This window comes from Macrosteles quadrilineatus, unplaced genomic scaffold (assembly GCF_028750875.1).
Source record: "Macrosteles quadrilineatus isolate MER2022 unplaced genomic scaffold, UCM_ALF_1.0 Scaffold_2__2_contigs__length_208266976, whole genome shotgun sequence".
Classification (NCBI taxonomy): Eukaryota; Metazoa; Arthropoda; class Insecta; order Hemiptera; family Cicadellidae; genus Macrosteles; species Macrosteles quadrilineatus.
The window spans coordinates 108,405,657-108,477,745 of NW_026542595.1; the positions used below are offsets into that span (position 1 = coordinate 108,405,657).

General features: G+C 36.6%; 2 protein-coding genes across 3 annotated transcripts; both read right to left on the reverse strand.

The window, feature by feature from the left end:
• Positions 1–29,191: 29,191 nt before the first annotated feature.
• LOC128987411 (calpain-D-like) lies at positions 29,192–58,496 on the reverse strand. 2 transcript variants are annotated; one of them, XM_054408244.1, is made up of 14 exons: positions 58,130–58,496; positions 48,697–50,596; positions 48,073–48,259; positions 47,622–47,824; positions 45,913–46,027; positions 44,866–45,052; positions 43,317–43,514; positions 42,462–42,629; positions 41,719–41,915; positions 38,862–39,007; positions 37,194–37,372; positions 34,059–34,244; positions 32,991–33,034; positions 29,192–29,999 (listed from the first exon to the last, which is right to left on the reverse strand). In XM_054408244.1, the coding sequence occupies exons 1-12, from the start codon at positions 58,411–58,413 to the stop codon at positions 34,064–34,066; spliced, it is 3,945 nt and encodes a 1,314-aa protein (XP_054264219.1). In that variant the 5' UTR covers positions 58,414–58,496; the 3' UTR covers positions 29,192–29,999; positions 32,991–33,034; positions 34,059–34,063. The 2 variants fall into 2 exon arrangements, with proteins under 2 accessions (XP_054264219.1, XP_054264218.1); XM_054408243.1 differs by having other exon boundaries at positions 29,192–33,034.
• On the reverse strand, positions 35,512–36,349 carry LOC128987412 (uncharacterized). The gene has a single exon (XM_054408245.1). The coding sequence runs from the start codon at positions 36,263–36,265 to the stop codon at positions 35,540–35,542; it is 726 nt and encodes a 241-aa protein (XP_054264220.1). The 5' UTR covers positions 36,266–36,349; the 3' UTR covers positions 35,512–35,539.
• Positions 58,497–72,089: the final 13,593 nt, after the last annotated feature.

Below are 72,089 nucleotides of genomic sequence, written 5' to 3' on the forward strand. Positions count from 1 at the left end.
AATCATAACCTAAGTAACTTCTATGACCTAGCAAAGAGGTGAACTTTTACAACCAATCCTACAAAATTCCACAGTGAACCTTTAAATCCACCCAATTAAAAGGTTTACCTTTGAAGTTGACCCTAAGCTGACATAGCGATTCTAGTTTACAGCTTATTAAGTGTGTAATAAGGTACTCGTATTACAAGTTACAACTGTAAGGTGTAATCTTAGCTTCAAGTCAAGGTAGATCCGGGACATAATATTTGCATCTCTAGGATATTGCTGCTATATATCCCTGCGTAAACCTGCCACAGACGTTTCGATGAAAGTTGTCCGGTCTTCATCAGGCCAGAGGTAATTCTTTTACTACCAGCTGACGTCAGCGTGTGCTGGGATGATTTGGTTTGTGGGTACTAAACCATGATAACTCCAGGCATTTTTAAAATTTTTGTTTATAACGGTGATTTGTCTATAAAATAAAGATAAAATAGGATTTTAAAATATATGGCTCGCACCACTTTGAAATGAATTTTATTATACTCTAGCGCTTTTAATCCTGAATCCATTGTCCTACTTCTGGATATTGATTTATAACTCGAGGAATCCAACTGTATCCGAAATCTGACACATATTTATCAAATTACCTTCTCAACAACCCAAACCATGTATATCTATAGCGGGAACTGCTATGATAATTTATGGGGAAAATCGATAAAATGGCAATAAATTATGAACCGTAAATTTTACGGTAACAAGACCAAACCCCAAAGAGGAAAGACAGTGTTGAAGCTTTCTACCTCCAACCATTACAAGGCCAACAGTCCCCAAAGACAAACGACAGTGCTGAAGCTTCTACCTCTAACCGTAACAAGGCCAATTGTCTTCAAAGAGGAATGACAGTGTTGAAGCTTCTACCTCCAACCGTAACAAGGCCAACAGTCCCCAAAGACAAATGACAGAGCTGAAGCTTCTACCTCCAACGGTAACAAGGCCAACAGTCCCCAAAGACAAACGACAGTGCTGAAGCTTCTACCTCTAACCGTTACAAGGCCAACAGTCCCCAAAGACAAATGACAGTGCTGAAGCTTCTACCTCTAACCGTTACAACTCCAACAGTCTTCAAAGAGAAATGACAATGCTGAAGCTTCTACCTCCAACCGTAACAAGGCCAACAGTCCCCAAAGACAAACGACAGTGCTGAAGCTTCTACCTCCAACGGTAACAAGGCCAACAGTCCCCAAAGACAAACGACAGTGCTGAAGCTTCTACCTCTAACCGTTACAAGGCCAACAGTCCCCGTAGAGTTATGACAATGCTGAAGCTTCTACCTCCAACCGTTACAAGGCCAACAGTCCCCAAAGACAAATGACAGTGCTGAAGCTTCTACCTCCAACGGTAACAAGGCCAACAGTCCCCAAAGACAAACGACAGTGCTGAAGCTTCTACCTCTAACCGTTACAAGGCCAACAGTCCCCGTAGAGTTATGACAATTCTGAAGCTTCTACCTCCAACCGTTACAAGGCCAACAGTCCCCAAAGACAAATGACAGTGCTGAAGCTTCTACCTCCAACGGTAACAAGGCCAACAGTCCCCAAAGACAAATGACAGTGCTGAAGCTACTACCTCCAACCGTAACAAGGCCAACAGTCCCCAAAGACAAATGACAGTGCTGAAGCTTCTACCTCCAACCGTTACAAGGCCAACAGTCCCCAAAGACAAACGACAGTGCTGAAGCTTCTACCTCCAACGGTAACAAGGCCAACAGTCCCCAAAGACAAACGACAGTGCTGAAGCTTCTACCTCCAACGGTAACAAGGCCAACAGTCCCCAAAGACAAACGACAGTGCTGAAGCTTCTACCTCTAACCGTAACAAGGCCAACAGTCCCCAAAGACAAACGACAGTGCTGAAGCTTCTACCTCTTACCGTTACAAGGCCAACAGTCCCCGTAGAGTTATGACAATGCTGAAGCTTCTACCTCCAACTGTCAACAGGCCAACAGTCTCCAAAGAGGAATGATAATGCAGAAGATTTTACCTTTTACCTCCAACCGTATCAAAGAACTTTCTAATGACAAGAATCCCACCCAAGAGACCCATGATAAAGTGCCAATTCCGTTAAATTCTCTACAGAGACACAAGAATTCCTTCAAATCACATCAAAACACATTCGACCACTCATTTACCCCTGATTTGACCCTGAACAAAATTCGACCTCCAAACTTAAACCATCTCTTCCACAGTTTATCAGGTAAATCGTTATAGTAAACGACAAACCGCATTTTTAAACATAAAAACACTTGAACATTTTCTTGGTTGACAAAACCTTTTGTATGTAGTTTTTTTTTAGAGTTTTCTTTAATGTGTTGTTTTAACGTGTGTGTTATGACGAATCTTAAAAGAGGATAAACCTGAAGGAGTGGCAGTCGCCACAAAACATTTAGTTGGACCAGACATCCAAGGATATTGTAAGGTAATGAAATACTAACAATCTTATAATTCCAAATAATAATATAGTACAATCTCGATGCTATAAAAAATACCGTTATTGATAAATTTATTGCAACTTTTGTGATTTTGGCATAGTTACTCCCACTACTTGCCAATAATAAGTATTGTTTACAAGCTAATGGGAGAAAGTACGTGTTAGATACTGCTAATAGTTACCAAAGATATGGCTTTTTCTTCTTCAAAGGCCCAAATAACTGTACTGAGCGGTCACTTCCCGTTTCGATACACGGGCAAAGCTACTAAAACAATATAAACTTTCATACTAATTTAATCTTTGAGTTTTAGACACGACATTGTTGTGTCTGAAAGATTTAAAGTACCTCTTCAGGCCAACTCATACCATTAAATATTGATAGACGAGGACATTCTATCGCCATGCTGTTGTCAGTTTTAAAAATCAAAATGAATGTAGTTGGAAAGAGGAAGCATCAGAGTGCACTGATGAGAATTACTGACTATTTCAAATAAATAAATTTTAACCCATCCGAAATGAAAAGACAATTGATTATAAACCGTAGCATTTTTCACGACCAGCTATATATCATAGAATCCAAAAGTTACGGATAGAACTTTTAGTACTCGTAGCTTCCTCTAATTTAAGGCTACGGCGTTGGTGTGTGGCAATGTCGCACCGGCCGGCCTATTGCCATGGCAATAACAGTAATAGCAAACGTGTAAATCCAAACATTGCGCATACGCTCAATGAGGAATTACTGCAACAGCTGTTTCGGTAGGCCTGAACTGCGACGTTGCCACTTTTGTCTTGCCACGGCCTTGTATTTAAGGCATCCAGCAGCATATTGTGTAAGAGTCTCATTCAGCTGATTAATCTAGGCTAAAATACCATATAGATGAGATGCCTACTTAAATGTCCAAATGCTCCTATCTATTTCGTACACAATCAAGCTTAACAGTTACTTAATTATACGTTTTACCGTATTGCCTAAGAGACAGCGCTAATGAGCAACGCTGTTCTGCGCCACGAGTCTTCTACGTTCTACGTTCTACGCGCCTCACGGATCAATCTCCTCTAATGAGACTCAGAATGTCTCGTAGCTTCACGAGTTGAGGACAATAGTAGGCGATGTCACTGGCTAAAGGTATTTGTAAATGAGCTGTGGTGTCCTTGATTTATCGGTGCGGAAAGGAAGAGGATTTACATCCTTATTTAGGTTTGACCTAATTAGTGTCCGTTTGATATTTGGAAGAATTAATCTTTACTGTAACATTATGTACTTGTTACATGAAAAACTTCTATTTAAATGGTGAGTGCACCAACGAATTGTGACCTCCCAGTAAATGACCGTTTCGTATTAAAAAAAAATAACATTACAAGCTTCTTGTATCACAAATGGTCACCAAGGTAACTTTGGGGCCTGGTTGGAATCTACCCTCACTGGTTCAAACCGAAAGTGTCACTTATCCTTATGTAACACAAACAAAATTAAATGTTCCAACAAGTTAATCTTCAAGCTTCTCACTATGGCATCTTTCACATTTTTTGGTTGGTAGTAATTTGTGATGGTTCTAGTTTATTGGTGTAAACTTCAACATTTTATATGTAATCCACAGTAAGCATATGGTACTATTCTGTACTAATTTTAAGATCAATACCCTAACCAAAAATTATTTAAACAAACATTTAAGTAGGTACTAGGAAACATAGAATTTAATCAGAAATCATGATTACACACTATTTGTATAAAGTCTGAATGAAAAATCTACGCAACTAACAATTCAAACTGCAATATCAATCCGCTCTCCCTTAAGGCCAACGCCAATGATCCAGAGCTGCAAAACATATTCCTACATCTCAACGAAGAGTCAATTAAAGTCAGATTCGCCGTAACAACCCGCAAAACCTAACGAGTTGGTAACAATGAGCGATTACTACCAATTACCGGCTGGATGAATTAACTCATTTGCCGACCACAATTAATATAGAACAACGGGCCCATATCTCGTGAGTTAATTAGCCGTGGTTTATAGATGGGGACATCTTCGAACAGGTTCCGTAATGGGCCAGCCGGCCTTCTACATTTATCAACAAACCCTTTGTTTACTGTTGGACCATTTCAACAATCAGTCTACCAGCTATAGCAGCTCCAGTAGAGGATGGAATTGGCTTCGTGTTTGGTTAATTAAGAAGCAATATTGTTGCGGATGAAGAAGAATTTTCCAATTTGTGTCAGATTTGGGAAGAGATTACTGCTTGAGTGATGGTCAAATAGATGACTGTCATATACTTTTTAAATCTATGACGGATTCAAGACAAACGAATTGGCTTGCTACAAGTCATCATTAGCCTCTTATATTTTAAGCTGCTCCAAAGACCTCTAAGCATGTTTGAATATTCTATGAGTGGTCGTTATGCGATATCTTTATCTGACTCATTTTATTACTCTGATCACCTCGTATAATGGGAAAGTCCGCGGAACTTACCTGGAGGCCCAAGGTTCAGATCTCTCTAATCACTAATTTTAATTGTAATAAGATGATGCATTGATCCCATGGTTTTAACATAAACTCATCTATCGTGTAGAAATAATGAATTACAGTAATTCATAGCCATTCAGAATCATTAAAGATGGCCCTAAACGAGATACAATACAATAATTTACTGTATTTGGGCCATCAATCAACTAATTTGTTATTTTATGTAACCCATTTCTAAAACATAAATTTAGGAAAAAAGAAATATTAAAGTTATTTATTTAATACCCTGTTTGCGTTTCAATTCATACAGTACTTCGTTTTGAAAAAAAGAACTAGGTGTCATTTGCAATCAATTACAAATAGCCACTTAAACCATCTATCTGATTGACGAAAATTCTGTAAGAAGTTCGACCGGTTTAATTTTAAAATGTAACAATAAAAAAACTAGCCTATTAAATAATCGAAATATTTAAACATTTTTAATGAAATGCATGGCTGTTTGATTATTTAACAACACTCCTATTCCTTATAAATTTTATTCTCATAAGAATATATTCTAATGCGTTTCGGATCTAAGACAAAAATCCATCTCTGTGGCAAGATAAATGACATTACGTTGAATTGTAGCTTATACCTAAGTATAAGCATAGTAATTCCTGCATAGCGTCCTAAATGTCAGCTAGTATTTCCTCCTAGTTCAACTAAGCAGTCAGCACTCAATTTCAAAATTCGACTATTTATTTTTACCCTAGAAGCCCATCATGTCTTTGTTCACTCACTCATTAACTAAGTATTCACAAAGAAACAAATTATCCAAAGAAAGTTAACATTTACAGTTTAATCTTGTTTTACTAATTTTAATTTAAACACTACTTCAAACAAAATCCCTTTATCTGATCACAAGACTAACGAGATTCTAATTAGCTTTGTAAAAGTCATAAATTAATTGTGCTTCTTTACATCCTCAATCTTTGAGGATCAACAACGAGTATCTTTAATTATTAACAATCAAATAAACTTTTAACAATGTTGAGTTTTAGAATAATCTGCAATTTAGTATAATAACGTTGGCTTTAAATTATTTGTAAAAATCTTCGTGAAAATTTTAAAAGGGGTTTTACTGTTTTAAGTTTAGTAAATAGTTTCCAATATAGCTAACCATATTGAATTATAGTTTAAGAAGAAGAACTATAACTTTTTGCTGGGGGTTTATTTATTGGACGTATAAAAAATATACAACAATGGTGGAACCAAAATCAAGGAATCAATTTCTATTGCATACATTGTCTCGACGACCCTATATAATTATTAAACAGAATTACTTAATTTTCTACATCATTATTTGTTCTAACCTTATGTCAGATATTGTTGAAACTCTGTCTTCCTCTCTGCCAAAAAACAGTTCTATATCTATTAAAACTATTTGGTAAGACAATAAATATTAACTTAACAGTGCAAAAATAATCCGATTGTGGAGAAAACCTTTCCATTCTTTGAGCAGTAGGGTTCATACCTTCGACGGCCTTGAGTTTTATTGTACAACTAGCGGATAGCGGATCCATAACCTCTGAGGATAGAAAGAGAAGGACGGAGAAAGAGAAGGAAAACGAGAGACCTGTACAGCAAGTGCATTATCCCGGAGTGACAGTAAAATGCCGCGACGTTTCGCAGAGTTGCTCTTCACTTCATCAGGTGCTAATGAGCGCTCACGTGCAGCAGCACAAAATCACTTAAATCTCCTGTCTTTGGTTGTGACCTGCGATTGATTGTGTGCTAATCTGTTGAGAAAGCGCGGCTTTTGATTGGTTACGACTTGGGCAAAGGAAAAGTCTTACTTTTCTGAGTAAATTCACGTTAGTTTGCCAAAAGTTTGACTGACAACTGTGACTCTACATGTTGACATTACAAATCTTTCTAGGTCTAAATTGAGTTCTAAGTGTATTTGAGAGTATGATCACATTTTAATAACACACAGTTTATAATTAATTTTGGGAAGACAAAAACTCTAGTTGCAGCAAACCTGTAAACTAAGCAAATATTTTGTCCCTTCAGTACATGTCATCTTAACAACTTTACATCAAGAGGACTTTTCAAAAGGGGACATTCTAAATCTTAAAATTAAATTTGAATAAGTAGGAAAGTTTGAGTTGTTGTTATTATATTGTTAGTATCTCTCAAGCCCTCTTTCCTTTTATTTGTAGAATCGGGCTATATTTGATGTGACTTGACATGTTTTTTTACACATTTCAGAAAGTCACACTAAATTTGAGAGTTTTAATAATATTGTGTGAATCAATACTATAGTTTTGGAAATCGGTCTGGAAATGGTATCATAGTAAGTAAGATCATGGTAACATTTATAAAGAAATCTTCTTTTGATGTGACTTTGCCACAAGCAAAGTCTAACAGAGCTTTTTTCTATAAATTATAAGTTCAAACAGCTTCTTTTAAATCCATTAGACATAACCCTTTTATGCATTTCGATGATTTTCTCTTGCATGAAAACTACCCACCTGAGTTTCATAATGGTCATACCAAAAAGTACAAATAGAAAATGTTTGAAGACAAAGCGGTGGTTCGATTTATCTCTGGACAAAGCAGTGACAGCGGCAGTCAAAGAGTTCATTTGTCATAACACACAATACAGTCACAATGGCCGACGGTTACAATGATACAGTCACAATACTGTGGACCGAGCTTTGTGACTTGGAGGTCACTTAGTGAAGGCCTCGATGGCTGTTTTACTTTTTAGCCAAGTGTATTTGTTGTGTCCTTTAGTCATTGATTTTTAAGAGATCGGACCAAATCATGGATCTTCTTATAGCTAGAATATAAGAAGTCATGATCGTTTGAAGTTGAAAACTATATCCAGCTACCCTTAATTGGTGTTGAAGACTCACACATAGAGAAGTCTGAGGTGAACAATTTCGTATACAGTACATTAGTTATTTTCGAGCTTAGTTGCGAATTTAGAAATGGAATTTTTGTATCACTAGATCCACCATCCAATCTACAAAACAGGGTAAACTAAATACTAGAGTGTCTTTTAAGCTTTCTTTGCTAATATGAAAGAAGGAACTAACTCACAAGGCAGGAGAAGAAGTTATTTTACCCGCAGCAAAAACAATAACTAGTGCTTTGTTTGACGCAAAATGTACCAACGAAATAAATTATACTCCGTTACCAAATACTACCGTGCAAAGACGAATTGATTAAATGACAGAGAATGCCAAAGAAATGACAGCTTCTTTGGCATTCTCTGTCACCATGATGAAACAAAGCGAATATTTTTCGCTACAGATCGATGAGAGTACATTAGCATTACATAAGCTGGCCAGGCTAATCTATTAGCTTTTGACCTTTTTGAGTTAAATGGTAATATTGAAGAAGAAATGTTATTTTGCCAGCCTTTGCCAACAAAAACAACTGGAGAAGAGATTTTCAAATCTCTTGATATTGTTTAACACAAAATGAAGTGGATTAGTCAAAGTGTGTAGGTTTGACAACTAATAGGGCACGTGCTATGTCTGGAATCCATACTGGCATAATTGCCAAAGTTTAGTCAAGTTGCTCGTTTAGTACAATGGACACATTGCAACATACATAGAGAGGCTCTGGCAGTTACAGGTTTGGACGAGCATCTAAAAAAACTCTTGATGATGCAGTAAAAATCGTCAACTTTATTAAATCTAGGCCTAAAAACTCCAGACTCTTTGGTGCTTAGTGTGACGAATTGGGCAGACTGATGTTGTACATGTCATGATTTAATTTAACCTTTTTCCGTGTAGATGTGCATGTATGTGACACTTTGCTGTGCATGACTTTCGTTATTTTTCCAAGTATGATCTACTATCATGTAAGATCTATTTTCCGTTTACAAATCAGTGCGATTTGCATATCATTTGGAGGACTTCCTAGCATAAATTGTTCACCGTAATACAGTGACATTGACAATCAATTCGGATTGTTGACGAAGCTAATTTCAAAAATAGAGATCGATGATTTCAAATAAATCTCTTTGGTGTTATATGTTAGTACCAAGTAGCGTATTTCTACTGATTTTTACTAACCATATGATACATTTTGGACCCTGATCGTTATACAGACATCGTCAGTCGCCGCATCCTCTTATAAGGTAGGATCGTCCGCTCACACTGTGGGTAACATGCAATTTACTACTGTACACCCTCTCATCACATAGCTTAACACCGACCGCACGACAAATCGTTACCATCGGAGGTACAACAATTCAAGAACTTGTCTACTTTTTTAGAGTTTTTATCGGTGTTGTCATGTGCGTTATCGAAAGTGAGAACTGTGTTTAATTGTGACAGTGTAAAGTGACTGACTGAGTGACTGTGTATTAGCCTAAGTGTACTTTTAATACTTTCTTATTAAATGGCGACCATACAAAGTAGGTATTTTAAGCCAAGTGAGAATGGAGGTGAGTGTAGGATGAGTGGCACGATCTTGTAGTCTTGTTAGTGACTAAGACCGACATTCCTTAGACACAGCTGTTAATTAATAGCCTATACAGCTAATGGCAACTAAGGTACCTACAGTTTATTACAGTTTGTTACTGGGACAAACATATTTCCACACTACATACAACAATTAAACAAACTATAAGAGTTTTCTATTTTATAAAAAAACATTTGTAATACCTTCTTACTTCGAACTCTTTATTTTGCTCTTGTCCAATCAAGACTCCAGTATGCAATTCAATGCTGGGGTGGAACTTTTAAAAGTTATATTGAAAAATTAAGGTTTACACAAAATCATTTTTTAAGGATAATAACTAGAAATAAGCGTGAAAGCTCTTTCCCGTTATTTTCTCAATTGATAATACTCCCAGTTCAGCACTTATATATTTTTAAGGTTCTAAAACTCTTCTATGTACGCAGTGGAAATACTGGGACAAGCAACCTTTTGTATAATACTAGACAAAACAATCAAGGCATTTTCCGTTTACCTAAAGTAAACAAGTCTTTGTTCAGAAATTCTTATCAGTATAATGGTCCTAAATACTTCAACCAACTGCCGGAAGATATCAGATTTTGTTTGACCTTAGATAAATTTTCTTCAAAATTAAAACATTGGCTTTTTAATTATCCGGACGTATATTTTCTTAATAATATACTAATATAACAATAATTTACATCAACCACTCAAAGAATTTTTCTTTTTCTTTTTTTCTGCAAATAAATCCGTCAAGTTTCGCTATTTTTGTAATTTCCATTTGGTTTTCCAGTTCACGAAGAGGCAATACATTTTTAGTTATAGGAGTATTTCTGTTAACTTTAGGATTTAATTTTTTAAGCTCTAATTTTATATTCCTATGCTTAAGACGCCACAGAGAGCGGCAACTTGTATTTTTCAAGTGAAGAGACTGGACTCAGTTGTAAATAAAATTGTATCATTTTTTTTGTTTTACGTTTGCCACGATTACTGGATAATGTGGCAACGTAGTTCCAAGTGATTGTATTATTTTGTATTTATTTTTTTTGAAGGAATAAACTCATTATTTCATTATTTCATTCATTTATAGTGGAATCCGAACCACATTTTTACATTGGTATATACGAATTGGTCTAATTATCAGGATAGTACTGCGGATAGTCGTAGTACTCAAGAGTGCGGACGTTAATCCACACCAGGGAGAATCACATCCACAGTGCATGCCTGTAAATAAGTCACTGCCTTATGTGACTAGTTAGGATAGTTAGTCAAAATCTGGCTGTCCTTTTGGAAATCCTCTGTAGAAATAATCAGGGAAATCACCAAGAGTTTGTTATTTATGGAAACATTTTAAACCATGAAATTGGGTCAATTCATCATCAGGTCTCCAACCTTGCGTTCGTGATTTCTCTGAGGACAGCAAACTGCAATTGAAAAACATTCCTATCATGAACACCTTTTTAGTTATTGAAATTTATTTTATGTGCTGTTTATTCTTATGACTCCCATTTTGGCTGGAGTATACCTAACAAACAAAAAAACAACTAATCACAAACATTACAAGAATTTTTATCACGAATCATCATAGAGGAGTGAAAAATGTTAACTACCCTCAATAAAAGTAGCTTCGCAACAGCCTTTTACCATTCTACATGCGACTGCTCGACGCTCGTGCTCTTTACTGTTTACAGCGCAATTCTCGCACCGACGTTTCGCACTGTTTACAGCCTTCTTCAAGGCTTGCTGGGGACGTGACATTCCTGAGTACGAGTCTGCTGAAGAAGATAGGAGAGTGTTTGACATCCGACAATTTAGGATTGAAAATTGTTTGGTGCAAAACGTTTTATAAGGATCGATAGTTTACCATTTATTTTGCTCACCATAAATTGTTTTTGCACGCCAAAAACTAATTTTGGTGTTTCTGGAGACCAAATGCAGTGTTTTCTGTTTCCCGTTCGAATGGCAAACACGGAGACAAGAGACAAAATTTTGTCTCAAGTCTGCATGTGTGGACGTTTCTGGAGACAGGAGACTGGATACAAGCCGAAGGTGTTCAACATTCAGCCCATTTAGTTAGACTGCAAAGCGGTAATATTACGATTTTTGGGAGGTAATATTAGAGCTGGATTGAGTTTCTTGAAAGTTTTGGAATTAGTAGTCAATGATTTATATTATTATATGACATTTTATTGAATTGTTCATCGTTTCAAGTTTAAAATCTAAGGACCAACAAAGCCCAGCAAAGTTTCAAAATTTGTTAGAAATCGACCTCGTGAAGTTTCTAAATCCTCCACCTAATCTGAAGGTCTGATTGAAGATTGTGACCATGAGAAAATGTTGGGTCCATCATAGTCTCTTCCTATATTCATTAGGCCCATGGTTCAGAAAAATGAAGCCCGCACAGGATAAAATTACGTCCTCCTCGGTCACCATACCAACAAACATGGATACACTAGCTGGCTAGTGTGGACGCAAAACACATCGGAAACTTAACTGTGTTGACAGACAGTTGGCCGACTCAGTCTCCATGAGTGGACTAGGCTTAAAAAAAACTTAATTGGCTCAAGGTCAGACTTTTCCTTCAAAACTTTATAAATACCAAAGGTGCAGCAAGGACAAAATGACATGTGAGCAGTGAAATTCATCAAACATATTTAAAAGATAATTTAGAAACTAGGTGTATGAAGTGTGAACAGTAATCGAAAGTACTACAATGTTTATGACAAGGTGATATAGACATTCTGAAAAATGTTGGTGGTTTGTAGCTTTCACTTCATAACTCTACATGTTTACTTAATTTGGGTCCACCAAGTTATTCATCTCTCAACGCCCAAATTTAAGGGTTTTCGCTCATAATTTGAAAGCACCGTTCTCCGTCCTAGCTTACATTGTTTTATGATATAAGTTAAAGCTTAATAAATTTGCAACAAATGTAGTTCAGTACATTATCATTGAATAGCATAGTTTCACAGATATCCGTGCTCAAAAAGGTATATTTGAAAAACATTGTTCACCTCAAATTTCTTTAAATCTAATTTTTTCCCAGAAATATTTACTTAGAGAAAGTTATAGAGAATTAAACCTGTTAATATATACACATTAGTAATTAAACCAGAGGGACATTTAATGAATTGTTACTTCAGTTAAGAGGATAATATAATGAGTTATTTAGTAAAATCGGTGTAGGCTATTTCAAAAGATAAGAATTTGTTTACTCTATCCACACTAATATAGCACCACTTATCCAAAACATACAAAATGGACATATTGTTGTATAGGAATAATAAAAAGCACCTTAATTTAAATGTTGTTACTTTCCTGAAAATCAATCTAACAGTGTTTACTAAATAACAGTCAAGTACTCCTAGCAGTCCTTGAGACGTAAACAATTTGTCTAAAAAAGGATATTAAGGAAGAACACAGACCTTTGGTTATAAGACCTATGTTCATTTGTTTGTCAATTACATTGTATCCGAGGTTTGGTTTTCGGGTGGCGTCGTCCTGTAATCCAGCTACTAGGAGGTCACGAATTGTGGATATTTATAGGCATGCACTGTGGATGCGATGCTCCCTGATGTGGATTAACGTCCGCACGAGTAAGTACTACGACTATCCGCAGTACTATCCTGATAATTAGACCAATTCGTATATACCAAGGGAAAATGTGGTTCGGATTCCACTATAAACTGTAGGTCCCTTAGTTGCCATTAGCTGTACGGGCTATTAATTAACAGCTGTGTCTAAGGAATGTCGGCCTTAGTCACTAACAAGACTACAAGATCGCGCCACTCATCCTACACTCATCTCCATTCATACTTGGCTTAAAATACCTACTATGGATGGTCGCAATTTCTTTCATTGGACAGTATTGAACAGTAACAGTATTGAACAGTTTTAATTGTTATTAGTCTTCTTGTTTCCATACGTATAATTTATGAGGTCAAAAGTAAACGAAGTATTTTTGGAGACATTGAGTCGAGATTCGGCACGAGACTTACACGAGGCTTACATCATGTATCCTGCTGTAGGTGCTTTACTAGTAGGCCTACATGTGTTAAATGTTCGTTTGTTATGTGTTAGTTTTTTAAACTCTGACGTGACCATATGTGTCGAAGAATAAATATTTTACCACTCAGCTATCCAGATACACTCTTATTTGTTATGCTAAAAAAGTCAGTGGTAGTTTTGAGCCATTTACGATTTTCCAGAGATCGCTTATCAGCAAGAAAAGTGATGAGGATGTTGCTAACCTCCTACAGTATGAGCTAGCCCCGTGCCCAATGACCCTTTTTGATGAAGGGTGCATGCGGGAAATGACAAATCAGCCCTCTACGACGCCTTTCCTTTGTGCAGCAGTTCAGTAAACCTGAACACCAGTTTTACTGTTGTGGATGGTGGCTTCCTTCTTTATCTGGTAAAATAGAATTTTTGGTGATAGTTTTTATCCAACATGCGAGCATTAAGGTAATTATGTTATAAATCATTATGGTAATAACCCAGATGTTGTCTTTGATGGATATGACGACGTCAATTCCAGTAAGAGCGCCGAAAAAAAACGAAGAGGATTGAAAAAATCTTCGGTAGTGGTAAACGTTTCTTCCAATGCAAGGGTCACTATGAAGCAGGAGAACTTTCTTTTCAACAAGAAAAACAAGACTAGGCTGATTGAGCTACTGGTCTTGAGCTTGACTGCAAGAGTGGAAGAGGCTAGCACCGCTACAGGTGACGCAGGTTCCATCGTCATGTGTGGACTGAACAAGGCAACATCTCATTCCTCTGTAGTTGTTGTTGGGGAGGATGTGGATCTTCTTGTCCTGCTTGCCGCATTCACACCACTTGACAAAAACGTATATTTCCTCAAGCCGGGAAGGGATAACTGTGAAACGAAATTGTTCTCCAAACAACTGCAGGAGCTTTCGTTCGGGAGTTCTTCAATTCGGCTCCAACTTTAATATGTTATAAAAAAACACACGTTTCTAGCTCTGAACCTTTCGCCCGCCTCCATGACAGTATTCAACTTGGCTCCAGCCACCCCTCTTACCCATTCCACCTCCACTACTCTCTCCTTACCCCTCCAGGCTCAAAATTTCCATGTCCTCACGATACCTCCATTAAAATAATTGGGCACCGAGCTTTACTAACCAAATGTGAATGAAGGCAACGCAAGTTAAATTCTCCCGCTGCAGATGTTAAGCTGCAGGGACGAAGGGATAGACAATACTAACTATAACTATTATTACAACTCGTTCACAAGATTGCGATTTTTTTATCAGTTTTGCATTTATTTCTTATGGGAGTTAAATTTGGTTCTCTTTGCCGAGTTCGTTTGGCTCTTCTAAACGACCGATTTTCATGATTGAGACCTCAAATTGTTGGCATGCACACCAAGTTTTCACATAGGCCTAAAGCATCGGCAAATATTTACCTACAGTATCACTTGATCAAAACACATAATTTCATTTATTTTCTAATTGGTTACCCGGGACCGCTTAACTTTTGTTTGTAAATAGGAAGCTACCATATAAATCTTTGCAATTTACACAATTATTACATTAATAACATTACATTAATAATGCTTCATAATACACAGTCACAGTACTCACTTCTATAATTATCTAAAATTGTAATGCAATGTTAAAATATTGTACTGCGAAATGTTCTAATTTTGTTAGATAATCACTTATTACTGTACTTCGTTTTACTAATTTAAAAACATTCAGTACAGGAGTACGTTGTTGAATTAAAACATTCTATTAATTTTAAGAGTTATTACCTAAATTGAAGTAATAACAAAACAGTAAGGAGTCATGATCAGAATAGGTTTTACAGCATTTTAATTCATAAAAAATATTAAAAACAATATTTTCGCAACATGTTTCAATGTGAAACTCCTCTTAAACGCGGCCTAGGAGTAAACTAAATTTAAATTTGAGACTTTGTCAAGAATATGTTATAGATTAGCCCATGTTCTCATATTCTCGATTCTTAAAATAACTATTATTATCTAGATATGAAGTGCATTTCAACAATTTCTTTCCATTACACAACTGTAAGAAGTGAGATTCGTAAAGCAATACTGGTGACATCGGGAAGATAACTCTGGATCCACCGCTCATTATTATTCCAAAGCCTAACCAAATGAGTCGTGGCGAAGATATGCCTTGCCTAGGGTTGCAGGGAGCAAGATAAAAAGAGCGTTGTGGAGGAGTATGTCTAGGGTTCGAGGTAGGAAAAGAAGAGAATGAGGAGTGTATGTTTGGTGTTGTGGAGGGGGAACCCAGCTCGCCTACCTCAAAACTGCGTCGGAGCCAGGTTGGGTTGTGAGATTAGTAACACCTGATTAACCTTACAGCGGTGGTCAGATTTGGAGCCGAATACGTGTGCCGCCTTTCGTTCATCCAATGCATACTTTTTCTGTATGGATTCTCAGGGTTTGACACCATCAGTGCCATAGCTGGCAAGGGTAAGCTATCAATTCTTAAAGCTTTCCAAACCCAAACAGAATAATTGGAGACCATAGCCCAAGCTTTTTACGACTCATTTTCAAGCCGAGCTGCCTTGACCAAAGCTGGAGAAGACATGTTTCTTATTTTGTACCACGCTCCACCACATAAATGGGACCTAGAACAACATCGCTACACTTTATTCATTAAGATTAAATATTCTGCTAAAGCCAGAAGTAATTTATCAACCTTGCCTCCAACAAAAGGCGCAGCTCAGCAGCACTCACTGCGAGTATATTTACAAACTCAACAGTGGGTTGGTAGTGTCGCTTAATCCACAACAATAGGGTTGGATTCGAGATGAAAGTGGTTCTCTCAACCGTACCAAAACCGTAAACCCTCATGCTCCTGCCAGCATCCTGGAATCTATCTTCTGTCTGTGAAGTTTATACGGCCTGCCCTAAAAATATGTAATTAGCAAAAGTATTTTTTAAACAATCCTTGGTACGTTTTTAGCGTCTTTAGTAAGAGGAGGACATTTTGACCAATTACTATAAACTGTATTTGAAGACCTTTGTTCAAATCCTGTAGAGGAGTTGCTAGACTGGGAAATTTTGGGGTTGGTGAAGTCGGAGGATAGTGTACAAATTGAAATAGTATTTTCATTTCAGGAATTTCCGTTTGATTTACTTTTTTATACTCAATTTTGCCAATTAACCCAAAATAGGAAAAATGAGGAGCAGACCTATGTATTCCCATTTCACATCACATTTTTTAAATCTTTCTTTTCAATTTGTACACTATCCTCCGACTTCACCAACCCCAAAATTGCCCAGTCTAGCAACTCCTCTACAGGATTTGAACAAAGGTCTTCAAATGACAGTTTCTAGTAATTGGTCAAAATGTCCTCCTCTTACTAAAGATGCTAGAAACGTGCCAAGGATTGTTTAAAAAAATACTTTTGCGACTTACATATTTTTAGGGCAGGCCGTATTACACTTCACAGAGAGAAAATAGATTCTAGGATGCTGGCAGGAGCATGAGGGTTTACGGTTTTGATACGGTTGAGAGATCAACTTTCATCTCGAATCCAACCCTATTGTTGTGGATTAAGCGACACTACCAATCCACTGTTGAGTTTGTAAATATACTCGCAGTGAGTGCTGCTGAGCTGCACCTTTTGTTGGAGGCACGGTTGATAAATTACTTCTGGCTTTAGCAGAATATTTAATCTTAATGAATAAAGTGTAGCGATGTTGTTCTAGGTCCCATTTATGTGGTGGAGCGTGGTACAAAATAAGAAACATGTCTTCTCCAGCTTTGGTCAAGGCAACTCGGCTAGAAAATGAGTCGTAAAAAGCTTGGGCTATGGTCTCCAATTATTCTGTTTGAGTTTGGAAAGCTTTAAGAATTGATAGCTTACCCTTACCAGCTATGGCACTGGTGGTGTCACACCCTGAGAATCCATGCAGAAAAAGTATGCATTGAATGAAGGGAAGCACCTGCAGTTGTTTGGAGAACAATTTCCTTTAACAGTTATCCCTTCCCGGCTTGAGGTTATATACGTGTTTGTCAAGTTGTATGAGTGTGGCAAGTAGGTCAAGAAGATCCACATCCTCCCCAACAACAACTACAGAGGAATGAGATGTTGCCTTTCTCAGTCCACACATGACGATGGAACGATCTGCGTCACCTGTAGCGGTTCTAGCCTGTATCCCTCTTGCAGTCAAGCTCAAGACCAGTAGCTCAATCAGCCTCTTGCTTTTCTTGTTGAAAAGAAAGTTCTCCTGCTTCATAGTGACCCTTACATTGGAAGGAACGTATACTGAAGATTTTTGTTATCCTTCTCGTTTTTGTTCGGCGCTCTTACTGGAATTGACGTCTTCATATCCATCAAACCAACAGCTGAGTTATTACCATAATGATTAATTAATACCATACCATACTGCTCGCAGATTGAATAAAAACTAACACCAAAATTCTATTTTACCAGATGAAGAAGGAAGCCACCATCCACAACAGTAAAAATGATTTTCAGGTTCACTGATCTGATGCACGAAGGAAAGGCATCGTAGAGGGCTGATTTTTATTTTCCGCATGCATCGTTCATCAAAAAGGCTCTTTAACTCATACTGTAGGAGGTCAGCGACATCATCATTACCTTTCTTGCTGATAAGCGATCTCTGGAAAATCGTAAATGGCTCGATAACTACTACTGACTTTTTGGCAGAAGGTTAAGAGGGTTTACATAACTTTTGCCAATTTAGACCGTAAATATACTTATGTTTGGGCTAAACAATCATAAGAAACCATACAAATCATGCTTTGATAACAATACAAGACTTTGCAATTATTTGTGTAGATCACGATTTTTTTTCTTTAATCTTAAAAACACTGTAACTGTCGACCTACGTCATATATAATTACATATATGTATATATTATTGAAGTAAATTTAATTTTCTACATATTTCTCTAAGTAAATATTTCTGAGAAAATAATAAGTAAGGAGAAAAAATAAGATTTTAACGAAAAAATATTAGTTTAACATTTTTTTCCGAGTATTACTTTTTTGAGCGCAGATATCTCTGAAACTATGTGTTTTCACTGATAATGTACTGAACCAAAGTTGTTGCAAATTTAACAAATTAAATTGCGCAATTTAAATTGCGGCGTTTTCAAGCTATGAGCGAAAAACAAAAAAATTTGCACTAAACTAATTACGTATTTTTAGTGCAGGCTGTATTATACTTCAGAAAGACGACACACGTCTCTAAAAGAATTAAATCACAACTTCGTTGTAAAAACTAATACAACTCCACACAAAAAGCTGTTCTTTAACAGAAAATCCGACAAAATTAGATTCACATAAGTAACGGGTTCACAGTCGTGCTGTTACTGCAGACATTGCGTAGTTGCCTCACCGCGTATACCTTTGTTGAGGAACAAAACGTCCGGACAAGTGAAGCAAATTGAAAAGAAAATCGCCCAACAAACAAACAAACAAAGCGAGAAGGAAAACAAAGCGAGGGACACAAAGAGGAAGGATGAAAGACGAAGATCAGTGTCATCGGAGTGATTAATGATAGGTGGGAGTAAGGTGTAAGGGATCCACCTGCAAGACAATGGTATAGTCAGAGGTGCTGGGAGGAGGAATCAGAGGTAATATGACGTGTTGGACGAACATGGATGTCTAGGAGAGAATTCAGGTTGTGTAGTGGTGTAAGGAATCCATCTGTAAGACAATGGTAGAGTCAGAGGTGCTGGGAGGAGGAATCAGAGGTAATATGACGTGTTGGACGAACATGGATGTCTAGGAGAGAATTCAGGTTGTTTAGTGGTGTAAGGGATCCACCTGCAAGACAATGGTATAGTCAGAGGTGCTGGGAGGAGGAATCAGAGATAATATGACGTGTTGGACGAACATGGATGTCTAGGAGAGAATTCAGGTTGTGCAGTGGTGTAAGGGATCCATCTGCAAGACAATGGCAGATCCAGAGGTACTGGGTGGAGGGATCAGAGGTAATATGACGTGTTGGACGACATGGATGTCAAGGAGAAGATTCAGGTTGTGCAGTTTTTAAGGGATTCATCTGTAAGACAATGGTGGATTCAGAGGTGCTGGGAGGAGGAACCAGAGGTAATATGACGTGTTGGACGAACATGGATGTCTAGGAGAGAATTCAGGTTGTGTAGTGGTGTAAGGAATCCATCTGCTAGACCTTGGTGTAGTCAGAAGTACTGGGGAGGAGGAATCAGAGATAATATGACGTGTTGGACGACATGGATGTCTAGGAGAGAATTCAGGTTGTTTAGTGGTGTAAGGGATCCACCTGCAAGACAATGGTATAGTCAGAGGTGCTGGGAGGAGGAATCAGAGGTAATATGACGTGTTGGACGAACATGGATGTCTAGGAGAGAATTCTGGTTGTGTAGTGGTGTAAGGAATCCATCTGCTAGACCTTGGTATAGTCAGAAGTACTGGGGAGGAGGAATCAGAGATAATATGACGTGTTGGACGACATGGATGTCTAGGAGAGAATTCAGGTTGTTTAGTGGTGTAAGGGATCCACCTGCAAGACAATGGTATAGTCAGAGGTGCTGGGAGGAGGAATCAGAGATAATATGACGTGTTGGAAGAACATGGATGTCTAGGAGAGAATTCAGGTTGTGCAGTGGTGTAAGGGATCCATCTGCAAGACAATGGCAGATCCAGAGGTACTGGGTGGAGGGATCAGAGGTAATATGACGTGTTGGACGACATGGATGTCAAGGAGAAGATTCAGGTTGTGCAGTTTTTAAGGGATTCATCTGTAAGACAATGGTGGATTCAGAGGTGCTGGGAGGAGGAACCAGAGGTAATATGACGTGTTGGACGAACATGGATGTCTAGGAGAGAATTCAGGTTGTGTAGTGGTGTAAGGAATCCATCTGCTAGACCTTGGTGTAGTCAGAAGTACTGGGGAGGAGGAATCAGAGATAATATGACGTGTTGGACGACATGGATGTCTAGGAGAGAATTCAGGTTGTTTAGTGGTGTAAGGGATCCACCTGCAAGACAATGGTATAGTCAGAGGTGCTGGGAGGAGGAATCAGAGGTAATATGACGTGTTGGACGAACATGGATGTCTAGGAGAGAATTCTGGTTGTGTAGTGGTGTAAGGAATCCATCTGCTAGACCTTGGTATAGTCAGAAGTACTGGGGAGAAGGAATCAGAGATAATATGACGTGTTGGACGACATGGATGTCTAGGAGAGAATTCAGGTTGTTTAGTGGTGTAAGGGATCCATCTGCAAGACAATGGTATAGTCAGAGGTACTGGGAGGAGGAATCAGAGGTAATATGACGTGTTGGACGAACATGGATGTCTAGGAGAGAATTCAGGTTGTGTAGTGGTGTAAGGGATCCACCTGCAAGACAATGGTATAGTCAGAGGTACTGGGAGGAGGAATCAGAGGTAATATGACGTGTTGGACGAACATGGATGTCTAGGAGAGAATTCAGGTTGTGTAGTGGTGTAAGGGATCCACCTGCAAGACAATGGTATAGTCAGAAGTACTGGGAGGAGGAATCAGAGATAATATGACGTGTTGGACGACATGGATGTCTAGGAGAGAATTCAGGTTGTTTAGTGGTGTAAGGGATCCGTCTGCAAGACAATGGTATAGTCAGAGGTACTGGGAGGAGGAATCAGAGGTAATATGACGTGTTGGAAGACATGGATGTCTAGGAGAGGATTCAGGTTGTGTAGTGGTGTAAGGAATCCATCTGCTAGACCATGGTAGAGTCAGAGGTGCTGGGGAAGAGGAATCAGAGGTAATATGACGTGTTGGACGACATGGATGTCTAGGAGAGGATTTAGATTGTGTAGTGGTATAAGGGATCCATCTGCTAGACAATGGTAGAGTCAGAGGTGCTGGGAGGAGGAATCAGAGGTAATATAACGTGTTGGACGACATGGATGTCTAGGGGAGAATTCAGGTTGTTTAGTGGTGTAAGGGATCCATCTGCAACACAATGGCTGAGTCAGAGGTACTGGGAGGAGGAATCAAAGGAAATATGACCTGTTGGACGACATGGATGTCTAGGAGAGGATTCAGGTTGTGTAGTGGTGTAAGGAATCCATCTGCTAGACCATGGTAGAGTCAGAGGTGCTGGGGAAGAGGAATCAGAGGTAATATGACGTGTTGGACGACATGGATGTCTAGGAGAAGATTCAGGTTGTGTAGTGGTGTAAGGTATCCATCTGCAAGACAATGGCTGAGTCAGAGGTGCTGGGAAGAGGAATCAGTGGTAATATGACCTGTTGGACAATATGGATGTCTAGGAGAGAATACAGGTTGTGTAGTGGTGTAAGGGATCCATCTGGAAGACAATGGTAGAGTCAGAGGTACTGGGTGGAGGAATCAGAGGTAATATGACGTGTTGGACGACATGGATGTCTAGGAGAAGATTCTGGCTGTGTAGTGGTGTAAGGGATCCATCTGCAAGACAATGGTAGAGTCAGAGGTACTGGGAGGAGGAATCAGAGGTAATATGACGTGCTGGACGACATGGACGTCTAGGAGAGGAGTCAAGGTATCTCCTGATTTTTTTAACTGTCGAGAGGTCTTAATGAGATTCAAGCTAATAGAGAATAATCAGGCATCAAGGAACTTTAATGGATGAAATCTTTGAAGGGACCTGTCATAGACAGAAATGCGAATTCACCAATGAATATGCGAGACGCCGCTAAGTTCCAAGCTGGTCCACTAGAAGATTTAAAAAATATTGTTTCTTATTTATATCTTTGTTTTTGTTTTGTTATGTGAATTGTACCCATATTTTTTTTAAATAATAAATCAGATAAAAATAAATCAATAATTTAAGGTTTTAAATAGGACTTTTGCATAAAAATATTGAGTTTGGGCGATCGTATAAGTTATTTTTAATTTAATGTTCAAATCGTATTTTCATAATAATGTATAAACAGAAAACAATAAAAACATTTTAAAATATTTCATATATTTTTGTATAAAAAAGTAAAATTTCAAAATACTTCGCAATAAATTGGTAGAATAATATTTAGTTAAGCAAAGAAACGCTGTTTCAACTGTTTAAATGAATCGTGGAAGTTTTAACGACAGCAGTGTTTGAATCTCTCAAGCGCGGAGAGGCGAGAAGACAATGGTCCGGTTAGATTTATTGTTGCACTACAGACACGTCCAGGTATTGTCCAGTGACCAATGAGATCACCACATTGTCCTCGAGCACCAATCAGAAACCAGCACGGTGAAGGGGCGGAGTTTCGTCATTGTTAAACCCTTGTCCTTTCTCCTACGAGCGTGGGAGTATTTCATTGTCTGCGACGTTTACTTGCGTGTCCAACTGAGATAATGATGTACAAACGGTTCAACGGTGTCCTTATACATCGAGTTCCATACACTAGAAAAAATATATTTATAACAATAGAGAGATTTAAATTGTGTTTAATCTATCTCACAATGAAACCATTACATTATCAAATTTAAGTTACTATTGACCGTGTGATAACATTTATCGCGAGCTTTCACTTAACAATGCACACTTTTTTTCATTTTACGGACGACTTTTGTTAAACTGGTGTCTGGTGTCACACAAAATGACATTTATTTCGTAATCTGTCGTTTCTCTGCAGTGAATTTATGTCTTAAGCTTCTGTCACTCAACAATGCACTTATGTCTTAAGCAGCTGTGTATTTTTCGGATTGCACTCACTACATTCTTCTTTCCTGCTCCGAACATCATACCACATAAAAAAAAATCAAGAAGAGAAGCAACGTAGTTTGTGTACGCATTTGAAGCAATATAGGTTCAGGGTTATTTTGTTGAACGGAATATATTTTTTGTGTAGTTTTTTCTCTAGCAAGATCAGCTGTCCTTATCCAGGATAATTTACCAAGGCCTAATAATCGGGGCTGGGCTCAGTTCAAACTCATCAAAAAGCTACTGACTTCTGACGATATACGTGGTATATTAGTTGCTTACTAGCGCTAAAATTACTCTGCTGCCTTGCTCTGTTTGGATCGAAACAATTGTGCGTTTTCCAAACTTGTTCTCTTCTTAAAATTGTACTCAATACGAAATTTGGAATTCCTCTTTCCCAACGCGGCACACTCTAGAATATACGCAGAGATGATAAGGCCTCGGACAAACTCCAAGTGTAATCTCAAGATGAGGAAGAATCAACGAACCAAAAAGACAAGTAAATAGCAACGTGTGGTTGACACAAACCTCCAATGACAGAACATTGATGTTTCACCAGACATACTCTATCTAATTACTGAATTCTTTTATTTATTTATTTTTACAGAAAGATGTTGGGTCATCGTGGCAATAATTCAGTTGTTGGACATCCGTTCGATAAGACCCAAACGGAAACACTCCTCACACGGGAATGAATGAGGTAAAATTGATGTTACGTCACAAAGTGACATTCTAATTTCAAGGCACATAAGGATTGAACTGGCAAAAAGGTTGTTGACGAACTTACTAAGTTCCAAAAGATACGAACAGAAAAACTCGTCAACGCGGTGAAAGAAGGTGGGGAAATTGTTTTACCACAGATATTCCCTAATTGATATTCCAATTTTAAGGAACTTAAAAAGTGACAAAAAGACAATTCAAGAACTTTAAGATCTAATTGACCCAAACAGCAACACCCCTCACACGGGAATGAATTAGGGAAATTGACGTTTCGTCGCATATGTTGTTTTAACAAACGTAAGGATCAAAGTAACAAAAAGACAGTTGTTCAACTTCAGATTCAAACGGCTATACTTCCAATGCGGGAAAGATATAAAGGTCATTCTTTCGCAGACATTCTTTAATTTATTGACACTCTAGTTTTTGAGAAACGTAAGGCAACATTAAACATAAAAAGATAAGGCATAAACGTAATACCGTAAGGCATAAAACAATTAATTGCTCAACTTCTGTTCCAACAGATCAAAACAGCAAAACTCCCAACACAGGAAAGGAAGGTGGGGAAATTTATGTTCGCCACAGATATAATTGCATTCTAATTTTAAGAAACTCAAGGATCAAAGTGGCAAAAAGGACAATCTCAACTTCAACATCAGCATGTTCCACGGCAACACCTCCAACATCGAGTCAGCGCAAGAAAGGAAGGAGGGGACATTGATATTTCACAGAGGATGACAATAGTGCGCCTGACAATGGGTGGGTGGCGGGCGCCCAATCTGTTGTTATCCCCTCCACACAGCTATTGTCACGGCCAATGCAACGCTGGTGCACCGTGTATTTGTATCTCACCGAGAACATGCGCCTGGCGATCCAATGGTGAACTAGCAGACGACGCTTGGGCCGCCTATTAGTGCAGTAAAAATAAGAGAAAAATTCCATAAACCTAAAAAAAATTAGCACAACCGGGGAATTTGGTACAGATGTTGGGTGTACCTTCCTTTTGAACATACTAAAAGTCCCCTAAAATTGAAGCTGTGCTACGGCCGCCATATTGGAAAATGGCGGCATAATTCTGTATTTTTCGCTATAGTGACTTTATTTTTAGAGATACACGAAAAAGCTAAATGTACAAAATGTAGGTCATCTAAAAATACACATTTTTTGTATTTACCCTTTTTCTCTAAACCCAACGGTTTTTGAGTTATTCGTTATTAAGTATATTTAGTTTTTTCTATTTATCAAAAATAGGTGAAACACATGGAAATTGACCGTTACTTTCAAGGATTATGATAATTTATCCTATTTAGTTAAATAGTGCGATACTATAAAATCTTAAAATTTAAGCTTATTTTATGAGTAAAACAACTCCGCCACAGCAAACCTGCAGACTCAGCAAATTTCCATTTGATTGGATGTTTTATTTAAATAAAATTAGATTCAACAGGTACCTAGGTTTGCTGCTACAGGTAGGTTATTATAGTGTGTGTTTTTTTAAGTAAAATTTCAATAACTTAGTATAAAATAATTAATTTTCCAAGTTTGATCATAATAAATCTATAAACAAACTGCAACGGTTAACTAATTCATAATAATAGCATGGTAGCTTAAGATTTACAATTTACAAATTTAAATATACAAATTTTGGTTGTGTTTACTGAAAATATGGCGATTATTCGTTACGATTCGAATACTAACCGAATGGGTTTTCATAAGGAGATGAAGCAAGTAATTTAAGTACTGTAATATTAACTCGTACCAAGTATCGGAATTATTGTATGCAGTGAGGAAATCAACCATATTTTGTAAACTACGCAATAGTCATATTAATATTTTATACTAATTTTTACCCATTTAATAAATTAACTTTTTAATATTTTGATGGCACTACCACTATCACTCTGATATCAACTAAGTGGGATGAATAATTGTCGTAAACCTAGAAAAGTAACCGTTGATTGCGATGGGTTTCACCGATTTTTGATAAATAAAACTAACTATACTATACCATACTTAATTAGTCACCAACATGAACCAGACACGAAAAACACCCTTCCAAATTTACAATGGGATGTCAAGTATAGTTAGTTAGTGTGGTGGTGCCATCAAAATACTAAAATTTTAACTATTAAATGGGTAAAAAATTAAGATAAAATATTAATATGACTATTGCGTACTTTACAAAATATGGTAGATCACCTTACTGCATACAATATTTTCGGTGCTTGGTACGAATTAATATTACTTAAATAATAGGCTCCATCTCCTTTTGAAAACCCATTTGGTTAATATTCTAATCGTGACTAATCGCCATCTTTTTAGTAAACACAACCAAAATTTGTATATTCAAATTTGTTTATTGCAAATTTAAAACTCCCATGCTATTCTTAGGAATTAGTTAACTGTTGCAGTTTGCTTGTTTATTGGTATATTTTGATCAAACTTGGAAAATTAGTTATTTTATAGTAATGTATTGATATTTTACTTAAAAAAAAAACACACACTATAAAAACCTACTTGTAGCAGCAAACCTAGGTACCTGTTGAATCTAATTTTATTTAAATAAACATCCAATCAAATGGAAATTTGCTGAGTCTGCAGGTTTGCTGTGGTGGAGTTGTTTTACTCATAAAATAAGCTTAAATTTTTAGATTTTATAGTATCGCACTATTTAACTAAATAGGATAAATTATCATAATCCTTGAAAGTATGGTCGCCATTTCAATGAAAAGTATCAAAGTAAAGTAAGTATAAAGTAACGGTCAATTTCCATGTGTTTCACCTATTTTTGATAAATAGAAAAAACTAAATATACTTAATAACGAATAACTCAAAAACCGTTGGGTTTAGAGAAAAAGGGTAAATACAAAAAATGTGTATTTTTAGATGACCTACATTTTGTACATTTAGCGTTTTCTTGTATCTCTAAAAATAAAGTCACCATAGCGAAAAATACAGAAATATGCCGCCATTTTCCAATATGGCGGCCGTAGCACAGCTTCAATTTTAGGGGACTTTTAGTATGTTCAAAAGGAAGGTACACCAAACATCTGTACCAAATTCCCCGGTTGTGCTAATTTTTTTTGGGTCAAAACATATTTTTACTGTACTATATTGTCTGCACCTGCTGGAGCGTGTCGTACTGAAGTCGGACAGAAAGGATTTCATTGTTGACTTCCGTGGAATTTGAGTCTGTTTGATTCTACGACTTGTTATTTTCAAATTTCTTCAAAGGATTATGCTTTTGTTCCAGTGGAATTTATTTCATGAAAACGTTCACATTTTACAGCTTTTTTTAGGTCGGGTTTATTTGATTAGTTTTATCTGATTGATGTCCATGTAGAAATCAAATTCGTCACTATGCACTATTTTTTAAATGGTTTGTAATAAAGTATGTAAATTACATAACTATTGCATGTTGCATCATTTTTGTTAGGCATGTCCAGGATTGTAAGAAATGATCAAATGGTGCTGGACTGAAGTGTAGTGTTTGGTTCAATATCTAAATAAATTTCACGTTTTAAGACTTATTCTTTTAATCCAACTCAAAAATTTTCGACACATTTTCTATCGTTGATGCTTCTATCCTTGGTTTTACTTCTGGGTTTCGTATTTTTAAAAGATTTTTTTGTGTATTCATCAAGCATGCGTAAGCAATTTCATTTTTGTTCTTTATGCATTTTTATAGATCAATTTGGAGATTTAAAAAAAATTTTCATCTTGAGAGATCTATTGAAGATAATTTTAATTTTTTTTTATTGAGATTTTTTTTTATAAATCCGTCTCTTCCCGTTTTTGGAGACTTAAATAAAGCTTAAACGTAGTTTATTTTATAGAACATGTTTTATCATGGGATGAGAAGTTTACTTGTACTTGCAATTTTTTTTCTTCAAGTGTCAAGTTCCTTTGGAGTTATCCAGTTTTATTTTATAACTTTCTTTCCCTTCTTTTCCAAAACCCTTCCTTCCTACTATGATAACACAAACGACCAAAAATCTGTTGATGTGTTCAAGTGCTATGTTACGAATGTAAAAGTAAATAATGTGTAACTGTTCATGACCTCCAGATTAGTTTCTTCTGGTATTCGGTTATTTTCCTCTGATAAATTATTACAGAATTTTTCGGATATTGATATAACTTTATTTCTTCTATTTTTATTTCCTCTCCCAAAATAACTCTTCCTTTTTAGCTTTTTATATATTTCCCAAATAATAGCTGCAACCACTTAATAAAAATTGCAACAATCTCCATTCTAAGGTGCATCAAATGAACACAATCATCAAAGTTACTGTTCAAATATTCCCTGAAAATGCTTCATTACATTCTGTGTTAAAACAGAATGGAGCATAAAATGTACCCCTCAGTTAAGCTTCCTTGGGGTAATGCTACTGTGAATTCTGTTGGAATATTTGTTCCGAAAAACGGTGAAATATAAAAATTTCTTAGTAATTGAAAGTTGTTTTGATTATTATTAAAGTTTGTAAAGTAAAATCATTTATACTTACCTTAGATCAACTTATTGGAGTAATTATTATGGGAAGCTCAGTTTTCCTCCATTGTATTTTAGTAGTTGATGAACACATTTTTTGAAATATTTTCACACATTATAATCTCATAGAACAACTATTTCTTTAATTTGAAACATTTAAATGTCCACTCAATAATAAGAATGAAAATACTAATAACAATAACTTATAAAATATTTTACTTTCTGTTGTAGTACAGTATATTTATTTATGTGAAAAATTTTACTTTACTAAAATGTTTTGTGGAAGTGACAATAGATAACAAAAAAACAGAAACTTATCACATATTACAGACACAGAGACATTTTACATATTTAAACATCAATTTTATTGTTACTGTGTCTGTCAAAATGATGATAAAACTTGTTATAGAAAGGATGACACATTTTGGCGGTTAGAATAATATAAACTCCATACCAATTGTTTAAAGAATCTATCCTTAAGTTTCTATCAACCAATAAAAAAAGAACTATTATAGCAATGAATCATAATAGTATGTTTATTTTTTTTCAAATGCAACAAGTTAAAAGAAGAAAGATGAAATAGAGAGGCACTGTCTTCTAGAACAGCATGCAGTATTGATTGAAAACTTAGTGGGCCTAAACGGCCTCTGTAAAATATGTTGTTCAATGTTTATTAATTTGTCAATACAATTTTTTTCAATTTTTATGGAATGAAAACACAATAAGGAACACAATAAATAAACAGGTAAACAAAAAAAAACGTAAAACAAAGTAAATTAACAACTACAAACCTATTGTTATCAACAATGATTGAAAGAATACAATAAAGTAAAGTATAAAAACATAAATAATCTTCTAGTAACTAAATAGATCAGATAGTTAAACAAACTAAATCAAATAGAGGAAGTATTGAAGGTGAGTAATAACACCATATCAACCATAAACAGAGGTTTATTTTGTGAAAATCGTCAAGACTGGTAAATGTACAGCAAATTATAAATGGTAAATAACAAAATAAAACTATACACATAAATACACTTTGGTAGAAATATCAGCAAGGAAAAATCATGCTCTCGATTCGGTAATTAATTGCACCGAACTATAAAATAGTAAAACCTATTATTACAACACTGATGACTGTGAACATACAGAAGCACAGGAGTGACTAGAACGGGAAATAAAATTGAGCGACATATCAGAAAAGTATAAAAATAAAGAGTATTATAAACAGATCTAAACAGCAAAGCATCTAATTAACAGCTAGGTGATATGATCACTACAAAATACAACCAGGATTATCACAATCTGGGTGTGGTCGAACTTAAAATATAAATTATGTTAAAAAATCACTTGGTTTAGTAAAAAAATAAACACATTCATTTGAGGTTTAAATAATTCTATTTTACTTTCTTTTTGTTTCTTTACTCACATCTGGTAGCTTTTCAGCATTGTAGTTTTGAATTCATTATTTATTTTCCTAAATCTGAATAATAAAAGGTTAACACAAGAAAAAATTAAATTGTATTTTTTAAAATCATGATTTTCATTTGTATTACAATACTCATTGATCGGAATAAAATAATTTGTTGCCAACAACTTTTTTATACATTAAAACATCCAACGTATCCACTTCAGTTCTTGAAAATATTTGCAGTTTAGTACATTTTGATAGGAAAATTGTTGAGTGACCAATTCTTTCTTCAAATAAAAGAAAAAAGAGTATGAGATGAAGTAGTGAGATCTGAAAAATCAATGAATAAAAAAAAAAGTCAAATGAATAAGAAAATATTCATACAATTAAAACATAGACATTTGGGAAAGCATTGTGAGTACCAAGGTTCAAATAATAATTATTAACTACAAGACGTTAACTGAACGTTAGAAAATGTTAGAAAAAAAGTACTATTTCTCAAAATATGGTTGGTTAAAGTGGCAAAAGGAGCTATTCGCCAAAACATAAACCTATTAGGAAATTATGAATATTTCAATTTTTTTCATTATCATAGGAATAAAATTGTATTATCTGAACATTTCTGTCAAATGATCATGTGAAAATATTGATTAGTCGATAAACAACTTGTTATTTAACTTGAACATTTTAAAATGTAGTTTCATATGTTCCATGAAGAAAATCGCCCTTAAAAAATGAAACAAAGGCTGATATATTGTGGGTAGTCTTTCAATTATGAAATTTTAGGTGATATAAATATTTCACACAATTGTCACAAAATTATTGACAAAATGGTGTTAAAAAAAGAAACACAATTTCCTCATGTCCAATAGTTTTTAAACAATGTAGATAATCACCGAAATAGATCAAACAAATTAATACATTTAAACAATAAAATCTGTTCGGTAAAAGTGTTTGTAGAACAAAAATCAATCAACATCAATACATAGTTGGTAAACGATACAGTAGGTTTTCTAATCTGTTCTAACAATGAAACACGGTTACAGGGTCTATATCTGTCTATAGTAAAAATGTATCACATTCCAACACTGTTTTTCTGTGCAGAAAATTTACACACATTCAAAAATAACTTTTTCAAATTATATTTGAAAACATTGATTATTGTCAGCAATAACTTTTACAAAATTTCAATTCCACAAAATTTACTCATAAAAAAAATGTTGAACCAATAAATTTTAATTTTTTGTTACCATTAAATACGGACCACATTTGATGTGGTAAAACGATTAAACAATGTGATATTTTTTTACACAGCTGATCTCAATAATTAATGCTGTTTTCAAATTATTTTATAGTCACTGTAAAAAAAAAACTTACATCCGTATACATGATTTCAAAAGATGGGCGTAGTCAGGAAACTAATTTACTTATTCTTCTCCAATGATTAAATTTTAAACGTTTTACTGACATTAAATAACAGATGATTGATAAACACTTAAGCAATAAAATTGACTAATCAATAAAAAAATCGATAAACAATCCAAATAGATTTCAACCCGTATAACATAGGGTAAAATGAGTATTACCTGAACATCTCTAAAAATGCATACAAAATTGTGAAAATAAACATACATCACTAAATATAAAATACACAAAACATTTGTATCAATACAATTGTAAATCGCTTTTTAAGATTCACATATAGGCCAGTTTGTGATGATAAAGAGTTCAGTCATGGAGTATACGTTTGAGATCTTTTGACTTCATTACACTTTAAATTATGACGTGGTTAGAAAATCATGACTGCGTGAAATGAGGCGTAGTATACATTATATCTAACCAATAAAAAATGGCACAGTAAAAATTAAAATATCATAGATTAGGAAAACAGCTAAAACTACTCTTAACACTAAAAATCATGGTACAAGAACGTAAATCATGGCTATTTTGTGCTCCATTTAATGGTAACCATGGATTTTAAATGAACCAACAACGGTTTGTTTAAAGAAACATCATCAATTAAAACACTAATTTAATAAAATACGACAAAGAACCGTTTTTTGAGTAATCTATGATTTCAATGAACTTTACAGTATGCTATATTTATAAAAGTAAGTCTTAAGATAGTTTATTGTTTAGAGATGATTTTATACATCTTGAAAACTTTTGTGATAAGGACTAATATTCAATGTGATCTAAATTATGGTTCTTCACAATCGTCTATTCCCAGTTGAACTGAAAGACAATGACAAAAATACTTTAAAGTATTTTTATACTACTTAATACCAGCATGAAAAATGTTGAACTCACAAGTTTTACATTTCATTAAGCAATGTTGTAATAATTATTACTTATTACCACAATCATTGTGGTAATTAACTATCAGAACTATTTCAACTTTTCAAAAACTGTCACACACATACACCTAACTTGTGCAAAGTTGACTTAAGAAGCACCAGCATTTATTCATCAAACATGTGGCCTATTATGCTTTTAGGTTGAGGGAGCGAGCTGGTCTAGTGGTTAGAGAGCGGGACTTCGGTTCCAGAGGTCCCGGGTTCAAATCCCGTCAAATCACTAATGGATTTTATCCATGTGATAATGCCGCAACCCCTAGGTCTAGCTAAAGTAATGTGAAAAACAATTCTGGGCTCGTGTCTAGCGTCCTAGGATAAAAAATAAGAAATATGCTTTGAGGAGGGAGCTGGCATTATGGTAAACTGCAAGGGCTTCCATTCCTGGAGGTTCTGGGTTCCCACCAATCACCAATTGATTTTATTTCGGTGATAATGCCACAGCCGTCTCTAGCTTTAAGTAATGTGGAAAGAATTCTGTGCTACATCCTAGAGAGAAAAAGACCCTGTTTGGGGCAATCCATTAAATTAAACTAGTTTCAGTGCTAAATTGGTGCCATTGGTGTTACGTGTGGGGCTGTGTTAGACATTTTGCATATTATAATCATCTCCTGTTGAAGACCATATTCAAAAGAATTGAAGATTGCCACAGAAGACAGCAAGATGGTGACACCGATTCATACTCCATTTTTATTATTTATCGATAATCCGAAGGCTACTAAACCAAAGTTAAAAATAACAAACTGTCCTACAAATTTGATGTGAAATATCAAAAATTATTATCCAACCCTTGTAAAACTTGTGCTCAAATTTCTGGGACAGACGAGTGTGAAGATCCTAACTGTGACAAACCGGAGCAGCAGCGGTGTACGTTTCCAACGTCCATTGGGTTGTGCGGAGTCGCTAGCTATAGTGGGGCACAACTTGACTTACAAAACTGTTAAAATACGACAAAAGATGTATTTACATATCACATGATAGTTGGGCACCGGTGTGGCTCAAACAGGCGACCTGCAACATAGAGAGGATGAGTTAGTGTCATGGTACAACATAAATATGGTAGAAAACATCATTACAGTAGTGTTTCAATTATTTGACATTATGGTTATATCAACATCCTTCCCTATAAATGATCAAGAACAAGTGAGATTGTCTGCTATTTTTGTGTGACATGACGGTACACTACAGAAGATACGCAATATTAGTTCAAAGAAATGTAATATTCCGAAAGAGAATGAAATTCGTTACAAATTACTAATATGCGTTTCTTGAAAATACTCAATAAAGGGAGCCAAAAGTTTTCTCCAAATAAAAAATGTGAAACCCCCTTTTCCAATGTACTGTATTTCTTATAGAAAACAAAACATGTTTAGGAAGTGAGCATTTACGACGTCCCTTTAATAATAAAATCGGTCCAGTAGAACTGTAGATTTAGTTGTACAAAAGATGTTTTAAACCCCCAGGACCCAAGACCCACAGGAATTTTCAGAGGAAAGTCTCCCAGTCAAATCACCCACTGAGCAAAATTTAACCCTTAGAGTGCCAGGCGAGAAATAAAAGTAACGCTCAAAAAATGCCGATGATTTTTCCCGAAGGTCGCGCTAAAAATGCCGAGCGCGATCTGGCGATTTTTAGGTTAAAATTTCGTAAAAATCGAATTTTCGATATTTCGACCAACGAAAATCGATGTATCGCATCTAGCAACTTTCGACTCAATGTTAATATATGGGTTAAAAGAATCCGAGTATTTATTCGGTTGTTATGACAGCTGTTCGATCATTACGAAACGTCCGGTCAACCGGACGTTGGCACTTTTGGCTCGTTCTAAAAACGTCCGGTCGGCCGGACGTTGGCACTTTTGGCTCGTTTTAAAAACGTCCGGTTCCCCGGACGTTGGCACTCAAAGGGTTAAGAGGATATTTTAATTTTACTAAATCATTGTAGTTGGCTGATCATTGCTGATTGTCGTTCGTTATTATCAGCTAATAGTAAAAGTATGTGTAATCACATATTCACTTGATGCTACATACTGTACCAGTGTTACGTGATGAGGCGGGGTGAGTGTAGGCCCTCCACCTGTCTGTCTATGACGGGGCAATGTGAGCTGCCGGGGGGCCCCCAGTCATGCAGTCCCCCGCTGTTGGCTAGCCTGTGTGTCAGTCGATGAGCTATGGAGAAGCCCCCGCTGCCCTCTAGTTGAGTCAGCACTATGATCACTTGCCTACAACATAACATTTAGATCGGTTTTGCGATATTTCAATTAATTGTGGTAATCAACAGGACTTGACTTATTCAGCAGACATTAAAAAAATTACAATATATCGTAAAAGTCTGATTAACCGACAAAGGGAGTGAGTCCAATTTGGATAACCCATTTTTTTGGTTAACACCTTCACCGCTGAAGAGCCTTAACAAGGCGACCCAAAAATGCAGCAAGGCTCACACTGGGTGCATAAGGGCACTAGTGGAATGACCCGAAAACAGATGCAACCTAAATGAAGTATGGAACCAGCCCAACAACAGGCTGACATAGTTCAGTTGATAAACGTTGATAAAAGATGTACCGCGACTCCGACCGGAGTCATACAAGCCCTGTGCCAGTATGGCGTAACTCTAATCGGAGTCATCAGCAGCGAACGTGTTCTTTAAATAACCGACAGTTTAAATAATTGATCAAAGTCTGATATTTTTTTTATCAGGGTATATGACCCATGTTGTCTCCAGTTCTTTTACATTCTCTTGGCCAAACCAGACCAACAGTACAACTCACAACACGGCAGACAATCCCAGTTGCGTAGCATACTTTCCAATTGATTTTAACTTTTGTTTCATTTAACACAGGTTTCGGTTCAACTGAATGCGGCTCAAGGGGTTTTACAATATAGTTTCTTAACTGGTCCATTTTCTTTGATAATTTGTGTCATCACACTTTTGTCAATTACGCACACCTTAGTCTCAACACTTAGTAAGGGTGTTGTCTCTCTTTGTGTACAATTGAGAAAGTCTCTCAGGGGACGAAATATTGTTATACTCTTCTGTATGTTCCTTTTCATAATTAATTGGACTTTTTAAAAGATTATTCCATAGAACATACAGAAGAGACAGTGAACACATAATATTTTGTTCTGTGGCAAACTTTGTCAAGTGAAGAGAAAGTGATAGTTTACAAAAACTCCCTTCTCTCTATGAGTATAATTTTTTGTAAACTCTCCTCACCTGACAAAGTCCTCCATGGAACAAAATATTGTGTGTTCACTATCTCTTTAGTATGTTCTATGGCCTAAATGTTCAGTTTTTCTTCTGCATGATCTACAGCCTACCTCTACTTTTTCAAGGTAGGCTTTCCGCTATCCCCTTTATCCCACAATTCAAAATCCTAGTCTCGAGTCTTTTCTTGAACAAAACTAACCTTTTTAAATGATATCCATTAATTCTAAAAATCACAATCCTGACCTCACAGTTTATCTAAAATAAAAAATAAAACATAATGAGTATTCAAATTTATATTCTAACAATTCACAAGGCAGACAACATTGTCAACTCAGATACCATACTCTTATAACTCTCGTGCCACTGGGAAATCTGTTTTGTCTTCTGCAATCTTTCTTCTTCATCCGTATCCTTAACGGAGAAACCAACTGTATCTGAGTTTCTCTTCACCTTTGGTTTCTCCTCTTCTCCTACCTTCGGCTTATCCGAGTCCTCTTCCCTCATCTTCCGCAGGTACTTGGGTAGTACGCCCCTCTGGTACGAGGGTGGGGCTCTTGTCGGGTCTAGTTTGGCCAGTTTCTTCGCTGGAGTCAGCCTTGCCTTAATGATGGGCGTCTGGTTCAGTTTGACGTGGTCTACTGGAGCACGACAGTTTGACGCAAGCGCCACGATGCTGTTGATGTCATCACCTCTAGGAGAGGTTTGTGCGTTGGACACTTGAAGTCCAACCTCTCTTTTAGGTTTTGCGTTCACTATTCGATTACTTGGATAGCGAATGATTCCTTCGTAGTCGTTCGGACCTGCAATGGTGGTCTGAGATGCTTGACTCCTAAAAGCTTTACTGGAAGAGGTTCTTTTAATCTCTTGTTTAACATCTGGAAGACTTTTCCTGACGAAAACCTTTTGAGGGTAATTCCCGTAAGCAGCCACCTGTTTGCTAGCAATCCTGTTGATTTCTTTTAGAATTTGATTTTTACCCGCATGTGGTTTATTATTTTCTTTCTGCGATTTAACTTTAATTTGTTGACTCATTTTAAGATTTTGAACAAAAGTAGGACAGATTACAGAATAGATTCTAACGTAAGTGGAAAAATGTAAAAATATTGTTGCTAAGAAACATGATATGACTGTAGTGTTTTCAAATAGAAAATCATACAAATATTTCAATGAGAACACACTTTAGGTGAGTAGTTATAATGTTAATCTTAAAATATCAAAGTTTAGCTGAGTTACAAGTTTAATTTTTATGAAAAGAAACTCATGGATCTCAATAAAGGCCAGTAGCTTTTTGATGGTTTGAAACTGGACCAAAATGTCCTAGACCATTAGATTTTTGATAAATGGACATGCTAGAGGAACATATTATGATCTTGGTCAATAAAAAGGCTATCCAAAACGTTCACTCCATTTTACACCCTGTATTCACATTAATCTGCAAAAGGTGCATTGCTGTATGAAGTGATAAGGTGAAAGATTTCATAACCCAGGGGGATTAAAGATTAAAAACTGGGACGGGTGGCGTCGTCCTGTAATCCAGCTACTACGAGGTGACAAATTGTGGATATTTATAGTCATGCACTGTGGATGCGATACTCCCTGGTGTGGATTAACGTCCGCACGAGTGAGTACTACGACTAACCGCAGTACTATCCTGATAATTAGACCAATTTGTATATATCAAGGAAAAAATGTGGTTCGGATTCCACTATAAACTGTAGATCCCTTAGTTGCCATTGTCACCCTTAGTCACTAACAAGACTACAAGATCGCGCCACTCATCCTACACTCATCTCCATTCATACTTGGCTTAAAATACCTACTATGTATGGTCACCATTTCATTGAACAGTATTAAAAGTAAAAAGAAAATTAACTTCCCCGAGCACTACATCTCAATGTTCCAGAAAAGATAACAAAAATTTGAATGTATATCGACTAATGCAAAATTATACTGCACCTACCTGTGCAAGGGAGGTACAGAGTCGACCGTCCTCAACTGTCCCCTGGTGGACACCACATTGTAACTCTCCTGACAGTCACATTTCACATGGATCCACTTGTTCTCGTGTCTATTCTCCACCATGACCACCAACCCAGCCCAACCCTTAGTCAAGTAGTAGGCCGTCATGCCTTCTCTGCCCTGGAAAACAAATACAATCAACATTCCACACGTTTTATACTTCCAAAAGACAAAAAGAATACAACAAAGAATAAATTTAGCCAAAAATGTCTCAGCGTGCAACCAATAATTATGATAAAAAGTCTCATAAAGCAAAAAAACCGATATCTGTTACAGTACACTCTCGATTAGCTAATGGTGTTGGGACCAATATTGAAGGTTGTTTGAGAATATTACAGGCTGTTGCTGTTACATGTAATTGAGCCTTGTTGGAGGAGTTGTTCTGGTAGAGGAGGGATCGGGTAGTTTGGGACGGATAAGCATATTTTTCATGTTTGGCATTTTTTGAGAGAATAGCAGGCTTACCTGAATGGGAAAGAGTCCAAACTGGCACAGGAAACACAAAACTTTACACTATATACACAAAACATTAGAATATTTCACTGTCACTGACAGCATTTTCAACGAAGGAAGAGAGAGTTTTCTAGATGTCCAAAATGGTGGCCAGTGAGTTGTTGAGTCAGTGTTGCCAATAGTATGAATTCAAAAAACACAGTTTCAGTTTATCTTATATGCACTATTTATATATGAATATGAATAATATCATTGCATATAAGATAAACTGAAACTGCTTTTTGAATTCATACTATTGGCAACACTGACTCAACAAACTCACTGGCCATCATTTTGGACATCTAGAAAACTCTCTCTTCCTTCGTTGAAAATGCTGTCAGTGACAGTGAAATATTCTAATGTTTTGTGTATATAGTGTAAAGTTTTGTGTTTCCTGTGCCAGTTTGGACTCTTTCCCATTCAGGTAAGCCTGCTATCCTCTCAAAAAATCCTAAAAATCTAGCCCCTTGTGCTCTATGCTACACCCTTTTCATGTTTGGCAGTTGCCTCACAAGATGGGGAGGTTCCTTGAAGAGGTCTTTTTTTAGCTGGAGTGAAAAGTGGCTTCACTGCACGGGTGGCAACAGCCATTTTGTGAACTCCCTCTACACGACAAAGGTGACAACAACTAGTGTGAACTTTCTTTCTCTACACATAACAAAGTCCCCATTAGGGACGAAATATTGTGTGTTTTATGTTATCTGTTTGTTCTCAAGCCTAGTTGTATTTCTTCCAAGGAAAGCTAGCCGCCATCCCCGTTTATTATAGTTATATAACTCTTAGTAATGTGGGTAGCAAGGAAAAAAACATAAATTGTCTAGTAGTAAGTGAGGAATATGGACCAAATTGTGAAAATTTATGGACCATTCTTTAAAGATAGAGAATAGAGAATTAAAAAGTCGTATTTTGAAATGGACATTGTAGACGAGGCAAGAAGCAGGAGGATGAGATGGGCTGGACATGTACTACCTTTCTTAACCTTTCTCGAGCCTTTGACTAATAAAAATATACTTAACAAACTTTTCAATCAACCTCATTCTCAAATAAATGTCTTTTCACATAAAAAACAAATATGAGATTGGAAGGTGATGTCTAATGATGAAGCCAGTGTATCTACCTCATGCCGCTGACCCTTAGCCAGTGTGAGACTGATGATAGCATCAGCTAACATGAAGGCGGGCGGAGACACCTGCTCCACTAGCAGTCTCTTGGAGCTGTGGATGGCCAACACATACTGAGGATAGTTGGCTGGGTCCTCTATACCTGCAATTACAAGTCTTTATAACATCAGCCAACATGAAGGCAGGAGGAGACACCTGCTCCACTTGTGATTGCAGTGAGCCTCTTGGAGCTGTGGATGGCCAACACATACTGAGGATAGTTGGCTGGGTCCTCTATACCTGCAATCACAAGTCTTTATAACATCTGCCAACATGAAGGCAGGAGGAGACACCTGCTCCACTAGTAGTCTCTTGGAGCTGTGGATGGCCAACACATACTGAGGATAGTTGGCTGGGTCCTCTATACCTGCAATCACAAGTCTTTATAACATCTGCCAACATGAAGGCAGGAGGAGACACCTGCTCCACTAGTAGTCTCTGGGGCTGTGGATGGCCAACACATACTGAGGGTAGTTGGCTGGGTCCTCTATACCTGCAATCACAAGTCTTTATAACGTCAGCCAATATGAAGGCAGGAGGAGACACCTGCTCCACCAGTAGTCTCTTGGAGCTGTGGATGGCCAACACATACTGAGGGTAGTTGGCTGGGTCCTCTATACCTGCAATCACAAGTCTTTATAACATCTGCCAACATGAAGGCAGGAGGAGACACCTGCTCCACTAGTAGTCTCTTGGAGCTGTGGATGGCCAACACATACTGAGGGTAGTTGGCTGGGTCTTCTATACCTGCAATCACAAGTCTTTATAACATCAGCCAACATGAAGGCAGGAGGAGACACCTGCTCCACTAGTAGTCTCTTGGAGCTATGGATGGCCAAGACATACTGAGGGTAGTTGGCTGGGTCCTCTATACCTGCAATCACAAGTCTTTATAACGTCAGCCAATATGAAGGCAGGAGGAGACACCTGCTCCACCAGTAGTCTCTTGGAGCTGTGGATGGCCAACACATACTGAGGGTAGTTGGCTGGGTCCTCTATACCTGCAATCACAAGTCTTTATAACATCTGCCAACATGAAGGCAGGAGGAGACACCTGCTCCACTAGTAGTCTCTTGGAGCTGTGGATGGCCAACACATACAGAGGGTAGTTGGCTGGGTCCTCTATACCTGCAATCACAAGTCTTTATAACATCTGCCAACATGAAGGCAGGAGGAGACACCTGCTCCACTAGTAGTCTCTTGGAGCTGTGGATGGCCAACACATACTGAGGGTAGTTGGCTGGGTCTTCTATACCTGCAATCACAAGTCTTTATAACATCAGCCAACATGAAGGCAGGAGGAGACACCTGCTCCACTAGTAGTCTCTTGGAGCTATGGATGGCCAACACATACAGAGGGTAGTTGGCTGGGTCCTCTATACCTGCAATCACAAGTCTTTATAACATCTGCCAACATGAAGGCAGGAGGAGACACCTGCTCCACTAGTAGTCTCTTGGAGCTGTGGATGGCCAACACATACTGAGGGTAGTTGGCTGGGTCCTCTATACCTGCAATCACAAGTCTTTATAACATCTGCCAACATGAAGGCAGGAGGAGACACCTGCTCCACTAGTAGGCTCTTGGAGCTATGGATGGCCAACACATACTGAGGGTAGTTGGCTGGGTCCTCTATACCTGCAATCACAAGTCTTTATAACATCAGCCAACATGAAGGCAGGAGGAGACACCTGCTTCACTAGTAGTCTCTTGGAGCTCTGGATGGCCACACATACTGAGGGTAGTTGGCTGGGTCCTCTATACCTGCAATCACAAGTCTTTATAACATCAGCCAACATGAAGGCAGGAGGAGACACCTTCTTCACTATAGGTCGGCCGCTTAGAAAACGACCTCCTCCAGCATTGGTTTAGCATTAGCGCGCAGGTCGTTTTCTAAGCGGCCGAACTATAGTAGTCTCTTGGAGCTGTGGATGGCCAACACATACTGAGGGTAGTTGGCTGGGTCCTCTATACCTTTAATCATAAGTCTATGTGGCCTGATAAATAAGTTCCTAAACACTAGCCAGAAAACACACTCAGTTAACTTAGTCAGAATATCTCCAGCCTGGGGTGGAAAAAAATGTTCTCAAGAGCACTGATAGGCAAGTCAAAAAGGGGATTTTAAAGTACCAACAGTTCCCTAGTGCACATGCTCAGTTAACTTAAATCTCCAGCCATAACAATCTTTTACATAATAAACTTAAAGGTTGGGAATCAAATGAAGAGGAGGAGTTTTTGGGATTTGACTGTGATGAATCTTCATCACAATACATCAGCTTTTCCATGAGTTTACACGAATTCCAAGTACTTAGCAGGCTTACCTTTACAAATGTAGGCATCCCACTTCACTAAAGTAACACAGAAGAAAATACAAAAGAAACACTGGCGAATTTTGAGGCCACAGGCTTCTTTCTCAACATTGAGAGTCACATTCAGTTCTAAGGTGTTATCTTAGGTTTAGGTTTGAGGGTTCTCTAGACTTTGTAAACCATTGGTAAGATAATTCCCAACTTCTCAGTTGTGACTGGTTATATTGAGGGGACAGGGATCTGACTATATTTGTTGTGTAGCAGTCTCTCTTTTTGTTTTGTGTGTAGTAAAGAAAACTCTCTCTTCTTTAGTTGAAAATGCTGTCAGTGACAGTGAAATATTATTATGTTTTGTGTATATAGTGCAAAGTTTTGGTATTCTGTACTAGTTTGGACTTTTTACCATGCAGGTAAGCCTGCTATCCTCACAAAAAAAAACCTAGGCCCTTGTGCTCTATGATACATCCTTAACCTCATTCAGGAATCAAGTGGTACACTAACACATACCAGTATGCCAGTGGTTGAAGGCTAGACAGACGAGGATGTACAGATCCCTCTCCAGCATCTTGTGACACCCGACGAAGCCTCTTACTTGTCGTTTGCTGTGCTCGACGAGACGTCCTACCTCGGGACTGGCCGGGGACCTTGTGCGGAACACCACTACACACAGGTCCAGCTGCGACCTTTGCGACTTCTCACTGTTCCTGCGATACAAATACTACATGAATCAACATCCACGATTGCAGCCTAAAGCTGGGTTTTCCTAGGCGCGGAAGCGGAGAGAGGAACGCGGAGAGCGGACTCCACTTGTCTTAGATAATTTAATGTTACTGTTTTCCTAGAAGCGGAGTAGAACACCATGTTAATCTTTTTTCCGCTCTCCGCGTTCCTCTCTCCGCTTCCGCGCCTAGGAAAACCTAGCTTTACTCAAACATTCAATAAATTAAAGCTTTTGATCATTCAAAATTGAAGCTCAGTCCATGGAGATTCTCTTGATATTTCAAAATCAAAGCAGAAGGCCAATTTAAATAGGCGGAAGAGTTCGAAGTTTGCTCAGTAGCTTTCCTGTATACAGCTTTCCATTCAAGAGTCATCTACACAGTGTTCCATTAAGTACTGCTCGTAAAGAGGAACTAAAATATTGTCTAGATATCCAGGAGACCTAGCACGCTAGCACCTGCACCGAATTAATTATTATCCTGCATTTACAAATTCTCACCAACTATTATTCCAATTCCAACCTTACTTACCTCTGTCCCTCCTGAAAGAGTGTGAACTCTGCCTCAGTGGGCTCCAGCACCGTCAGTAGCACACAGGACAGATGTTCTAGAGAGGCGAGGGGAGGCAGCGTACCTCGTAGCCTCACCTCGTTCCAGCCTGACCATCGCACCTTGCAGATGTCTATACAGTCAAAGTACCTGGAACACAGGGATAGCTTATAGCAGCCATACAACTGTTTTGGATACATGAGTTTTAGGGTAGAGTGATTGACATCAAATCTGAACGTTCCTACTTCCTAGATCAAATGTAATTTTGTCATGTAGCTATCAATTAATGATAGCTAACAAACGATCAAGGACAGTGACAAGACCAGGATTTATACCCTGGACCAAGAACATAAAACAGTCACCTAATAAAACACAAAAAAGGGGTATAGTTGAAGTAAAAAAAAAACATTAGAAGGTTCTTTATGAAACTTTGCAAGAAATTGTTTATTGCAACACGGCACCGCAGGAATATAATCAAGGATAGTACTTCATGGTACAAGAACACCTGGTCTCTGAAAATATATTCATCAAGAGAACAGTAGAAGTACTCTTAAAATATGGATCATTCCTGAAAAGCCCTGTAATCTATTGTAGCAGAGAAGGAAACGGAAATATTTAAACTGACACTATTATTGACACCACCAATCGTTCCAAATCAGTGATATGCACAGTGTGCTAAAAGAAAAATCAATATTTTTAACTGATTGAAAAGAAATAGAATGGTTTTGAGACGCTCAGTTGTTCTTATTTTACCACATCCTCGAAAGATATCCAGGACACACCATAAAATATTTTAAACCGATTGAAAATTTTTTCAAGACACTCAGATGTTCTTACTTGAGCACGTCCTCGAACGATATCCAGAAGACCCCGTCAGACGCACCGTGGGGCATGAGCAGTTCTCTCAGCTGAGGCGTCCATATGTCGGAGTCGTCCGACCAGTCTCCTCGCCAGCTGTAGTGTCCCCAGGGGTTCCTCAGTCTTACCAATCTGATGCCGTTCAGATCTCTCACGTCCAACACCGAGTAGGCATGCCTGCAGACATTACATCAACTCAAATAGTTTACTATGCCAGAGTGAACAAAACAAGTTGCATTAGCAACATCCACATCCGTAACATCTTGTACAAGAGTACAAACATATGTAGAAACTTCAAGGCAAGCATCTGTTGAAAATACATATGCTACATTTTCTAATTACAGCAGAGACTCACAATTCATCAATAATTACGACATTTTACTGATTTACTGAAAATGCTGGATTATGGAGGTAGTGAAAATACAGATGTAATAGTGTCAAAGGGGCTATTTCTAGGTATTAAAACATGTTTCAGATTTGTTACTTGCCCAGGAACTCCACCAGAAGGACTTGTCAGGTAAAACACCTTGTTGACTAATGCAAGGTTTAAAGTGCCATATTTTGGTAAACACTTTGCAAACAATCAACTACTTAAGATTAATCTCTTCTATTTGGTGGAGTAAAATTACAAAAAGTATATATTAGACAGATCCGAGGTTAACCATGAGTAGATAACCAAATCACTGCAGGAACCTCTAGAGGATTTTGGCTGAATCGTGATGAACTGGCCAAGTCTGAGGATATTTCCACGGTTTTTTTAATTTCCTCCTCATCCAATTCCAGAAATGATGAAAAGAATGCTGATTCGTAGTCTTATTGACCTTTAGTATCAGAGAACAGTTGTCTTTACTAACCCAGAAAAACCAATTAATAGTTCGCTGCGGACATGCGATGGCCAGCCGCGGCCGGTTGCGGGAGCAGCCAATGGGTTGTGTAGATGAGTGTGCAAAAATGTTTAAATTTAGTTTCATCCAATAGGAGAGGCATATTAAAACATGTACTGTGTTTCAGTCGTTATGGACGTATTTTTACAAGAACCCAACAGATAGCAGAACTAAACAGTAGGCTCTCAGTATTGCCAAATAGAGGGAAAAAGCAAGGACAAAAAATCCGGATATACCATAAAAAATATGACAAAAAGGCGTCAAGCAAATCTTTGAGGTTAAGTTCCTTCCACAATGCTTCATTGCAGCAATTATTATCATTATTCAATTCCTTTTTTACTAAAAGCCAAAACCCCACACTACACTAAATTTGAAACAATCCCTTCCACCGATAAAATATTTGTATCTGAAAACGAATTAAACTGGATTGAAGTAAAAGACACAGCGGCATTTGGAAACAATGTTCCTGTGCAAGGCTGAGCTCACACTGAAGCAAGGTTGTTGTTAAATGCAAGGACGACATTTCCCGCCCTGCACCAGTGGTGCCGGTACGGCAGGACGAGAATTCCCGCCCCTCACACTCAACATGAAGGAACTTAACCTGATTAACACTAATTCAAACCTAAAAGTAACAATTGCCTGACCTGGGTCGCAGTCCCCGCCGCTGATACTCATCTTCGTCCACCTTCATGTTGCCCCCGCCACACGAAGCCCCCATCAGGAACCTGGCCAGTCTGGAGCTCAACAGTTGGGCCCAGATCAGGTCCTTGTCAAGCTCATCTTCTGATGGCAGTGAGCTCGGCTGTAGTGGCACACTTTCACACGGGGCACCTACATGACAGTTAGATGGTTTAGTTTTAATTTTAATAGATTTTGAGACTCAATTAAGTTAGGAATATGGAAAGAAATATGAGTAATCACATTGATCACGTGGAAAATGCAGATGGAAGCAATTTTACTTGGATATGTGTTGGGAACCCATTAAAGGCCTCAAGAAGAAGGCCAAAAAACTACTGTTTGGCTAGTTTATGATGCAAAGGCAAAGGCGGATATAATCATCTCTATCAGCCCAAGCGTTAAAGCAAGTGAAAGGATGTAACACTTGAGCAGAGATATGGGAAAAATTTAAGTGGGCTTCGAGTGGACTAGCAAGAATACCTTGTTATAGAAGTTGATTTTGGCAAAACTTACACCTGATTGTGATGTCAGAGATTACATGAATATATTTTTTGACGTGGTGGACAAATTAAAATAAATGGAAGCTTTATTAAAAAATGATACATGGGAACTTGTAGATTTACCTCCACAGAAAAAGGCAGTTGGAAGTAAATGAGTAGTTAAAGCCAAGTATGGATATGACGGTATGGTTGAGCGCTATAGGGCACGTCTAGTAGCCAAAGGGTTACTCATAGAAATTTGAAAAAGACTATGATGAAATATTTGCTACAATTGTTAATTCAACAACAGTAAGAATTTTACTAACCATGGCAGCGACAAAAGACAGTTGGGTCCGAAATAATAAACTTAGTTTCCTTTACTTTTCCCCCTTGACGTGTGCATGATAATAGGCAATCTGGATGATTTTATTTCCAATAAGTGAAGTCTAAATACTATAAATATACTATATAGTTGAATACCTTCTACAAATAACATATTACAGTTTGAACATATTTAAGAAGTTTTAATTTTACCTGTCAACGTGGCCAAGCCTTCAATAGCTCTTCCGGAGACCAGCGCTTCATAACAACCATGTATTTTGGCAACAGCTTTCTCTATTAAAGGCACCCATAACTGCTTCCTTTTGGCCTGAAAACAAAGCAATTCCAACTCAAGCCTAGAATTTGAAAACAATTATTATAGTTTAAATTTGTTCGCTACGCTCACTCACCTTCAGGTTGTTAATCGTTCGCTGCGCTCACTTGTTTTCAGGTTAGCTCGTTCGCTACGCTTACTCGCCTCCAGGTTGATGTTCGTTCGCTACGCTCACTCACCTTTTGGTTGGAAATAGCTGTTGTCATAAATTTTAAAAAGTCATCCCTTTTATTGTTTATAATACAGTACTTTGATAAAGGTTTTTATGTTATAATATTTAACATTGGAGAATTTAAACGTTGTTAAGTGCACAGATGTGCTGCGATTGGGGTTTAATACATTGGGACTTATTTAAAAGTAAAATAGTTTTCTGTGCTGCAATCTGTAGAAACACTGTGGCACTATTTCAAATCATGACTAATGCTAATACAGAATGTTGTGATTATTCAAACCTACAAAACAGTTGGTGAAAGTAAACATCTGCTTTTAAATTATATTTATTTGTAAACATTGTAGATCAAAAAGTCTGACATTGGCCCACTTAAAACCCTCTGGGGCAGAGCCATTTTGACGGATCTGCACCAAACTTCACTCGAACCATCCTTGAAAGATGCTTAATAATGACTGAAAGTTTCATTACAATCTGTCGAGCGGTTTCGGAGTCCATAACGTATATACACACACACACACATACATACATACATACATAGTTCCTCTTTTATAGATATAGATTAAACCGTTATAATAGGAACTGATGGGTTAGATGTTCATTAAATTTCATACTTTTGTTGATGGATAAAAGGTTAGCTAGGATTATTTGGTGATTTACTACCTCTTCAATAAGAACAGGACACAAGAAAATGCACTTTTACCATCATTGTCTTTAGGATGTGGCATTCTTCCTTTTTCAAATTTTGGAATCAATAATACCACTTCCACCACACTACCACCACACTACACTACCACTTCATGCAACGGACGCTGAATAAATTTTGGGCCGAGCTCGGATCGGGTCAACCTTGCCAGGCTAGATCTTACTCTGTTGCAATCCCAGTAAGCATTTAGGAGTGTGATAAAAAATTGACAAATTTGCTCCAATGTTTTGTATGGCCGTGGAAGATGTTCTCCATTTTGCCGTAGCTGGGGGCCGTAGCTGGGGAAGACGTTCATGATTTCGCCCGATCCGCATAAGACATACTCAATATTAGCGGGACTGCACACAATTTTCTAAATTTAATTGTGCCCGCAGAAGTTGTCAGGATTTCACTAAACCACAGAGGATGTCTACGTAACCATGGAAGACGTACATGATTTAGTCGTAACCAAAGAAGATTTTGAAAATTTTACCACATAGGGGGAGATCAAGTAAAGTATTGTATAAACCAATTGCAGTATGCCAATTAATATTTTAATAAATAAATGATCAACAACACAACCCTATTTTGACCCAAGACCTAAGGACCGAAATCTTTGACCCAACTCAAAGTATTAAAGTCTGTTCCGCAGACCTGTAGTTACAATAGTAACAGATGTTACCAAATATTGGGTTCCAATGGCTTGTCAGATGCTGTACTTTACCACAACTCACCTGAGAGTACACGAGATGTCCTCTCTTGTCACAAGGTAGCAGATCATCCACCAACACCGTGGTCCACACTCCGTCCTTGCACAGTCGTACTTGGTACGCCCCTTGGTGACAATAGTCCCTCATCACCATCACTTTCTTGACAAGGTCTTCTCTTTCTGCCAGCACAGCTAGCGCACTAAGAAGCCAGCAGTTGCCGAGAACACCTGCAGAAAAAAGTATGGAATAGTCTCACAATACAAATTTGTTAAAATTAGTCATATCTTCTGTTATCTGCAAATCTCTCTTTTACTTTACATATCATGGTCATAAGGGCATTATATTCTTGGTAATACCGAATTCTTTTATTCTGACATCCTGGGGATGCCACATATGTCGGAAGATTGGCCTGTAGTTATCAAGCTTTGTCAACAATCCAAAATAAGTACAATCTCTATAGATAATATTTATTCACCTTGTGAGATGTCAGATGGCAGTGGTGTGCGAAAGATGGCCCACTTCAGTTTAGAGTCGCCTTCCGTGTTGATCTGGTGAGGTCGTAACCACTGCACCACGTGGTTCTGGTCTTTGCTGTCCCCGGGGTTGTAGTACAGAGACTTGGGCGCTGGAGGGAACGAGTCGTCTACAAACGGCTCGTTGTTCTGAATCAAAATCATTTATCAAACTATTAAACTCAACATGGAATTTCAAAGACAAGTTGTACACATTACAAAAGTCTTTTAAAATTATAAAACTTCTTTACAGAGTACGAGAAGTCCAACAAGCAAGAAAATTAAGCAAGGGAAACAAGGTTTGTTGGAAAAATCTTTCTGGAAAGGTCTTACTCTTTAGACTTGTTGGGCTTTTGCATGCGCACCAGTTACCAGGAAGAAGTTAAGAAGTTTAACGACTTTGATACCAAAGAAGATTGAGATTGGAACTTTTAGGTACTGATACTTTGAACCTACAGCTTGGTAATATAATGCCTCTTTAATGCTTAAAATATATTCCAAGATATATAAATTGCTATATCAAAGTATGAAGCATAAAATGCATTAGAAGTAAGAAAGTTTAAGTGGGGAGAATAAAAGTGACAAACCTCTTTGCAGAACTGCACGATCCTCTTCCATTTCTCCAATGCCTCTCGCTCCTCTATATGACGCAGATCCTCCATCAGTTCACTCTCTTGTCTCATAGTCTGCACTCTAGGGGGCACGTCAAGGGGCGCAGGAGACGACACTGGGGTCCCAGGGGCGACTGGCGACGCTGATGAAGAGACACTCCGCGACGTCTGACACATCTCACATGCCACGGACGCTGTGTGGTTCTCAAATGTGCAGTGAACACAATGCCACGATGTGGAGGGACTGCGAGCGCCTACTTGGGCTGGGATTACAGAGAGTTCGTTGGTAACAGGGCCGTTGCTGTAACTCCCGATAACTCCTGATCTGCTGTGTCGCACGTGAGCGCTGCTTCTGTGGGAGCTGTTCTTGCGTGTTTGTCTCTGTTTGGGTATGGCACCCAGAGCTGGATTGGCACCGGCCAACTTCTTCTGCCCGTGTCTCGGAGAAGGACTTCTGGGAACTTTAGATGTAGGCACTTCGAGCAATCTTTGCGGCTTGTTGGCCGTTTTGCACACTTGACAATGCTGGGAGCTGAGAGGATTCTTCAATGTGCATTGCGGACAGGTCCAGAACTCGCCTTTGCGTAGGGTCATGTCACGTACTAACGATATACTTCTGAGCTTCGACCCTCCACAAACGACACAAGCCATTTCGCTGCCGGAATTGACTAGAGTGCACTTTTTACAGGTCCAATCTTCCGCGTTATCACCGGGTAGAAATTGAAAGTCATCTTCTAAGTCTTGTTGAAGATGGTTATCTGGCCCATTTTCCAATCCTTCTTCTTTAGGAGGCGTGTATCGTACACTGTCTTTGGTAACTGTGATGAGGCTGGGTTCCGTTAGACTCGGCGGGCTTCTTACGGAGTTACAAATATCACAAGCTTCAGACCAAATAGGATTGTAAGCGTAAGAACATTTTATGCAAGTCCACATTCTCTCAAAGTTTTTAGCGCTTGTGCTTTCAGTAAGGGAATTTTTCTTATCCACCAGATCTATAACCACGGATCCCGTAGAAACTCTTTTGGCCGCCACAGTCCCTTGTGGACTCCGTAAATGCTGAACACCGGGTTCCGAAATTCCTATGTACGAGTATCTAGTTGTGCTAGGAGATCTGTTGATTGGAGTCAGTTTCAAATTTAAATTATTAGCTTGTCGCGGCACCGTCTGTTGCAAATTACCTTGAGCATCCGTTTCGACTAAACTTCTTCTGTTAATCTTATTATCTAAAGGCGGATCGGAGGGCAAGACCTCCGAAAAAGATCTACGATATATAGGTTTAGTCCATAAACTAGTAGCGAGACTAGAATCAGTTTGTTGCACCGAAATAGCGACTTCCTTAGCTGGAGTCGCAAGCAAATTTCTGTGAGCGCCAACGGAACTTCTCCAGTCTGGAATCGTGATTACGACCCCAGATTTGGGCAAAGTACTATAACTACTGGGAATGTTAGCTTTCCGAGGCATCTCACACACGGCACACCTTTCCACACTGTTCAGATTGACCAGAGTACATCGCAAACACGACCAGGAGTTCTTGTCCCCGATGTTGTTGACGTTCCATGTGAGACTGTTGGACTCCACCACCAGACTGCTGGGGCGTCGACGCTGAACTACACCATTGTTGGACAAAGACCTGCTGACTTTGGAGCGGACCTTCTCGTAGACGGAGGGGCTCTGTCGCTTGGGGGAACGCACCGTGGTGTTGGTGGCCATTCCACATGCGGCACAACGATCACTGACGCTGGTGTTGGTGAGGCCGCACACACTACAGTCCCAGTGAGACATGAGGTTAGGTAGACTGGTGGAGCGGACGACACCTTCTCCTCGGCCACTGTCCCCTGCGTGCCACGTAGCGGCCTTCACCTGACATCTCCTGGCACTGCAACCAAAGATCCATGGTAAACATCTGCCTTTTACTTTGTATATGGAGAAAGTATTGTTTTTATCAACATTTTTGAGTTTGAGTTTTGGAATGATATATCCGTTTTGGATCCCCCTGAATCCAAAAAAGTGGTTTTACCAAGTGATGTCTTTGTGTGTATGGATGTGTACAGAGCTAGAGACCACACCTATGGTCCGATTTTAATGCAATTTGGTAGGCCTATATGGTTACTAATCCATAGTACCGTAGGGCATGGATTTTTTTTAATAGCACGGTTTTCCCACTTAAACCTGTAAAACTAATTTCCTAAAAAAACCAAGGAGATTTTAATACAAATTTAGTATGTTGCAGTCTTCCTTTTAGCTCTAAACAAAATGGTACACACCCCATGATGTAAAAATTACGGTATTGCAACTTTTGTGATTTTTTTTCATAAAAATCATAGTTAATCCCACTACCCATGATAAGATTTGTTGACAAGCAAATGGGAAAAAGTATGTGTCAGATTTCTGGTATAGTTTATTTCCTCATTGATTACGGAGTTCCATCTTTGAATAAGGATAAAACTAGACACACACATCACATTTCCCACTTTTTTTTTACTTTAAATTGAACATTGTCATGTACTGTTTCAGGTAGTAGTACTAGATGTGGCCACAGGTGGCGCACATTGACTAGTGGTTATACAATGACAGGTTGACATGTGCCACGGGTGGTACACAGTTTCATTAGCTTGATTCATATCTTATTTTGTTACTAAGAACCGAACCGGTACGATGATTTTACAACAGATTAGTTTTCATTTATTTTGTTATTCTGATAAACAAACTTTTGTTTTTTCGTCTGAGGAATTTAATACGCCCACACATATTAACTTTGGACCAGAATTCAGTTTGTGCTCGTCGAAACAATCTTTTTCAGTGAGTAAAAAAGTTTTGAAATTATAAAGACAATACTTTACCCTGATTTATACATGTCTTCTCTGGAGAATTGGAATAAGAATCGTTCTAAAATAAATTATTATCATTTTAAATAATGAAATAAAATTCGCCTGTTTAGCTCTTAACTAAAAACAAATTATTTTCAAATTTTAAATAATTTTGTCAAACTCTGTTGTCAATAGGATATTTTAAAGTCCAAACTAAATTTCAAATAATTTGTTATAACCTTGATCTTATCATTTTTCACATAATTTAAATTCAACTCAATTGTTTTCAATGTTTTCTGGTGGGAGCTATGTTTTGCAAGCTTTTGTTAGGGAAAAGTTTTTGGGAAAAAACAAAATATAAATAATTACTCCGCTTTCCTGAAGAGTAAAAATTAATCGTTATCACAAATTGTGAGATCAGTTAAGTTCCGTTTATGAAGAAAGTTCAGAGCTTCCCTTCAATTGCTTTGTTACACGGCTAATGGCAGCGATCTTGGTATCAGAGTTAACAGTTGAAACAACAAAATGTTAAGGCTTCTAAACGTAAATAAATTCTGGATAGTAAAAGTAGAAAAATTTATATTCTATTCAAACAATATTTATTGGAAATAATTTGATAATTTACCAATAAATAGTTAACCCATTTAAATTCACCTCTAGTATGACAGTTTTTGGTTTTACTAGCAACAATATTATAACCTTCACAAGTAAAATACTCTACAGTTTTTTCTCGATTAAATCTCATCTATTAAAAATGTACGTTACATAAAATGTACAAAGTAGAATATTTTGACACAGTGTATTATGTGTGGCAATAGTATAGACCTAAGTTATTCTTTATACATAAATATTACTATTAGCCTATTCCCCATCGCGGTTTGGCATGCAATTACAAAAGATTTTACTTAAAATTTTAGTACTGTAGAATTTCCGTAACGGTTGGGCATACAACAATGCTTCAATATCATAAATTATTTATTTTTTTGAGCTCTACAAAATGGTTTGGAAAGAAATTGAAAAATGTTATGTTTATGGGGTAAAAATGGGAAAACCCCATTTTTACCCCCTAAACCCCTGTTCCCATAGTCCTATCATGCTGGTTCGCGAATTCATTCGAACAAATGTAGGTTTTCCCATTTATACCAAATTGCATCAAAATCGGATCATTTTTGCTAGAGTAATCGTGCTAACGGACAAATATATTTAAATATATACATTATATGAATTTGAACGGATGGTGTTTTTGGCCTCTGGGGACCTCAAAACGAAAAAGTAAATCGGTCCCAGCTCCAGTTCTTACCGTGACACCTACGCAAATACATTAGCTTATTCCCTAAATGGTAAATTCGCTAAAAATTAATAAAATATGGAACAACTTTTAAAATAGCTCGATGATTTAAAAGTCACGTAACAAATTACTTGGCTATCGAAGATGAGAAGGCCAAGGGTTAGAGAGAAAATTGTCAAAGCCATATTTCAACAATGTGTCAATAGTTCTGCACCAACCGGAAACTACAATTGCCTCACATTCTTGTCTCAACACGACCCAAGTTCTATCGTGTTCGTACCTGCTCTTGCAATAAGGGTTGTGTCCTGAGAAACCCTTTTTTTTATTTTTAAAGATACAATTTTGGTAAGAGAGTTAATTAAAAGTAGGCCTTATAAACAAATTCCAAGTAATGTTTTGGGTTTCATCTTTATGGATGTTACTTATTATTAATTTTGTTTACAATTTAATTTCTTGTTTTAATATTATTAAATTCATAAGGGTTTAAGATGGAGCTGTAAGATAATAGCAATGTTATAAAATTTTATTTATCAAAGAATTGTCTCTTTTATAGTTAACTCAAGTGTAAATTTCAGTTCAGTAGTTCCTTTGAATCTTCCAAAAAACCTAAATGGATGTATTCTAGAGATAAGTTTTTAACTTTTTAATGCTCTAAAAATATTGTTTTTAGCCAATTTTTTGTGTTTATTTTTTTATGTTGTAAGTAAATAGAAAAAATGTTTTTAAAAAGCAAGTTATGGAATAGATAGTTATGATACTTTGCAGGTCTAACTAAATTTGAATAAAATTTAATTTGTCTATAGGTATTTGACAATTTGATTGGGCCTAGTTTAATAAGCTCTGAGGAATTGATATAAATAGTGACTGTACAGTGATTAAATTTAAATTAGACTTTTTACAGCAAAGCTTTTGGGAATAAGTGTTTGGGTCCAATATATGTGTTAATATCCAACAAACATGGGATACACATACTGTAGACTATTTAAGTAAATTTAAATTTAAGTACCACACTTTCTCGTCTATTATTTTTACCAGGTTGTCTGAAGAAAATGCATTCCACTAAATTATGTCTTAACTCATCATATTTTTTATACGTTCAATCCATTTTCAGGCATAGGTTGATTTTTGGGGCAATTGTGTAGAGGGCATTCTTGTTTTGCCAAATAAAGCGGTTTGAGTTATATCTAAGGCTCGAGAGAGACTAAGACAGTTCAAATATTAGAAAATCATCATTTTTTAAATTTAGAAACAATTCTCATAATCATAGGTAGGCTATATTTCTGGTAAGAAATAATAACCATGCATCAATAGAATTCCATTGTTTAGGTAAAACTCTAAGCCACATAGTTTTGTCACTCAAAATATATAACTTCCTTGAATCCATAATTAAATCACACACTACAAAGTATTTTAAGAATAAAATCTACTGTTGGCTGACCAACCCATTTTACAGGTTAATTATTTTTTTTTATTAATTAATCACAAAAATTGAACATGTACACAAACAGCCTAGAGGCATGGTTGCCACCCTTCCCGATTCTGTACCGTATTAAAATTGTATGGATTTGTTAATGGCTAAGATCACCTGTTTCATAGCCTGGAATATTTATTAAGAATTCATGTATACTTGCAATTAGATGTAAATAGAAGAAGTGAACAAAATACACTAGAAAAACCAGAATGATTAATTACTCTTAACACATGGTGATGATAGTAATACAAAGTCAAAAGTCGCTTGAGTCAGATGGTAACAGTTGTAGATAAGTCACAGATGTTACGTCTTTCATCAATGATTGACTCATTTTATGATATTCACAATCTCTGTTTAGTTAAGTACAAAGTCTGAACTGAATTGTTGAGGGAAAACACTGGACAAATTATTAAACTATTGTTTAACAGCTGATCCAGCTTAAGATTCCTTGGAGGCTAGCGGCCATCTTGGATAATTTTAAACAGCTGCTGAAGAGTTTTTTATCATCCAAGAATATTTTTTCTTCCAAAATGAAACTGACCCCAGCTTCATTTAGTAAAAATCTTTTCACACAAATGAAAATTTCCTTAGTCTGCAAGTTTGCTAATAGCAGGGGTACTTTAATATAGCCTAAAAATTTTTACTTTAGATGTAGGTACATTGTAATGTAAAACCATATTTAAGTGTTGATAATTTTTTAATAAAATCTTTTGATTAGACTGAAAATAGCTAGGCTTAAACAGTGGGTACCGTCCACAAAGAGTCCCTGATAAAAAATAAATTTTAAAAGTCACTAATTCTACTAAATATTATTTTTTCACCTTCGTTCTATTTATTTATTTATTTTGACGGCAAACACCATTTTACAACAAGCTTTACATAGTGATTTCTAGAGCTAAAGTCACCCTATGTGACACATTTTGACAGCTTGTGTGACATCTTCGGGGGTATTCTATCTTCATATATTCTATTTAACACTTAGAATACTACAAATTTCTACTGTCTATTTACATAAAATATTTACACTTGTATCACAGTCAGGCCGAACGGTGACACGCTGACGGCACACAGCGGATTCGCGGCAGGAGGCCTTTCCTCCACCGTTTAATTTCTTGTATTGGGGGTGTTGGAATTTAAGGTATTATGCAAAAGACCCTCTAAAGGTACGGTACCACACAAACTAGTAAAATTTACACAGGGTGTATCTGAATATAAACCTTTACCTAAAGAACGAAGGCAACAAAATAAGGCAGTGCTTACATTTTTGAAATAGTACTTGCAGTGCCTTACCCCTTGCTAATTGTACGAAAGCATTCTGGAGGTAACAAACAACTCGGTTCAATTATAGACCTAAACTTGACCTTCCTCATTATCTAACCTGTATCTTGTTAACACCTAAGTAATACAACCTTGATTTCTCATTAAAAAACAATCCTTCAACCCACATGCCTTGTTACATTTCATTTGCCTGCCAGTCCATTTATATCCCCATGAAAAAAAAAAAAAAAACTCCCTTCAAAAGAAACATTATTGACTTAAAGAATGACAATAAATAGACTAATCAACGAAATTCATAGCCTTATCTTCCTCTCATTATCTCTTCGACCGCCTTTATCTCGCCTTTATTTTACCAAGCAGCAGAGTAAAGTGACACCATCAGGCTTACTACTGGACAAGCCTTTAAAAAATGTACCTACCTATAGTCTTTTTGAATTGAACAGGGATAAGTTATCACCTACCGGGTACGGTAAGTAATATTCATTCACGTTAAAAAAATATGGTAGGCTATATTTGGATTCAAGAGCTAAAAAAAACAAAAAAACAATAAAATTTCAAAAATATCAAAATCAAAAATTTGTGTGGAGGCACCTAGCCTATATTTAATAAACACCTCATAGGCTTCCGTTTCTCAGAAGAATGTCCACACGGTTGCACCAGAAAAATTGCATTTTGTGGTTGAGCAATTATTCCTGCCCACATTTCTCGCATTTTGCAACATCGCTAATAACACAATGCTGTACCTCATTTTAACTTATAATTCGTACTCAATAGGTACCTAGACTAACATGGATGAAAATTGGCGGCCTAGTCACTTCCCTGGCAACGTGCATTGATACAAGCTACAAGGGGATAATGAAGAAGATTGTACCATTACCACTTAGCACGTTCGCTGCGACCCATCAAATGGCAGGCGCAGCCCCAGTGTGGCGCAGCCCGCAGCGTCAAACAAACCCGATTGCCAGGTGATTTCTTCATTGCCTTTGATTGGCTTTCATATTTTGGTATGACGAATAGAAAATAAAGTGTGGTGATATACCTGCTTTATGACAAGAGTCAACGTAGTTCGCTAAACACCCAAATATAGCAGGCACTGCTTGTAACGTAGCCGGTCCCATTGTATTGCCAATTGGAGGGAGAGAGACGGGACACCAAGTTGATTTTTAAGTTTGCCAGACACGGATTTTATTGGGAAATTTTACTACCAATCTACACCACAACCAAAAGCAAGTCCGCTAACGTGGTAGCTTATAGGTCTGCCTTCGACCCACGCTAGAGCAAAATTGAAGATATACGAAAGGCAAATTTATTTGACGCTATTCATTGTATAAAAACTTGTACTGTGAATGAATATAGAGAATTTGAATTGAATTGAATTGCCGAGCGTATCCGATCGGTTACGGCAGCACCTGAACACCGCTCAGCCCTTATCCGATCGGATACGCCCGCAGTGAACGTGTTAAACCTTTTGGTAATAAGAGCGGCCTAGCCTATAATAGTATTTTTTGTAACAGATAAGTTAGATAGATAGCCTAGGCCTAGCCTATGTAAATCGAAAATAGGCATAGGCTATCAAATTTGTTATTGGAAAAATATTTATAGGAAAATGTGTTGTTTAGTTTTAAATTTAAGAAATGAGTAGGTAGCCAATTTTCGATTGGAACAGCCTTGGGTTTTTTTTAAATTGGTTAGGCCTATGTCCTTAACCACTAGAGCACTTCATGGGCCTAGTGTTCTACCTGTCATAAATTTGTCAAACTTTGAAAATTCAGGCTAAACATGAAAACTAAGTAAGTTACTTAGCCTAACTTAAGTTAGTACAAAAAAGTAATACACATTTTTCATTAGGAGCGACGGAAAAGCATTAAAGTCGTGATCTAGATGCAATACTGCACAACCTCATAGGCTAACATTGTTAAGGCGAAATTCCATGTGTCCGTAATGTAAAAAATAGGCTAAACTTAGGCCTACTTAGGCTATGTTTATGACCAAGTTACCACCCAACCTTTCTCTGGGAATTAAAATCAACTGTGAAGGCTATGCAGAGTTGGTACTTGGCATAACAAATGGAGGATTTTTAAAATTAAAAACTGGGTGGAGAAACCGATTAATTAATTTAGGCCCAGGGCCTAGGCCTGATTGTCAAAGAAATACCGCCAATAGAAAAAATTAGGCTAGGCCTAATTACCATCTTTAAATATTAGGCTAGCCTAATTAACAATCTTGCCTGCCTATCAAGTAGTAAATTTTTGTTGGCTAAGTTACTAAACTAAGTAACTCAAACCTATTCTTTTCTCTATTATTAATAATCTAGCAGACAACAAGAGTAAGTTTGGCCAATGAAAACCGAAAAATATATTGCATGCCTGACAGCCATTGAATTGAATTAATAACTTAAAATGTTATCCTGAAGCATGAACAGAGGTCGTTAAGTACCGACTGTTGGACACGCTTCATTAATTTTAGAGATATTCCCTGTTTAACGCTTGAAAAAGAGAGAAGATAAATAATTGAGAAAATTAAAAATCAATTGACTAGGCCTATGTGAGAGGTTAGCTAACATACCTTTGTGCTAAGCAATTGTCAACTGGTTCTTTCTCAGGGTTGGAAGTTTGATTCGAACTACTCAGCTCACTTCTTGATTCATCCCTCTTGATTGATGAAACAGTGAATGTAGAATATTTCAGGGGACGTTCATTGAAACTAGCACTTCTACCCCTAAGTCCAGGTTTTCTAGGTGGTTTGAATTCTCGCACAGTTCCACATCTTATGCACTTAATTTGTTCGGTTGGGTTAATTAAAGTGCACTTCTCACAGTGCCACTGTAATACTGAAGCAATAGAACCCATTTTCTAACAATCATGGCTAATTTTCAAATTAATTAACTTGTAGTTCAATAATTCCTACCAGCTGATCCACCATATTGAAACAGTTTGGCAACTGACAACCGACTGCTCTCTTGTTTAAGGCCTTTGTTGTTATTGGTCAGGTGAAAGAAATCTCAGCCAATTAAATCCAAGAATAACCGGCTAAGCGCAGTCGCAGCTCCAGCTGTTTTCATAACAGCTGTATAATATGACAGTTTTATTGACTGAAAACATAGAGAACATTATTTATAACACTTAGATCACGCGTGGGGTCTCATAGCTTATAATGTCATAGCTTATAATCATGAATTTGTTCCATAGCTTATAATGTTGAAAATGTGGCATAGCTTATAATCAGTTATAAGCTATGCCACACTTTCACGAAAAATTATAAGCTATGCCACAATTTCTCTAAAACGTTATAAGGTATGAAACATTTTCAGTGTCACAACTTATAATGGTCAAATAGTGGCACAGCTTATAATTCCGAATCTGTTCTATAGCTTATAATCCTGATTTTGAGTCATACCATAGACTAACCAACACAAGTAGACTTCTCATCCCATTGTAAATTTTGAAGCACGTTTTTCGTGTCTAGTTCATGTACGGTGACACTGGGTGCTAGTGTCGACGAAACTTTGTTTCTATTATTTTAGGGTTAATTTCTTGATTTGTGCTTTACTGTTTGGTTATATAACTAGGGGACAAGTTATTGTTTATGATTAGATCGTATTATTTGGTTAAACGAGGTTTTAAATGGCTGTAATAACGGGAAACAAATTGTAAACAAAACACGACCTCTACAGAAAAACGGACAGAACTAACAATAAAATTGGCTTCAGCTGTTCCATAAGGATGGGAAATCTACTAAGGGAGTATGTTTAATCTATGGTCATACCTTATAATTCTGATTTTGGGGCATAGCTTATAATTGAGGAGAATGTTGCATTGTGGGAATGGCATCAGCTGCTCGCTTCAGTCAGGTCTATGGGGTGGTGTGAATAAAAACTAGTATTTGCTTAAACTAAGCTGATTTCAAGTATATTCTAAGTTTTAGGTGAATAAAAGTAGTCAGAATATACTACCCCTAGTAAATTCTAAGATCATCAAATGACTAGAATATTCTAACCTTTGTAGGTGAATAAACGTTAGTTTTTACTAGCCAGGGCTAGTATATTCTTAAAGATTTTTAAGCTAGGGGTAGGCAGGCTAGCATTCTGGTGACGGTGGCCAAAAAAGGGTTATCAGTCATCGTGGCTATGTTTATGCATGTACGGAACAGAAAAACGTACTCTGTCAGGCGTGAGTTAGATGTAGATAAGTCCAAGCAGTACATTTACCAGTACATTTACTGGAGTAGAAGCATGTGCACTTGTAAAGTCCCCCATACAGTGCTTGCTTCTATGAACAAAAATTTAAGTTTTTTTATGTTTTTTTTTAATATTTTTTTATTTATTACAAATCTTGGATATGGGGTAGGAAATAGAAGTTGGGAGACTTTAACAATGTTTATAAAACAATGTATTTATTTCCAAAGAAGCCGTCATAGTGCCATCAATGTTGTCACCCATAATCATGTCACTTCCAATAGAGTTCTTAGGGAGTTTAAGTACTTCCAAGTTCCAACTGTAACGTTTCCTTTTTAATTTGAATTTTGATCAGTTTGATCTGCTGTATCAGTACCAAACGTTGAAGTTCTGGAAGTGAGAGATCTTTGGTTTCTTCTGTTAAATATGGTTGAAATTAAATATTGTACGTGTATTTTGAAAATCAATAAATTGTAGCTGGATAACATAAATATATAAAAAACATACTGAACTGTTTTGTTTATATATTAAAGGAAATATTTTCTTATATTTTATGTTTACTTCAGAATAATTTATCTATATGAATAGGAAAATAATTTAGTTTTATATTATGATAGGGCAAAGAAACTAGTTTAGTATTAAAACGTTACTTTTCCAAGTTAGAAACATTTAAATGCGTTATAATCTTTTTAAAGATACTCGTTAATACCACTATAATGCCGATCTCTGATTACGGTAATAAAATAACACTTTACGCATAACTATGAAAAAGACATGCAGATTAACACCTTTAGTTATAGATAGTCACCTGCAATATGGGCACCCTCTTTCAATTTTGTATCAAAAATCATCATAGAGCCGCGCCGACTTAAAATACGTAAGTTTGTGTTATCTTAGTATTTTCTAGGCCTAGTTTGTTCTAACCTGTTAGAATATACTAGGAATTGCCAAATGATCCAAGTATATTCTAACTAGTCTTAGCAAATTCTTATTCACCTCGTTTTGAGAATTAGCTAAAACTAGTTAGAAAATACTAATAAGAATTTACTATTTTTATTCACTTCACTGCATATATACGATATTTTATGGTAGGATACGATAATTACGTGGGGTCCCAGTTTATCGACATCCCAAAAGATCGACACTGAAATAGTCCCACTTTGTCGACAACTCAAAATGTCGACAGTGTCGGTAATATGGGATGTCTGTAAAGTGGGATGTCGGTTATGTGGGATGTCTGTTATGTGGGACGGTTGTGTAAATTTTCCCACTTTATCGACACGCAAAATGTCGACAAGCAAAACAGATCGACAAAGAGCGGGAGATTCAAATTGAAGGTGAACAGCTCTTGCTGAACAGATCGGTTGAGTATAATGAGAGTCGTTCTTTTTTAACTCCGAACGACTTCTATTCACGGCGCTTGCAGCTTGCAGTCTCCTTCAAATTTGTCAATGCTATCTCAACTATCTTGTGTATATAATATGTGTTCTGCCGTTTGAAGGCTTAAAATAATTTGACATTTATTTGTCGCACTTGTATTATGATTTATTAACTGTTTTTTTCGTGTAAGAAGGTAGTTAAAACTTGCTACCTAGGCCAAACTTTGCTAGAGGATGATTATGGTATCCACCAAAGTTTTTTCAATCATACATTTATTTGAAGTATATAATGACATAGTAGGGGTGTACATAGTTTTTTCATTTAACTTGCTAGCTTAGTGTTAAAACAGATTAATCCAAATAACAAATTTACGTTGTTCATTGTTACACTTTGAAATATTAAATGAGTTGTAGTACATTTGTATCAGCAACTTACACCGGAAATGAGGAAATTAAAAAACTGCGTTAATTTGCCTAAACAAACTGCAGATGCTTTGATTCTTTTGTTAACCTTTCCATTGCCAATATGGCGATCCATAAAAAGCAATGACAACATAAAATTTTGCAATAATTTCTTTCCAAACTATTTTGTAGAGCTTAATAACAAATTATTTAGTATATTGAAGCATTATTATGCGCCTAATGGTTACGGAGAAAACTCAAACCGTTTTAAATTTAAAATCCCAATGATATTCTTATGGAGAATAAGTAAACCGTTGTAGTTAGCTTGTTTATGAACATCTTTTGATCAAAATGTGAAAATGCATTTATTTCATACTAAACTACCTATATGTAATAATATAAAAAAAAACTTTAAAACCCTCCCTGTTACAACATACCTAAGTACTTGTTAAACTAATGCTATATTGAAATAGGGAATAATATTGTGATATTTTAAGGAGATAGTGTAAATCCAATCAAGCAAATGGAAATTCGTTTAGTATGCAGGTTTGCTGCGGGGGGTATTTAAAATAAATCATAGAGTTGTTACAGTGTTTACAAACACACATCAGAACCAACTGTAAACTGTAATGGCTGCTTAAGAAACTTAAACACCTTATCTAAATGCAGTAGGTATAAAGAAATAGTATGTGCCTACTGTATTAGGTTACTAGCCAGGTAAGCGGTAAGGTGTTTTATAGAAGGCGTAGCCGAGTACGGGATTTTCGTGCGACACAATTTATTTAGGACAGAACATAAATTAGATTTTTTTCTGAAAATAAAATAGGCCGCTGAAATTAGCTGTTTATTTCAACAGCTGACTAAGTACAAGTACATTACGTTACTTTTCCGTGTTTAGGCATGGCAAAGGGTAACTTCACATCCTATGGATGGAATAGGAAAAGTCCCTGTTTCTGTGTAGTAAGATGTAAATAATTTTATTACACACAAGGTTAGGTGTTAAAATTAAGTTTTTAATCTTAGATCCATAACAGGCCTAGATTTTTAAACTTGCAACTCTAACCACGTTCTCCTCCCGTTGTGAAGCTCGGTTATTATATAGACATACCACGAACAAAACAACCTGCTTACAGCAGCTTGTATTTTCTTAAAAATGTCAGATTATTTCTTTGCTAAATAAAATGAAATAAACAAAGATTACCAAATTTGATTAAGTAAAATACAAGAACAAGAAAACTAAAAAAGTTTTGTTATTATCCTTAAGAATAACTTGGGAACTTCTTATACATCCTCAACCGGTAGGCATGCAACAATAAACTAAATTATTTCTTTTTTAGCGAATTTCCCATATAGGGAATAAGCTATTACCGTGGTACTCATCGTAAGACCTGGACCCGGGACCGATTTACTTTTTTGTTTTGAGGTCCCTAGAGACCAAAAACACCATCCGTTCAAATTCATATATATATATCGCGCTATTGGACACACATATAAATATAAATATTTATATTTATATATGTGTCCAATAGCGCGATTACTCGAGCAAAAATCATCCGATTTTGATGAAATTTGGTACAAACGTGTAAACCCACGTTTATTCAAACGAGTTTGCGAACCAGCATGATCGGACTATGGGAACAGGGGTTTATGGGGTAAAAATAGGTTTTTCCCATTGTTGACCCTAAAAACTTAAAATTTAGCAATTTCTTTCCAAACCATTATGTAGAGCTTAAAAAAACAAATAATTTAGTATATTGAAGCGTTATTATGTGCCTAATGGTTACAGAGAAAACTCCAAAAATCTATAAATTTTAAATTCCTATGTTATTCTTATGGAGAATAAGTAAACTGTTGTAGTTTGCTTGTTTATGAACATATTTTGATCAAATTTGGAAAATTCATTCATTTCATACTAAACAATTACATTTTACAACAAATACCTTTTTACCCTCCCTGTTGCAGCAAACTTAAGTACTCGTTAAACTAATGTTATTTAAATAGGGAATAAATTAGATATTTTAAAGGAGACATTTTAGTGTAAATCCAGTTAGGCAAATGGAAATTCGCTTAGTCTGCAGGTTTACTGTGGCGGGGGTATTTTACTCTAAAGTCATAAGTCATTTATTTATCTAGATTTACATAAGTTATGCATTGGTTACGTCAATTACAGAAATACATAAAATATATACAAAATTCCTTATCCTGGTGATCGTTAGTTCATACTGCATGCCATACATAAGCTATTTGCAATTGGTTAACATTTTAAATTTTGTTTGGAAATTCACTCATTATGCCCATGTAAAAATCTTTACCTTATTCTTATTACCCTCCTAAACTCATTTTCGCGTATTCCAATTGTGTTGGTTCGCGGACTCATTCGTTGTAGGTTTACACGACACGTTTTTAAAAATTTCATCAGGATCGTATTATTTTTGCCATGAGGCCATGAGAGATTTTTTCGCATACGCGTATTACCTATATGGAACATTCACCAAAATGTTTTTTCATCACTCCGTAACGAAAGTAACTATTTTCGATAACGGCTGACATCAATGAAAGTAATCATTTCGCAAGCTCAAATTTAGGGCGAGGGAAAATCGATCAGCTGATTTTCCCTCGCTCTAAATTTACTTTCCCTCGCTCTCAATGCTCTCAATTAGTTCTCCATTTATTCACTACGCGCGCTAGTGTTTTGTTACGGTATGATTTGAATCAGCTGTATGTATTGTTAAAAGATGTTTTATTCTTTTATTTTCATGTTTAAACAAAATTTATTGAGAAATATACGTAGGTTTTCTTTTAGAAGATTTTATTTTATTTTGATGTTCAATCAAATTAATTGAGAAATAGAATAGTTGTAATATTACTGAGGTCTGCTAATCTGTGTTTGTGTGTTTTTGCGTCGTGATGAAAAGTATCGTTCATAACTCGTACCGAAAGTTATTATCCGGCACTTGCTCCATTATTCCCGACCTCGGCTTCGCCTCGAACGTGAAAATAGCTCTCACATACTCGGCTTCGCCTCGCAGGTGAAATTGGGGTTCCCAGTGTTCGGCTTCGCCTCACACAAAAACTTGAGCGCGCGACGGAAAATGCCACTTTCGGTCCTAGTAATGAAATATACTATTACCTACCACCGTTTTAAATACGACAGTTTTTTAAAGTAGCCATTTCAGTTCAGTTCTTAGAATTGAAAAGTTTCACTTAACAGCTGTTTACTTTCATAACAGCATAGTATCATTTCACAACAGCATAGTTTTTATCATAACAACACAGGCAACGAACCAATGAGGTTCAAGGATTGAGAGAAAAGAAGTAAAATTGTAATGCTTCGAACGTCAACTAATCAGCTGATCAGTTGACAATTTTAATAATTGTTGATCCAACTTTTTCCTGTTAATACCAGCGAACACAGAATAAAAAGTTGCATCCACATTCAGGTCCGTGAAGTTGGCGTACCCATATTAGCGTATCCACTTTTGATCATACCAATCGTTAGTTCATCGTTAGTTCTCGATAGTTCCCAAATTTTTTCGTTAGTTCTCAAAAAATAAAAAAGTTATAGCCGATTATAAGTGGGTACGCTAACTTCACACTTCCGGGTTCTAGCACGGGCCGTATTCTGAGGAGAAATGTTTACATCTATATACCAATCGTTAGTTCTTCGTTAGTCCTCGATAGTTCCCAAATTTTTTCGTTAGTTCTCAAAAAATAAAAAAGTTATGAGGCATACAAAGTGGGTACGCTAACTTCACAATTGTACAATTTCCAGCGGGAACAGTTTTTTTACTATAAATGCCTATATCCATATACCAATCGTTAGTTCTTCGTTAGTTCTCGATAGTTCTCCAATATTTACGTTAGTTCTCAAAAAATAAAAAAGTTACGAGGCATACAAAGTGGGTACGCTAACTTCACAACTATACAATTTCAAGCGGGCACCGTTTTCTGACTATAAATGCTTATATCTATACACCAATCGTTAGTTCTTCGTTAGTTCTCGATAGTTCTCCAATATTTACGTTAGTTCTCAAAAAACCAAAAAGTTACGAGGCATACAAAGTGGGTACGCTAACTTCACAACTATACAATTTCCAGCGGGCACCGTTTTCTGACTATAAATGCTTATATCTATATACCAATCGTTAGTTCTTCGTTAGTTCTCGATAGTTCTCCAATATTTGCGTTAGTTCTCAAAAAATGAAAAAGTTACTAAGCATAAAAAGTGGGTACGCCAACTTCACAATTATAGAATTTCCAGCGGGCACAGTTTTCTAAATAAAAATGCTTATATTTATATACCAATCGTTAGTTCTTCGTTACTTCTCGATAGTTCTCAAATATTTACGTTAGTTGTCAAACAAAAAAAAATTACGAGGCATACAAAGTGGGTTTGCTAACTTCACGATTATACAATTTCCATCGGGCACCGATTTCTGACTATAAATGATTATATCTATATACCAATCGTTAGTTCTTTGTTAGTTCTCGATAGTTCTCCAATATTTACGTTAGTTCTAAAAAAAATAAAAAAGTTACGAGGCATACAAAGTGAGTACGCTGACTTCCAATTTATAAAATTTCCAGCGGGCACCGTTTTCCGACTAAAAACGCTTATATCTATATACCAATTTTTGTAACGAGTGACAGTTGCACGGATCGAGACTGGAAGGTCATACGGACTTGAACAAACTGGAGACTGGAGTGGTGGATGGAATAAATGTGTACAACACATTACTAGCATGGCGTATTGGGTATGGCGGGGTCGAGACAATATTTATTTAGTTGTATAGTAGTATACTGTAAGCATTTTTCGTTGAATGAAGGTGCGCGCTGGAAATTAGAAGTATTAAATAAGTTTATCTATTCATTACTGGCTATACGTCTATTTATTTATTTTTTTTAGAACTAACAAAAAAATCGGTGAGCTATCAAGATCTTACGATTAATATTAGGATATAGGCACTTTTAGTCAGACAAGGGTGCACGCTAGGAATGATTTGCGTGTGAGGTTGGCATAACCACGTTTAAGACCTTATTGCCTTTTTATTTTTTAAGAACTAGTAATAATATTGGGGAACTAACAAGTAATAACGAAGAACTAAAAATTGGCAAATAGATATAAGCGTTTTTAGTCAGAAAACGGTGCCCGCTGGAAATTTTATAATTTTGAAGTCAGCGCACTCACTTTGTACGCCTCGTAACTTTTTTATTTTTTTTTTTTTAGCTTTACACCTTTAAACCAAATTTCATCAAAATCGGACAAAAATTACTCAAGTTATCGCGTTCACGGACGTATATATATATATATATATATATATATATATATATTCAAGGCTTACGCTACTTTATCTAACTGCGAAAAATTGAGTGAAATTATACATATTTCGAGCATTTAGCATTGTTTAAAGATTAGTAAGTGTAAAAACAATAATGATATTAATTGCGTTAGATATGGTCGATCATTTAATGAATAAATTATTTCCCATATATTACGTCATCGGAGTTGTTATTAAGCTATCTAGTATCTCTTCCTTTGGAAGAACGTTTAAATAGTATTAAAATCGTATTGGTGAATCTTTTCTTTTCAAACACTTCCGTGATTTCAGTATAATGCAGATTAATCTATGATTTTATTTGAAAAAATGTCTGTTTGTTGGGAAGACGCTAATTTATCTAACTGCGAAAAATTGAGTGAAATTATACATATTTCGAGCATTTAGCATTGTTTAAAGATTAGTAAGTGTAAAAACAATAATGATATTAATTGCGTTAGATATGGTCGATCATTTAATGAATAAATTATTTCCCATACATTACGTCATCGGAGTTGTTATTAAGCTATCTGGTATCTCTTCCTTTGGAAGAACGTTTAAATAGTATTAAAATCGTATTGGTGAATCTTTTCTTTTCAAACACTTCCGTGATTTCAGTATAATGCAGATTAATCTATGATTTTATTTGAAAAAATATCTGTTTGTTGGGAAGACACTTTCTAACTCCAAATGGAGGTATATCCGTTACAGTGTTAAGTTTGATTTTTCCTTTGTCACGTCGCGTCAGTTCATATTGTACTTTCTGTGCCAATGAATAACCCTCTAGCACAGTTTTGAGAAATTGGTTGTGAGGTTACTGTTAAAGCTGGAATTCCTTGACATGGGGGATGTCATAGTTAGTTGTCGCAGCCTTATCAGTTGCATAAAGTTGTCAATATAATCTCTCTACGGACTGTTAGGAGCCTCCTAATTTATATGGTCGTGCAGCTTCATTGGCAACAAATAATGCGAATGACACAGTAAATGTGGCATTTCCAAAAAGCAAAAATAATGATAATTGGCTGTTACGTAAATATTTACGTTTACATGCATTGTTAATCAACGTATCTTATGAAGGATGGTGTGATCTAGTTTAAAAGGAATATGACCTTTCTGTCATGACAGTAGCTGCTTGAATAGTATTTACTCAATGGGCTATTTTACAGCCAAAATCGACGTGTTATTTTCAATAATGTTACCAACCCAGTGGGCCACGGTCCGTAATATAGGTCACTGAAAATAATTTGTCAAGACAGGTACCATTTTAGGCAAGGTTTCTGTGTTTGGATGTTATTAGAAACGGTAAGAGTACAATAAAATTCTTCTGCAGATGAATTTTCTGTTGGAGAATTATAAGCCGAATTATAAATGTCACAATGCGAGTATGAGCATTTTGTAACTATATTATATGGGTAAGTTACATCGAATTTTTAGGCTGCTGCCCAGTGCACCTTAAGAATATATATTTTAGAGATAAATTAAATGGTTTTTGTTGCTGAGTAGCGCTAGTAAACATGCATAACCCTTTTCGTTAGTAAATGAATACATCGAAGTAACCTCTCTGAAAAGTCTGCAATATATTGCAGTTTTAGCTTAATGACTTTCTAAATCATGCACATATCCTTCCTTATATATAATTCTGTAAGACAAAATCTTTACCAGAAAATTTTGGACGTCTGGTAAGTCGCAGAAAAGTGGGAGTGGTTTTAAATTAAAGGTCTTGAACCCAGGGACTCGGGAAAAATAGCAGAATTTCCATAAAGTTACCAGAAAACGAGATATAACGTAAAATGTTCTCCATAAGAATAGCATTAGAAGCCATTTTCTGCTAATTTTTGTTTACTTCATACAGCTGATCGTGATTTATCATCAAGCCAGTACGCAATGTTAACATTTGGATTATACTTATTTGCCAGTAAGTTCAGCAATGTGCTATATAAAACCAGGGATAACGTTACCTATAATAATTAAGACTTTTTAGTTACGTTATATAGAATATGGAAATATATTATTTTACTGTGAAACTTTTCAAACTTGTGTTTAACAAGAAATAACCACATTGAATAAATAATTAACGAGCTACCTTAATAAACCAGTATATATTCACAACCAATTATATGTTTGCTGCCTTTATAGTGTGGCCTTGCTTTAGCAGAGTTAAATCTATGTAGTGATTCGAATGATTTATTGAAAATAACATCAACAAAGACAAACAACAAACTGTTTTTTACACAAAAGATATGGCATATATACAGGGATATCTATTCTGACACATAGATAATATATTTCTTTGTTTGTTTAAATATTAGAATAATTTGTTTTATATTATTGAGCATTTTAGGGACTTATATCTCTACAAGCCACTAGTTTCTACATAAATATTGTAAAATGTTTTATCCAGTTGCTGTAAACTACTATTATTTTAACAAAATATGGACCCGGCTCAAAAGTGATAAAATGATTCTCAACAGATTTCATAATGAAACGTTATATTGCAAAACATGACATGATACAGAATAAAATCAATTTTAAAATCAGAAAATAATATTGCAAATACTTCTTTTGGACAGTTCAGTAACTCCCAATAAACGTGTGTTGTTTAAAATACAATCAATTTAAAAATTAACAGCTGTTTCATTAAAAAGTATTCTTCACATGGCCAAAATGTAAACAAATCTGTGGAGGGATCTTAAAAGGTTTCTGGGGCAGAGCCCTAAGCTAATTTACTTCGTTTTTCTTTTGATAACTCATCTACAGACAAAGACCTTTCTTAGGACACCTCTACCTAGTTTCTACGCCCAGCCGTTCTCTCAAATTAGTGGAGACAAAGTTTCCAATTAAATATTTAGATTCCCCCATGTTAATCTTATGGGAGAAAACCCAACTTTGATGGAAGATCCAGCCCGAACTAATAAAGATTTCAAAAAAATAAAAACACTTTGTAAAACTACAGATAAGGGCCATTCTTTTGACACTTTAATCATACAAATCGGTCCAAAAATGAGGGAGGAGTTCTGTTCACAAAAATCGGGAAACACTTTTCATACGAACTGCGCCTCGCAGTTAAAACGCACCCTCGAAAGGGCGGGGGGGTCAACGTCCTAAGGTTGTTTAGGCCTAAATTAATATTTCGGTTGGAAATCAATAATTTATTACGTTATTAATATATGTCTCTGTTTGAAGTAAAGTAAAATATCAAATAATTGTTGATTTGTTATTTATACATATTTGAAATGATTATTACAGTACAAGTATTATTTTAATAACGTGCGAAAGTTCCGCTTTGACCTATACCTAGACAATTTGAATCATAAAAGTACAGTACTAGGTTGACCGCAACTGTAGCCGTTGGGAGGCTCACATCGTTGGACGAGCCTTTATGATATCAATGGCATTTCCGGCATTTCCGCTCGGGTATTGTATACTGCTGGAGAGATAGACAGCAATTGAGATAAGACTTGTTTGATTTGTTTCGGCTTCTTTAATGTATGAAATGTAAAAATACACAAATTTTCAATTACCTCCACCTATTGAACTAATGTATTATTATCAATTGCATGCACCCAACGTTTTTCGTTTTAAATCTTAAGTATTTATACTCTCCACATATTTATAATTTATTTTCTAGTTTTTAATGTGTTTGGATGTTAAATCTATTAAGCATCTATATCAGATTAAGACAGAGGCATGTGATGGGAAATCTAAGGTTTATTTGAGTTTCTTTTCATATAATTATGTATTAGATTGAATGTATGGCCTACCTACTAACTATAAATATACCAATCTACTAGCAGAGTACCCGTCCTTCTTATGGGGTTGGCATATAAGTATATAATGCTTATTGTAGTTATACCATAGATAAAAGGAGTATAGACTATAATCAAGAGTTATACTCAAGCTTTGCGTATGCAATGGGGAGGACACACAGTTTGATAAAATTTGCTTCTTTAAATTTACAGTTTACATAAACATAGCCATTAACTTATGTTCTACCACTTCACCTAAACAATAGAGAAAAAAATTATAAAAATCCACAAAATATCACAAATTATTCATGAAATTAGAAACGCAAAGATAACACAATCCTACTTTGACATTTCTCATTACTATCACAGTTTGTTTTGCTGCTTAGTTCAAATGAGCTGTTCTCATAAATGCAAAATAAACGGTATCAGCAATTTGACACATACTTTCTCCCATTAGCTTGTCAACAACCTTTTATCATAGGTAAGCAATGATAGTGGTAGGCCTATTTAATAGGTAAAATCTCAAAAGTTTCCATTATCCCATTACCCATTATCCATGATATTATATGGATTAGCCACTTTGCCGTTAATTAATGAATTAAAAACCATCACAGATACAAACCAAGTATGGCATGCGGATGACTCATCATGTCAAGAAAAACTTTATAATGTGATGAAATGGTGAGAGAAATTACAAGAAATTGGGCCTAAATATGGTTACTACCCACAAGCTCACAAAACCTGTTTGATTGTTGGATCTGAACCATCAACATTAGACCTATCCAACATATCAGGATTAAAGATTGTTACTGGGAGTAGTTATTTAGGAGGATTTATTGGATGTGACAAAACTGAAAAAGATGTCTTTACAGTATTAAAAAGAAGGTAGAAAAGTGGAATAGTCATTTGGTAAGTCTGGCGAATGTACCGTAGCTGAAAAATACCCACAATCTGAACACACTGTTGCCACAAAATCAATACAAGCTAAATGGATTTTTTTTCAAAGAGTTGTTGAAAGTGAAGACATTAATTTTCATCCAGTAAAAAAACTCAATAGAACAAAACCTATTTCCTGCTTTATTTGGCTCTCACCTAAACCAAGATGAACAAAAAATATTACATCTGCAAGTAAAAAATGGAGGAATTGGTTTAGTGGATCCTACCGCTCAGGGAAAAGCATTGTTCCGAGCTTCAAAGAGATGTTGTAAATTCATCATAGACTCCCTAAAAACTAAGAGGAAAATAAGAATGCAAGAACATGAAGAACATTTGATTATCACAAAAAAAGACTTGAAAGAGGAGAGAAGATTAGGAGAAGAAAACATTTTGAAATCGACTATTCAAAATTTTCCTCTAAAACAACAAAAAATTATCTTGCGAGGAGCAAATACTAAAGCGAAACACAGTGGATGGCTGTCATGCATTCCTCTGAAAAAACTTAACTTAGATCTTTCTCCACTGGAGTTCAGAGATGCTCTTGCATTAAGATATGGGAAAACTCCTATACAC

Coding starts and splice junctions, on each gene's coding strand:
- LOC128987412 (XM_054408245.1), bottom strand. CDS start 36,265: ATGAGTCAACAAATTAAAGTTAAATCGCAGAAAGAAAATAATAAACCA.
- LOC128987411 (XM_054408244.1), bottom strand. CDS start 58,413: ATGGGTTCTATTGCTTCAGTATTACAGTGGCACTGTGAGAAGTGCACT. Junction 46,028..47,621: donor GACATCTCGTGTACTCTCAG/GTGAGTTGTGGT, acceptor CTTTGTTTTCAG/GCCAAAAGGAAGCAGTTATG. Junction 42,630..43,316: donor TCGTTCGAGGACGTGCTCAA/GTAAGAACATCT, acceptor CCTGTGTTCCAG/GTACTTTGACTGTATAGACA.